Raw genomic sequence first — 72,089 nt, forward strand, 5'->3', positions numbered from 1 at the left:
TGTGCTCTGATAAACTTCAATCACTCTTTACTGCTGTACTGCAAGTTGGAGTTATATCACCCCCTCCCTTTTTCCTCCCAGCAGCCAAACAACAGAACAATGGGAAGGTAACCAGATAGCAGCTCCCTAACACAAGATAACAGCTGCCTGGTAGATCTAAGAACAGCACTCAATAGTAAAATCCAGGTCCCACTGAGACACATTCAGTTACATTGAGTAGGAGAAACAACAGCCTGCCAGAAAGCAGTTCCATCCTAAAGTGCTGGCTCTTTCTGAAATTACATGACCAGGCAAAATGACCTGAGATGCACCTACACACCAATATTACAACTAAATACACTTGCTGGTTCAGGAATGACATTTTATATTGTAGAGTGAATTATTTGCAGTGTAAACAGTGTCATTTAGAAATAAAAACTCACCATAAAAATCAAGACAAAATCCCTTTAAAGACACAGGGGCAATTTGTTAGGCAGGTTAATGATTAATACTGCTAATCCCTTGCCCCAGTCAGTATAACTTTTCTACTAAATATAAACATACCTGGGGTACCTTGCCAGGACCATAATACCATGGTTCTTTGGCACCAAGCTTCATTGCATGAGATTGGACTGGAACCATGCAGAATTCTCTAGTCTCTCTACTGTGCATTCTCTGAGCCCGAGCCCATGCAGGGAACACTGGTACATGCAGCAGCTTCATGATTTTGTTGATCTCGTCATCCTCAGTTGTAGATCACCTAATACTTTCTAAAGGGATACTGTCATTGAAAAAATCTTTTTTTTCAAAATGAATCAGTTACTAGTGCTGCTCCAGCAGAATTCTGCTCTGAAATCCATTTCTCAAAAGAGCAAACAGATTTTTTTATATTCAATTTTGAAATCTGACATGGGGCTAGACATATTGTCAATTTTCCAGCTGCCCCAAGTCATGTGACTTGTGCTCTGATAAACTTCAATCACTCTTTACTGCTGTACTGCAAGTTGGAGTTATATCACCCCCTCCCTTTTTCCTCCCAGCAGCCAAACAACAGAACAATGGGAAGGTAACCAGATAGCAGCTCCCTAACACAAGATAACAGCTGCCTGGTAGATCTAAGAACAGCACTCAATAGTAAAATCCAGGTCCCACTGAGACACATTCAGTTACATTGAGAAGGAAAAACAGCAGCCTGCCAGAAAGCATTTCTCTCCTAAAGCGCAGGAACAAGTCACATGACTGGGGGCAGCTGGGAAATTGACAAAATGTCTAGCCCCATGTCAGATTTTAAAATTGAATATAAAAAAATCTGTTTGCTCTTTTGAGAAATGGATTTCAGTGCAGAATTCTTCTTTTTCCATGACAGTATCCCTTAAGGATTAATGTAGCACCTGACAGTTTGATTAAATGCAATAAGAACCGCACATGAATACCCTTGTATGTGATTAAAATCAAAGGTAAGGCACATAAACCCAAAGTCACTTTCCAACAACATGTCTATATGTATATACTGTATGAGGATAGTTGAGTGCTACTCCATGCTGTAAAGGGCTCAGTTACTCAATCTTTAATCAAGTCATATCAATTATTTTTTTCCGTCATTGAATGTTCATGAAAAAAGCCATGTTATTCCTTTATTTTTCCTTCAGCCGCAACAAATTGGAGGATATGGAGGTTTCCCAGAATGCACTATGAGTTATTTCCTTAGAAAGCAGGTTTTACATCGATGGACCATCATCCGTTGTGTTCCTGCACCTTGAACCCTGATTTCATTCTAGAATTTTCTGGATGAGCGTTGGTCAGGGTGTAGAAGTCCCTCAAACCAGGAACATACTTGGAGTAGCGTAATTCACAAGTATGAATAGGCATATACAGTACAATTAAAGTCTTAGTTCAGCCACAGGGGTGCAATAAAAGTGCCCCTTATTTCCCAGAAGTAACTTGGTATTGAACTTGAATTGTAGCTCCAGTGTGACATCCCTGTGACTATGAGAGTAGCTCTGTAGAAGAAGGTTATGATGCAAATTGCAGTTCTTATGCCTTCATCTTGTCATTGTGTGGAAGATGAAGTTCTGCTGAAGGCCGACGCTGGTCACAGGCTGAAAATGAGTGGGATCTTGACAGTCTGAGGGTCTCCATGTCTAGTTATGGCATCTCGATGATCCCAACTACATCTGATTTTGTCTGAAAGGGGCACAAAGGGAAACAATTTAAATATAGCACAATTGCCGCTTGATATTATCTAAAAGGCAGCTAATCAGGCAGATGTTCAGCAATGGAGAAGGCGTTTTTAGAGAAACTCTCATTTCTTGCCAGGGACATGAACTTTGGTCAAAAGTTAGAGGACACCTGCCTGTCCAACATCTGATTCCAAAACAGAGGGTATTAATATGAAGTTGGTCCTCTCTTTGCAACAACCTGTACCTCTACTATTCTTAGAAGTCTTTCCACTAGATGTTGAACACAGTTGGTGGGACTTGCTTCCATTCAAGGGGTGGTTCCCCTTTAGTATGTTATAGAATGACCAATTCTAAACAACTTTTCAATTGGTTTCCATTATTTATTTTTAATAGTTTAATTATTTACCTTCTTCTTCTTCAGACTCTTTCCAGCTTTCGAATGAGGGTCACCTACCCCATTGAAAAACAAATGCTCTGTAAGGCTGCAAATTTATTATATTGCTACTTGTTATCACTCATCTTTCTATTCCAGTTCTCTCCTATTTATATTCTAGTTCTTATTAAAATCAATGCATGGTTGCTAGGGTAATTTGGATCCTAGCAACCAGATTGACCCCTTTCATATGCAAATAGATGGGCACTGATGTTGGTCGGGGTTGGCCAGGGCTGTATTTATATATAGGCATCAGAGGGCCTGTAGAAATACAAAATTCATATACCGATGCACAGTGATGGGCGAATTTCTTCCGTTTTGCTTCGCTGGAAAATTTGCGAATTTCTGAAAATTTTTCAAAAAAATCATGAAAATCTAAATTGACACCCATGTCCAATTTTGGACGCGAGTCCAAAAAGGCGCAAAGACGCAACTTTTCGGATGCGCGTCCAAAATGTTCGTGGGAGATTTGCAAATTTATTTGCCGGCGGCGAAATGAGGAAATTCGCCCGCAAATTCATGACAGGTGAAATTATTCGCCCATCACTACTCATGCATTTAAATTAAAAAGCTAAATTTATTATGACATTAAAATTAGTGATGGGCGAATAAATTCGCCTGGCGGGAATTCGTTATGAATATCCTCATTTCACCGCCTGCGAATAAATTCGCAAAACTCCTGCGAAAATTTGAAAAATTGTAAAAAAAAATGTGGACGCCCATTGACTTTAACGTGAGTTCCGCAAATTTTTCACCGTTTGTGAATTTTTCGGTGAAGCGAAAACGGGAGAAATTCGACCATTACTAAATAAAATCCTTTAGACCCAGCAAAAAGATCTGAAAATGCAGTCGGGAGAGGAGCACCCTGATAGGCTTCCTTAGGCCCATCTATTATGATGTGATCCTTGACCTGGGGACAAATGATAAGATTAGTCTGATTTTACCTGCGACATGAGTGGCCAAGTCAGACAAGATCTGCTTATTTGGAGTTATTGGAGTCACAGTGAAGCCCAGTACCATACCCCCCCCCCCCCAGTACTTACCTTCATGGCCCTGTAGATCCAGTACTGGTACTGGTCCACCTTGGCATATACCCCGGGTTTGTTTGGCATTGCACATCCTATGCCCCAGCTCACTATGCCACACAGACGCCACCTTGAAGAGCGCGACAAAGTGTCCTCACACACAAACGGACCCCCGCTGTCCCCCTGCAGGAAGAAAAAGTCATTAATGTTTTAAAGGAGAACTATCGCGAAGATGAAAACTTAATATAATATTCAGCATACTGAAATAAGAAGTTTTGTAAATATAATCAATTAAAAATTCTGTAATGTTTCTGAAATAATCAAGTTTATCTTCACTATTCCTCTCTCAGCATCTGTTTCTCTTCATTCTCTCTTCATGCAGCAGTTGGGTGTCAGATATTAACTGACAGTTAGATCCAATATATCTTATAGGGGGGCTCCTTTTGCCTAGAAGATGTATTAGATCTCACTCTATTAAACTCACCAGACATCATGTCTCTCTACATGCAGAATTTGTGCAAAAGGCAGTTATTTTGTTAGATTTTGTTTCAATCAGTTATTTGAGTGAGCTCTAATACATCTGCTAGGAAAGGAGCCCCCCTATAAGCTATATTGGATCTAACTGTCAATAAATATCTGACACCCAACTGTTGCATGAAGAGAAACAGATGCTGAGAGAGGAATAGTGAAGATAAACTTGATTATTTCAGAAACAAAATAAGATAGAAATTCTCTCTTCATGCAGCAGTTGTGTGTCAGATATTCATTGACAGTTAGATCCAATATATCTTATAGGGGGGGGGGGCTCCTTTCTTAGCAGATGTATTAGAGTTCACTCTATTAAAATCACCAGAAATCCTGTCTCTCTACATACAGGATTTGTGCAAAAGGCAGTTATTTTGTTAGATTTTGTTTGTACCGGAATAAGTCATTTGAGTGAGCTCTAATTCATCTGCTTGGAAAGGAGCCCCCCTATAAGATATATTGGATCTAAAGGTGGCCATACACGGATAGATCCGCTCGTTTGGCGATGTCGCCAAACGAGCGGATCTCCCTCCGATATGCCCACCTTGAGGTGGGCAATATCGGGCTGATCCGATCGTGGGCAAACGGGCGGTCGGATCGTGGGACCGCATCAACGAACAGATGCGGCCGCGATCCGACGGGATTTTTAACCCCATCCGATCGAGATCTGGCCGACATTCGGCCAGATCTCGATCGGGGAAGCCCGTCGGGGGCCCCCATACACGGGCCAATAAGCTGCCGACTTGGTCTGTCGGCAGCTTTTATCGGCCCGTGTATGGCCACCTTTACTGTCAATGAATATCTGACACCCAACTGCTGCATGAAGACAGAATGAAGAGAAACAGATGCTGAGAGAGGAATAGTGAAGATAAACTTGATTATTTCAGAAACGATGCAGAATATTTAATTGGTTGTATTTAGAAAGTTTCTTATTCCAGTGTAATGAAGATATATTACATTTTTATAGTTCCCCTTTAACAATCCATATAGCTTCATTTAGCCATCAAGTTGCTCTTAAAAAGGATTTAAGGTTATGTAAATGTGGCTCCATATTTTTCATGTTCGCTGTTGGAGTTTTCCAGCACACAATTACATCCACCCTCCAATGACTTGGTCCTACCCTATTCCTTGTCCCTCTTGTTGAAGCCAATTACCTGACAGGCGTCGATCCCTCCTTCTGCGTATCCCGCACAGAACATCTTCCCTGTAATCTGATTTATGTAATATTCGGGCTGGTTGCACACGGAGCTGCTGATTATGGGAACTGACGCCTCCTGCAGTATCTCCGATTGCTGGCCTGTGGACAAGAGCCAGGGATTGGACAGGTTTTATTATTTACATTTACTATATTGGCCAATCAGAGACATTCGTCTTAATCTGGTCAATTTAATTCTTCCATTAGGCACAACTGAAAATCATGCAAGCGGAGTGCCCAATCCCAAGCAGTGAATACCCAGACTAGATAACTACATTTACAGCCTAGAACCCCACCCAGAGCATTTCTAGCTTATACATAATTATTCCTATTGTACTCTTGACTTACGTATGACTCAATATCGTTGATTGACCCTTTATTTTAATAAAACACAATACAACATTTTGGATGAAAAAGGCCGCAGCTTGTTTTTATTAAACTCACAAGCTTAAGAAAAGTTATCCACCCACATTCCCACATTATTATTATATAATAACATGAATAAGCTGTGACATTGTAAAACAATAGCCGCTTAAGGCTGCATAACATTCAACAGTAGCTTATAATGAATTCACATTACTCTTCATAACCAACTCGTTCTCCAGCCTAAGCTCCAGCCTCCACCTTAACACTCCAGCCCCCTTTTTGGCTACCCATTAGGGCAGCCCCACACCGCCAAATCTGCGACAACCTACCCCTTATCCTCCGTAATGGGTGGGCGGGCGGGAAACACTGCTTCCCTTGACTTCCAACAGGTAAGACTAATTTCTCCCGCACTTTCTCCCCCCTCTTATAGTCTCCCTTGCCCCTCCTTTGCTCCAATTCGCCTACAATCCCCACAATGCACCACCAAACCATTCCTCAATTCCTATTCGTCCCTAAGTCATGCCTTACTCCGTTCCACCTGTCCCAGGGTTCCTCCATAGGCCTCTTTTGTATTGGGGTAGAATTCAGCAGATTCAGACTAAAGTGCAATAGTCAGGGTATAATATGCCCCTCGATACTCACCATAATATTGCAAATTGCCCCACCCTGTCACTGTGCAGATCTTCCCATCTATAATCTGTTGCCCCAGAGCCGGAAGGCACACGGGCTGAATGTATTCTGCAATGATGAAAACATAATAATGGTTTGGAGAATCGTGATTGGCTGCATGAATGCCTAGTAGCGTGCCATTCGCTGGAGCCATAACAAAATCAAAACTTCTTAAAGGGGATCTAAAGCTTCGCCTAGTGCTGGGGATTGTTCACCAAGGTTTTAGAACCACCGGCACCCAAGTTATTTTAAATATTAAAGGGATACTGTCATGGGAAAAAAAGTTTATTTTTTTCTAAATGCATCAGTTAATAGTGCTGCTCCAGCAGAATTCTGCACTGAAATCCATTTCTCAAAAGAGCAAACAGATTTTTTTATATTCAATTTTGAAATCCGACATGGGGCTAGACATATTGTTGGACATTCACTAAGATTCGTAGTTTCGCCAGCGCTCCGCAAATTCACTAAAATCCAAAGTTGCGCTCAGGGGTAGCGTAAGGTTGTGCTAGCGTTGATTCGCTAAGCGAAGCGAAGTTATACTAGCGATGTTTAATTTGAATACGGCGCCAAATTCAAATTTCAATGGAGGAATGCGTAGAATCACTACACAAGCCTGGGAAACCTCCAAAACATCAAATAAAATTTTTATTTTGCCCTACACATGTGCCCACTGTATAGTTAAGTTGCCATGAGTCAGGAAATGTAGGGGGGAAGGAGGGGAGCCCCAAAAAAAATTTCGATCTTTTTCAGCCTTTTTTTGGGACTTGGAAAAAATTTAAACTTTTTTTGAAGCAATTCCTATCTACTCTATTGCGATTCGCCTGGTCTGAGGTGGCGAAGGAAGTCTGGTGTAAAAGGTAGCGTTCAGAACACTGCGCGCGTTAGTGAATTTGCGTAGTTACGTCCGTTGCAAAAACGTAAGGGTGTGAAGTAACACTAGCGAATTTACGCCAGCGTTCGTTAGTGAATTTGCAAAGTAACGAAAATGACCAACGCTAGCGAATTGACGCTAGCGTTAGGTGCTTCGGCGCATAGTGAATTTGCCCCATTGTCAGTTTCCCAGGTGTCCCCAGTCGTGTGACTTGTGCTCTGATTAACTTCAGTCACTCTTTACTGCTGTACTGCAAGTTGGAGTGATATCACCCTCTTCCATTTCCCCCCCCCCAGCAGCCTAACAACAGAACAATGGGAGGGTAACCAGAAAGCAGCTCCCTAACACAAGATAACAGCTGCCTGGTAGATCTAAGAACAGCACTCAATAGTAAAATCCAGGTCCCACTGAGACACATTCAGTTACATTGAGTAGGAGAAACAACAGCCTGCCAGAAAGCAGTTCCATCCTAAAGTGCTGGCTCTTTCTGAAAGCACATGACCAGGCAAAATGACCTGAGATGCACCTACACACCAATATTACAATATTACAACTTGTTGTTGGATTAGGAATGAAATATTACACGGTAGAGCGAATTATTTGCAGTGTAATTTAGAGATAAAAACGACACCATAAAAATATGACAGAATCCTTAAATGCCTGTTATGAGATTAAATCTACATTTTACTAGTCTCTGGACAGATACAAAACAAAAAAGAAAGGTACCTGTGAGTGTGATGGGACTGGCTAAATGCACCAGGGCAATGTCGTTGCTGTTCTCCTCACTCTCTGGGTTGAAGAAGGGTAAGTAGCCAGAATGGTATATGATGCCTTTGACTCCCTGCAGTTTGCCTCTTGGTGAGAGCTGGGATACTGCCCCCGCAAATACACGCCACTGGCTCACTAGCCGATTCCTCCTGCAGAGAGAATTATAAAACATATGTAGAGAGATACAGTACATTGTCAGGCATTAAAGGGGAAGTAAAGTGTAAATTAGAATAAGGCTAGAAATGCTGTATTTTGTATACTAAACATAAACATGAACTTACTGCATCACAAGCCTAATCAAACAAATGATTTATGCTTTCAAAGTTGGCCACAGGGGGTCACCATCTTGTAACTTTGTTATACATCTTTGCAAGACCAAGACTGTGCACATGCTCAGTGGGGTCTGGGCTGCTTAGGGATCGTCATAAATGATCAAAACAGCACAAGTCAAATAATATCTGCCAGAAGCCGATACAGCAAGACTGATTAATAATCAGAATATACAGACTGCACTGGCTCCTGTGTTGTCATGTAATCTAATGTGGATTTTATAGTTTTTGTATTGTTTAATACAAACTTTCTCCAACTCTGCAGAACCAGTAGCCACAATCAACAGAGAGAATTGACTAATCACCTGTTTAAAAGCAAACACTTGATTGATTGCTATGGGTTACTAGATCTTCGCAAACTTTCTTTTGAGAGAATGTATAGGGCAATCACCCCCATGCTTATCTTATTTGTAGTGATGAGCGAATCTGTCCTGTTTCGCAAAATACATTGAAGTCAATGGGCGTTTTTACCCGTGACAATTTTTACGTGCTCGACAATTTTCTTGATCCAAATGCATTAAAGGAGAAGGAAAGGCATCGTACACATGCTGCACATGCAAGTAGAACAAAGAGCTGAACTTTAACTAAAAAGTCAGCTATTTGTTTCAACTGCGCATTAGTGATGGGAGAATTTGCGCCATTTAGCTTCGCCGAAATTTCACGAAACGGTGAAAAATTCGTGAAACAGCGCCGGCGTCTCGTTTTTTTGATGCCGGCGCCCATTTTTGATGAATTTTTGCCGCGAATTTTCACGGGCGTTTTACAAATTTATTTGCTGGCGGCGAATCGCGCAAATTCGCAGTGAATTCGCGCCTGCTGAATAAATTCGCCCATCACTACTGCGCATGCGTTTGCCCCGGATATTTGAAAAAAGAAGAAGCCGGAAGAGAATCTCTCCGTGGTGCTCACTGGTATAACCCGGGTAAGTCAATACAATCACTTGGGGGGTGCCAAACATTCAGCACCCCCAAGTGTACGAAGCCTTTCCTTCTCCTTTAAAGTCAATGGGTGTTTTTTCTTATGGCGACTTTTTTGTCCTAATGCATTAAAGTCAATGGGCGTTCTTTCTTATGGGCGTTTTTTCGCTGCAAATTTTCGCCACAGTTTTGCAAAAAATTCACACATGGCGAAATATAATTTTTTTTACAGCATATCCATTACTGGCGAATAAATTTGCACTTGCAGATGGTCGGGGGGGGGGGCTGTGTCTTTAGTACAAAGTGAGAAATGAATGCTTCCTGAGGATACTCAATGAAACATGGCTTTGCAACTAAACACTCTTTACTCACTCTGGGAAGCAGTGTGCAGCCGTCAGCACCCACTCACTGGAAATCAAGGATCCTCCGCACAGATGGGCACCATCATATCTCAGGCTGACCTGCCATGGCCACCGACCAAGGGTGGCATCTTGTCCTCCTACGATTCTGTCAATGGCCAATTTCCTACGACCACAGTCTGCAGATCCATAAACAACAAGAGCAGTGGTTTGAGCTTTAGACAGTGTTTCAAACCCACCAAAATACAATCCAAATGGTATATCCTCTAAAAGTAAAGATTCGGGTGGGATGTCCCTTGGGGTTTCAATGTCTTTAAAGAGGCTAGGTTGACTGGTCTCCATATTGTCTTATTTATAATTGGCTTAAGTTTCATATATTGATTCTAGTGAGCTGGTCCAAGACTTTATCTCCATGAATCAGGGGTGCTTCGCCAATGAGGCAAGTTGAGGCTGTCGCCTCAGGCGGCAGCACCCCACTAGGTACCAGGGGCAGCAAAAATGCTGCTCCTGGTACTTTAAGAGCGAATTTCCAGGGGGGGCAGCAGCAACTGCTGCTGCCTCAGGAGGCGGAGGGGCCTGGATCGCCCCTGCCAGGAATAGTTTATCATCTTTTTTAAAAGCTTTATGAGCTCACCCCTACAAAAACATTTTCTGTTGACTTTAATTCTCACTCCAAAACTCCCAAAATCAGGGGGCCGTGCCTCAGTCTCCCCAGAACAGACCTAATTTGACCCAAAGTCTAAGAATGTTCCAGTAGTCCTGCAATTTGGGATTGTCCCATTTTATGAGGGGAAGTGACAGTATGATATCACAGATTCCTACCTTTGCTCTACTCTACCTAGCTTCAAAGCATGTTCAAGAAAGACAAACACTTAAGCTTAACATTTTTAACCAACACAGATGCAAAAGCTAATGGCTCACAGAATCCACTTTTGCTATTTATATGTACTGCCAACATTCCCACTGATAATGGACAAGCACCAGCAGAGGTTTCCCTGTTGAATAAAATCAGCAGAGGTTTCCCCTGTTGAATAAAATCAGCAGAAGTTTCCCTTGTTTGATCAGTTCAACAGTTGTTTCCCTTGTTGAAAAAATCAGCAGAGGTTTCCCCCTGTTAAATAAAATCAGCAGAAGTTTCCCCTGTTGAATAAAATCAGCAGAGCTTTCCCCTGTTAAATAAAATTAGTAGAGGTTTCCCTTGTTTGCTCAATTCAGCAGAGGTTTCCCCTGTTGAATAAAATCAGCAGAAGTTTCCCCTGTTGAATAAAATCAGCAAAGGTTTCCCTTGTTTGATCAGTTCAGCAGAGTTCCCTCCAGCAGGATCAGAAGTGGATTCCCCTGTTGAATTAGATAGGCATCCCCCCCCCTCAAAAAAAAAAATGGCATGCCCCATTAATGTGTATCACTGGTACTTTTCCCTAGGCTGGCTCTTACCTTACTGGATCCATAAAATGTGAAATATGTTGTTACCTTGACACTGCACAGAGAGAAACTTGCTACTTGGGCATTCACTGAGGAAACAAGAAAACAGAGGCCAGTTAATAATGCTTGACCTGGAGGTACAGAGACATCCCAAAAACCATGGACCCTAAATTTACAGATGTGATTGTCAGACAGCAGCACTAAAACTCCTATAAGGACTTTGCCGTGAGTCAAGGTTCATTATTACTTGTGTTACAGACTGGTCAGCTCTTGGCTGGAGATCATGTGATCCATATAATGTAAAGGTTAGATCCCATAGAGAGCTGGCAGTTGTATGAATGTGACTGAGCACAGTTAGAGGGTTAAGACACATCTATAAATCATATGTCTGGGCCCACACATTGCTGCAATCACATAGACACTTACCAGACTGTTAGGATGTCTACAAGCCTCTTGCCACTGCTGATCTGAGGCTCCCGCACACAATAATACCCTGATGTACCATTGGTCCCTGATGTTTCAACCCGGAGCTCCTGATGAGACACTGACCTGAGAGAAAGAACTTACAGTCAATAGATTCTAAAGAGCCAATCACAGTATCAAGTAGCACCTACTGAACTTTATTATCAGTTGACTAGAGGAGATCTGGGCCATTACACCAGCCACTAACTGTAACAGCCAATCACACGCACATTATACAAGACATGAATGTTTCTATTGGGCCCATGTTTCTGCTCTTTCTGTACACAAATAGCACAGGGATGTGGTTCTGATAATTTGGAGGCAAAACGATCACCATGAAGAACCCAACCCTCTGTGTTATATGGCATAAGTGGGTTTAATGTGTTTAGATATTCTGTGTTAAACGAGAAAACCAAAGTGGTTTCAGCTGTAGGTATTGATGTAATATCTCTGTTGGGGTGCCCAAATTTATGCACCTATGTAATTTTGTTATTAATCCAATAAACTTTATGTCACTGCTGAAATACTACTGTTTCCATAAGGCAAGTTATATATTAAAAGGAAGTTGCTACTTTGAAAGCTCAGCCAATGATAAAAAAAACTCCAAAGAATTAAGAGGGGTTCCCAAACTTTTTCATATGACTGTACATTGTAATTTCCAATCAAAAGCTGGGTTGCTATTAACTGCTGCACCACACATTACCTTGCATTTTGTAAAGCTGCAGAATCAACAGTTTTTCAATGGAACTAACAATTTTGGGGGAGAGTCTTTTGGTTCCACCATTTTGGTCCCATGATTCTCCCTTTGACCAACCTATGGGTTAGGCCTAAAAGTATTACAAATTCTGGTTCTCTCTCAGTCCAGCCACACCTCAATCAACCAAAACCGTTTCTTTATCCAGATCATAACATACATAATATACAATAGTTAGTAGAATTAAGTCAAAGGCAAATGGACATAAAGCAGGGAATTCACAAAAGTGTTGATATTGAGACAAAATAAAAGTGGAGATAAAAGTGTTGGATTTCCCACCTAATTCACAAACCTCTCCATTGTTGTGAACTTGTCTTTTAAACAGACAGTTTTTTGATTTTGTCCTATGCACAAAATTTTAAAGCGAAAGTAAGTCTAAAAGAGAATAATGCTACAAACGCTGTATTTTATATACAAAACATAAACATGAACTTACTGCACCACAAGTCTAATCAAACAAATGATTTATGCTTTCAAAGTTGGCCACAGGGGGTCACCATCTTGTAACTTTGTTATACATCTTTGCAAGACTAAGACTGTGCACATGCTCAGTGTGGTCTGGGCTGCTTAGGGATCGTCACAAATGATCAAAACAGCACAAGTCAAATAATATCTGCCAGAAGCCGATACAGCAAGACTGATTAATAATCAGAATATACAGACTGCACTGGGTCCTGTGTTGTCATGTAATCTAATGTGGATTTTATAGTTTTTATATTGTTTAATACAAACTTTCTCCAACTCTGCAGAACCAGTGGCTGGAGCAAAATAATCTTCCAAATAGAATCCCAGTTTATCTGTTTAAATCTGGCTCCATGATCTTTGTCCCTGCAGCTGAAGTTGGAAACAGTAAAGGGGATGTAAAGGCAAAAATAAAATCCAATACAAATCTCTACACAGTCGCCGACTGCTCTACAGGGAAACAAACAAAGCTGCTTGAGTTCTGCATGGCTGGGAAGTAAGGCGGGGGCTCCCCTTGCTGTTCATAAGTATGATTGTTTCCCTGCAGAGCAGTTAGGGACCGTCTGACAATTCCTATCCACAGCAGTAAATGAAGGGAGAATTTCACTGCATACAATCAGGTTTCTTATAAAAACGGTACACATTTTTTAACTAAAGTATATTGGAGTTGGTTTCTTTTTCATTAAAGTAAAAATGGGATTTTATTTTTTTGCCTTTACATGCCCTAAAGGAGAAGTAAAGGTTAAACGTAAGTAAGCTTTATCAGAAAGGTCTATATATTGCTGTTGCTATATTGCTGCTAAAACTAAAAAAACTAGCTGGAGAAACATTTTACTCCAGTTTACCAGAACTTTTATTCCAAAAATTGGCTCTCTCCACTATTGTGAATTCCTCCCAAATGTCCAGTTGCCTTTGACTCAATTCTACTAGATCCAGTAAGGAGAACATTTCACCTAGAGATGTTTTTTCCTTCTATTGCTGAGCACACTTATGCTTTTTATTGATGGGATGTTCCACAAATATATGATTTGAATCACAGAGAAAAGGAAGAATCTGCTCCAATCTGATAGTATTAGAATCAGCTATTTGTTCCATCCCAGATTCATTAAGCCTTTTGGCAGCCCTAGGTTCCGGCGATGGCTGATTTGGGTCATCGCATTTCACTGAAACAAAAAGCTTTATTGATTCTGTGGTCATGCCGATCTTACCATGAACGATTAGACCCTGGAAATGATGAAATATGAACTTAGCACTAGCTGGTGGCCACCATCCAAGGAACAGACCTAACAATTCCCATGCAAGCAGTGATACAGAGAAGTAAGTTTTAGTTTAACACAGGGAAGAAGAGCAGCTTTCGGAAGGGGCCTTCAACTACACCAACAGAGGTGTATACAATCTCTTTGGGTCCCTCTATGCCAGTGATCCCCAACCAGTAGCTCGTGAGCAACATATTGCTCTCCAACCTCTTGGCCTTGGCTCCCAGTGGCCTCAAAGCAGGAGCTTCTTTTTGAATTCCAGGCTTGGAGGCAAGTTTTGGTTGTATAAAAACCAGGTGCAGTGCCAAACAGAACCTCAATATAGGTTGACAATCCACATAGGGGCTACAAAATGGCCAATCACAGCCCTTATTTGGCAGCCCAAGAACAATTATCATGCTTGTGTTGCTCCTCAACCCTTTTTACTTCTGAATGTTGCTCACGGATTCATAAGGTTGGGGATCCCTGCTCTATGCTAAGGTTTGCAGTAGGGATGCACTGAATCCACTATTGGGGATTTGGCCGAATCCCTGAATCTTTCATGAAAGATTCGGCCAAATACCAAACCAAATCCTTATTTTCATATGCAGATTAGGGGCAAGAAAGGAAAAAGTGGAGAAACAAATTTTACTTCCTTGTTTTTTGATGAAAAGTCACACGATTTCCCTTCCGGAAACTAATTTACATATGCAAATTAGGATTCTGATTCATTTCTGCCAGGTACAAGGATTCGGCCGAATCCAAATCCTACTGAAAAAGGCAGAATCCTGGCCGAATCCTAAACCGAATCCTGGATTCGGTGCATCCCTAGTTTACAGATCCTATTGAAAATCATGGACACATCTAGAAAGTCCAGTCAGAAGGGTTGCAATTACTGGAGCCCAACTTTTATTAGAAGTGTCCCTCACTGGCCAAGTGATTTGGTAGCCTTTGAAGGGGTTGTAATTCTTTAAGTTAACTTTTAGTATAATGTACTGAGTGAATTTCAGAGCTTGCGATTTCAGACAAATTACCCTAGCAACGATGGATTAAATTGAAATAAAGACTGGAATATGAATAGGAGAGGCCTGAATAGAAAGATGAGGAATAAAAAGTAGCAATAACAATACATTTGTAGCCTTACAGAACATTTGTTTTTTAGATGGGGTCAGTGACCCCCATTTGAAAGCTGGAATGAATCAGAAGAAGGCAAATAATTAGAAAACTATAAAAAAAAAGAAAAATGGCGGCCAATTGAAAATGACGGGCAATTGAAAAGTTGCTTAGAATTGGCCATTCTATAACATACTAAAAGTTAATTTAAAGGGGAACCACCCCTTTGAGCCAACTGACTACGTTCCGTAAAGTAGGGAAGCTGTACAGGAATAGGGTGCACGTGTTATTGCTCCATTCTACTGAAAGTTGAAGTATAAAGTGATGGTCACATTTAGGGCAAGAAACGAGTTCAAATTCTAGACGTGGACTAGTGGTACTTTTTCAGACCTGATGAAGCCCATTTCTTCACAGCTCAGCGTCGCCACCTCTGGGTTAGAGAAGGAGGAGCAGACCAGACGCCACACCTTTTCCTTCTCATCATACACTGACAGGCGGTGGTCCGGGAGGTTTACCTGGACTGGGAGAAGGAAGTTAAAGTAAGAATCAAAGCATGGGATAGTGGCGGCATCAGATTTCAGTGACAATAACCATCTATTTATAAGCAGGGCATCCTTTAAAGGAACAGTAACACCAAAAAATGTAAGTGTTCTAAAGTAATAAAAATATAATGTACTGTTGTGCTGCACTGGAAAGATTGTGTGTTTGCTTTAGAAAGATTACAATAGTTTATATAAACAAGCTGCTGTGTAGCCATGGGGGCAGCCATTCAAGCACAGGAAACACAGTAGATAACAGATAAGTACTACTATAGTTTATATAAACAATCTGCTGTGTAGCCATGGGGGCAGCCATTCAAGCACAGGATACACAGTAGATAACAGATAAGTACTACTATAGTTTATATAAACAATCTGCTGTGTAGCCATGGGGGCAGCCATTCAAGCACAGGATACACAGTAGATAACAGATAAGTACTACTATAGTTTATATAAACAAGCTGCTGTGTAGCCATGGGGCAGCCATTCAAGCACAGGATACACAGTAGATAACAGATAAGTACTACTATAGTTTATATAAATAAGCTGTTGTGTAGCCATGGGGGCAGCCATTCAAGCACAGGATACACAGTAGATAACAGATAAGTACTACTATAGTTTATATAAACAAGCTGCTGTGTAGCCATGGGGGCAGCCATTCAAGCACAGGATACACAGTAGATAACAGATAAGTACTACTATAGTTTATATAAACAAGCTGCTGTGTAGCCATGGGGGCAGCCATTCAAGCACAGGATACACAGTAGATAACAGATAAGTACTACTATAGTTTATATAAACAATCTGCTGTGTAGCCATGGGGGCAGCCATTCAAGCACAGGATACACAGTAGATAACAGATAAGTACTACTATAGTTTATATAAACAAGCTGCTGTGTAGCCATGGGGCAGCCATTCAAGCACAGGATACACAGTAGATAACAGATAAGTACTACTATAGTTTATATAAATAAGCTGTTGTGTAGCCATGGGGGCAGCCATTCAAGCACAGGATACACAGTAGATAACAGATAAGTACTACTATAGTTTATATAAACAAGCTGCTGTGTAGCCATGGGGGCAGCCATTCAAGCACAGGATACACAGTAGATAACAGATAAGTACTACTATAGTTTATATAAACAAGCTGCTGTGTAGCCATGGGGGCAGCCATTCAAGCACAGGATACACAGTAGATAACAGATAAGTACTACTATAGTTTATATAAACAAGCTGCTGTGTAGCCATGGTGGCAGCCACTCAAAAAATACAGGTAACACAGCTGATAAAAAATAAGCTCTGTAGTATACAATGGGAATGTATTTGTTATATTTATATAAACTATAGTAGTACTTATCTGTTATCTACTGTGTATCCTGTGCTTGAATGGCTGCCCCCATGGCTACACAGCAGCTTGTTTATATAAACTATAGTAGTACTTATCTGTTATCTAATGTGTATCCTGTGCTGGGCTGCCCCCATGGCTACACAGCAGCTTGTTTATATAAACTACAGTAGTACTTATCTGTTATCTACTGTGTATCCTGTGCTTGAATGACTATAATCTATTATTCCATCTATTTAGCCACTTTTTTCCTATAGAAATAGGGAATGGCCATGAAATAGGACAAATCATTAGCAACATGAGGGGCCACTGACACCTGGGCCCACCGGGAGTTTCCCACCCCGTTCGTGCCCTCCTACCTGCCCCCCGTGTGTGCGATTCACTTGTAAACTTTGCAAAGTGCGACCAGGGCAGGAGGAGGCATTTTTGGGCAGCAGGGACAGCGGTCGGGACTGGGCTGGTGGGGCCCGTGAGCGCCGGGTTTTTTCCTGGTGTCCCGCCGGCCCAATCTGACTCTGCCAACAACTGTCCCTTCAGCAGGAATTCCTAGTGTCCCCAACATAGCTGATGAAGCCATAGGTTTGTTTTCCTCTGTAGAAGTGTTGAATTAGTATAGGGGAATATCAATGCGGAGACTGGTATCTCTGTACAGACTATAAGCAAATGAAGGGGCTGCTCTTGCTGAATTCTGCTGAATTTCCCGTAATCTTGCTGACGGCCTATCAAAAGAGCCATTGTTCCAGCACAATCACCGTCAGCAACATTGCTCTCTCTCTAATAAAGACACTTTGCAAGATGAAAGGCTCCAGTGCCCTGGGTACGTCTGTTGTGGAAACAATAAGAGACTTCACTTTGGTTATTACTGCTCCCCAGTCTGGTCTCTTATCAATACGACATCTGCGAGTCGTTACTGCTGAGATCTCCTTAGTCTTTCTGCTCCCCTCCAGCAGCTGGTGGCTGTATAGGGCCCTAAAAATGACAACACCCCAGGCCCGGACTGGCAATCTGTGGGGCTGCTATAAGGTCCCATTGAAAGTCAGTATTTAGTGGGCTGGTGCGGCTGTTTGGGCCTCTGTGTACCTGAAATTCCAGGGTCTATTTTAATTCTCAGTCCGGACCTGCGGCCTGCCCTGTATAATTATAGAAGAGGCACTTACCTACGTATAGGTTCTGGTTTTCGTTCTTCAAAACATATGTCACTAAAATCACAGAACACACGGGTTAAATTACGAGGAGGAGTAAATGGGAATAGTGATGTAGTTAACCAACAGCTCATATTCCCTGAGTAGCCAAATAGCAGCAAAAATATTTATAGTATATCACCTCCAATGACTCTATTTTAAGTTAAAGGAGAACTAAAACCTAACAATGAATGTGGCTAAAAATGCCATATTTTCTATAGTGAACTTAATGCACAAGGCTAAAGTTTGAGCTTGTCAATAGCAGCAATGATCCAGGACTTCAAACTTGTCACAGGGGGTCACCATCTTGGAAAGTGTCTGTGACACTCACATGCTCAGTGGGCTCTGATTGGCTGTTGAGAAGCTAAGCTTAGGGCTCGTCACTAATTATCCAGCAGAAAATGAGCTTCCCTGGCTGTAATATAAGCTGATGCTACAGGTTTGCTGATTATTCAATTCTGATGCTAATTGCACTGGTTTCTGTGCTGCCATGTAGTAATTATGTGTATTAATTACTAATCAGCCTTATATTGTGACATTTCTATTCTATGTGTACTGTATATTGTGAGTGGGTCCCTAAGCTCAGTAAGTGACAGCAGCACAGAGCATGTGAATCAGTGAATCAGCAGAAAAGAAGATGGGGAGCTACTGGGGCATCTTTGGAGACACAGGTCTTTACTGCTAAAGGGCTGTGGTTGCCTTGGGCTGGTACAGAAGCACAAAACATCATGTACCTACCTATTTCTTTAGTTAGGCTTTAGTTCTCCTTTAAAGGGTCAGTACACCAACGAGCTTTAGATTTCCTATGGCCACATTCCTTGTTGTCCCCATTTCTTCACTTCCCCTTCCACTTATGAGCCCCCTCTTTTCCCCTTTTCTGTTACCCCTTTCTTTTGGGCCACCCTCAACATAAATTCCTTTTAACCTTTGGGCAACATTGCTGCAAGGATGGAAAAACAGATATGAATAATTCATGACCAAAGCTCTTGAGAAATTCACAATGATCCTCTATGGGAAACTAATTACATAATGAAATTGTAAATAAATACAGTAAGGAATATGAAACAATTTTTTGTTTATCTATAAATACCTAAAACATGCCCGTAGATTAAAGGATAAGCTCAGCTTTAAAAATTTCACTTTAGACTCATGCCCTGTCTGTTAGGGGTTACTCCATTTTAAATTATATTCCAAATTCAAGAAATTTTAGATTATATTGAGATTATAAAGGAAAATAAATAATTACCGAAATGAGACTTATTCACAGTTTATACACATTCAGGTTATGGAAGTCTGGGGTGTATGTGTTTCAAGAGGCCGGATAAACTGCTTTCAACAGCTGTTCCATTTACCAGTAACTTTTGAATATGAGCCATGACTGTGTAAGGGAAGATGCTTAGAATTGTATTTTCTTTCATGTTTTTCTTAGGGGGAATTTCCCTTTAAAATAGAATATTTTTAAATATTTATCAGATTAATCCAACTTCCTGCTTTAAACATATTCCAATTAAAGTGATTCTGTCCAGTGATGGGCAAATTTGTCCCATTTTGCCTAGCTGAAAAAATTGTGGATTTCCTATGAAATTCGCGAAACGGCAAAAAATTTGCGAAATGCGAATTTTGATGCCCGCATCAATTCTGATGCTCGTATCATTTTTAACACCGACATTAAAGTCAATGGCCATCCGAATAATGTTGATGTGTGACTTTTTTGATGCGATTGACTTTTCAACGCGAGTCCAAAATTTTTTGAAGCCGGCAAATATTCATGCCAGTTTTGTGAATTTATTCACCAGCGGCAAAACACAGAAATTCCCTGTGAATTCGCGCCTGCCAAATTTATTCGCCCATCTGTCATGATTTTTATGGTGTCATGATTTTTTATTGTCATTTTGCCTGGTCATGTGCTTTCTGAAAGAGCCTGCACTTTAGGATTGAACTGCTTTCTGGCAGGCTGTTGTTTCTCCTACTCAATGTAAATGAATGTGACTCAGTGGGACCTGGATTTTACTATTGAGTGTTGTTCTTAGATCTACCAGGCAGCTGTTATCTTGTGTTAGGGAGCTGTTATCTGGTTACCTTCCCATTGTTCTGTTGTTAGGCTGCTGGGGGGGAAAGAAGGGGGTGATATCACTCCAACTTGCAGTACAGCAGTAAAGAGTGATTGAAGTTTATCAGAGCACAAGTCACATGACTGGGGCATCTGGGAAACTGACAACATGTCTAGCTCCATGTCAGATTTCAAAATTAAGTACAAAAAAATCTGTTTGCTTATTTGAGAAACGGATTTCAGTGCTGGAGCAGCACTATTAACTGATGCATTTTGAAAAAAACGTTTTCCTGTGACAGTATCCCTTTAAGGTGTGCTTATTAGAAATCAAAATCATTTCGCTGAAATATAAGGGCCAATAAATACAAGTATTGGTCATTGTTTCCTTAAATTCCAATTAGGGATGCACCGAATCCAGGATTCGGTTCGGGATTCGGCCGAATCCTTGTGCCTGGACGAACCGAATCTGAATCCTAATTTGCATATGTAAATTAGGGGTGGGGAGGGAAATCACATGACTTTTTGTCACAAAACAAGGAAGTAAAAAATGTTTTTCCCTTCCCACCCCTAATTTGCATATGGTCGGTTCGGTATTCGGCCGAATCTTTCGCAAAGGGTTCGGCCGAATCCAAAAAAGTGGATTCGGTGCATCCCTAATTCCAATGTCTCAAAATATTTAGTGTGATACTGGATTAACAGCCGTGCAGACAGCATTTGGGGTGAGATATTTTGTATTCTTACCTACAGCCCAAGCTATGACCCCAATTCCAGCCAATGAAATGATAACACAGAGCGTCACTCCCAGAATCCTCTGCGAGGTCCAATGGCAGCCTTTGCTCATTCCTAAAGGAGCCGATGAAGAATAGCAAGTAAACGACAGAGGGAGAACAAGTGGAATTTGGGGCAGACAAGGGCTGGGGACACAGAGGAAAGGTTACGGGATACAATTACCCCCGGGGAACAAAGGGAACAGGTTGCGAGGCAGAATACAAGTGATAACAGGAGGAGGGTGTCACACAATACAAAGATAAGGTTTCACTTTCTCATGTACATTATGAAGTATTCATAGAGCACTTAATACCCGCCCCGCAACGACAGAATAATGAACATCCAACTGACACCCAACAGCTTCCTTGTTATCTGTAATTAGCTGCTGACTGAGGGAAAGCTCAAGGAATAGCCGAGGGGAGGCCACATTTTTCTCATATAAAAGTTACAGGGTCACATTTCATTAAATTGTCTGTAGAATAGAAAAGGGGCCGGCAATGCTGCAGACCCTACTAGAGACCAGTGCCATTTGATTTTACTCTTAGAACTGTATTACAAGTTGATTTTTAAGGAGAAGGAAAGCTACCGAAGCTATTTATTGCCAATAGATTAGCCACAATAGTACAAGCTATAACACTATATTTATTCTGCAGAATGCTTTACCATACCTGAGTAAACAGCTCTAGAAGCTCTCTCTGTTTGTTTAGGATAGCAGCTGCCATATTAGCTTGGTGTGACATCACTTCCTGCCTGAGCTCAGATTACAGCAGTGAGAGTAGGGGAGAGGAGCAAACTGAGCATGCTCAAGCCCTAGCCCTGGAGGTTTAAGCTGAAAACAGTTAGTCTGATACAGAAGCCCATGAGTACACAATAGAAGGAAAGAAATGTGCTGTTTCTTTTGACAGAGGACTCAGAGCAGCATTACTTTGAGGGATTACTGGTGTATTTATATAGACCTTTCTGATAAAGCTTACTTTAATTTTAGCCTTTCCTTCTCCTTTAAGATGATATTTCCCATTAGACAAGGACTGGTACAGAGGGTGGTTGTTAATGGGACATTCTCTACTTGGAGTAAGGTTCTTAGTGGGGTCCCCCAGGGCTCAGTATTGGGTCCACTTTTATTTAACTTGTTCATTAATGACTTAGGGGAGGGGATTGTAAGTAATGTATCAGTGTTTGCAGATGACACAAAACTATCAGCCCAATTAATTCCATCCAGGATGTGGCACTTGCAACAGGATCTTGACTAAAGGTGGCCATACACGGGCCGATAAAAGCTGCCGACAGACCAAGTCGGCAGCTTATTGGCCCGTGTATGGGGGCCCCCGACGGGCTTCCCCGATCGAGATCTGGCCGAAAGTCGGCCAGATCTCGATCGGATGGGGTTAAAAATCCCGTCGGATCGCGGCCGCATCTGTTCGTTGATGCGGTCCCGCGATCCGACCGCCCGTTTGGCGAACGCTAGGATCCGATCGTTGGGCCCTAGGGCCCACGATCGGATCAGCCCGATATTGCCCACCTCAAGGTGGGCATATCGGAGGGAGATCCGCTCGTTTGGCGACATCGCCAAACGAGCGGATCTATCCGTGTATGGCCACCTTAACTGGCAATCTGGGCAGCTGAGATAGCTCATAGTACAAGTTGATCCAGGGACTGGTCCCATTGCATTTTGGAGTCAGGAAGGAATTTTTTTCCCCCTCTGAGGCAAATTGGAGAGACTTCAAATGGTTTTTTTTGCCTTCCTCTGGACCAACTGGCAGTTAGGCAGGTTATATATAGATTTAAAAGGTTGAACTTCATGGACGTGGTGTGCGTTTTTTTTCTTTCAACCTAACTTACTATGTTACTATGACTGGCTGAAATCAGTACAAGAAAGCTCTTGGTTCATACAACCCTCTTACCCTCTTTCTCCACCATTTCTGGCGATGGGAGATGGAACCGCACGGAGTCTGTATTATACACTGCCGTATACCCCGACACCCTGCAACCAAAGCACAGGTTACTTAATAAAGCTTATGTCCTTCTCTTGGCCCATTACAGGAGAACTCACAGGGTTAAGAGTGTACCCCTTATTGCTCATGCAGAGAAGGCTGTGTTGGCTGGTACAGAATAGCCTTTTCCAATGTTGTTATGGACCCAAAAAATGCATAACGTTGCCATCCTGACAATGGTACTGTCCAATAAGTGGGGCCATATAGGAAGTCCCTCACACTTTCCATTCCCTGCCAGAAATTTCAACAAGATGCCATTTGATAAGGATTTCCAAGTCTTTTCCTTTAAAAATTAACTGTATGAGCTTTGATACTTCATTAGATGAAAAAAGGCTTATTGTTCATGTGTTCAGTCCCACTGGGAAGGCAGTCATCATGCACTCTGCTCATTTTATTACTTAACATTCTATAATGATGCTCATTTAATTGTTCCTTTTGTTGGGATTCTATATATAAGAAGTATTAACACACAGCAGACATAGCTTGAAGTAAATATTTACACTATATGATGAAAAGTATGTGGGGCACCTGCCCGTCCAACATCTCATTTCCAAACCAAGGGGATTAATAATATCACATTGGCCCTCCTTTTGCGGCTATACCAAACCCTACTCTTCTAGGAAGGTTCCCACTAGTAATAATGGACCAGTCAATGCTACCAGCTGATTGGTTGCCGAGGGTTCCTAGAAATGGAGCAAATATGGAAGCTGGTGTTCCATTACCCTCGGCAAACTTAACATATTGATTTGTTTATCTCTAGTTGGCAGTTGGAGTGACTTACCTGGCAGGGTGAGTTCCTCCAGCTTCAGGAGAGGGGACAGATCTTCCCCTCAAATCTCAGCCGAGGTGGCGGGGGATCATGGGGAACCATTCCACTGAAATTAAGGGGGAAGAAACATGAGTGAGGGAGTACGAGGCCACAGTCAGATACACAGAGAAAGTAGAAGGGTTCCGGAAGAAAGGGGATGGCGGCAGAATAATGGAGTAGGGGGGACACAGGACATTGGGCAGTGGGAAAACAATGGGGGCAGGAGAGAGGGAAGAAAGTATAGGGGGCTACAGAAGGCGACAGAGGAATTAGTGAAGCCGAGAGGACGGACAGGTAGAGAGAGGAAGAGGAGAGGCAGCGTATTGAGTAAGGATCAGGTGAGGAAGGTATGCAGACAGGAGAAGGGGGGCTGATGAAAGGGAGGGCGGCCAGGGAGAGGGTGGAGAGACAATCCCTGAGAGCACCTGTATCCCATCCCCCACCCACACAGCTCAACAAGGGGATCCAGTTCATTCTACTGACAAACACACAGCACTGTACCAGGGTACCAGATATATATATAAATATATGTGTTTATGGCCCCAGCCATGCCCTCTGTACAAGAGCCACCATCTTATTCCTTGTGCTGGTTACTGCAACCCCCAAAAGAAATAACCTATAGAAATCAGCATGCAACTTTGCATGAATACATATCTGTACAGGGCCACCATCACAAATCTTCAGGGGGGCCAGGCTAATGAATTACTGCCCAACCCCACCCTACATCAACTACAGAGAATGGGACACCATAAAATATTTCAGCCTGGGCCTTCTGAAGATGTCTGATGGTTGCCTTGAACTCATATCTATTAGTGCAATATTGCGTTGTATGCAACGCCCCAATCTGACACCCCCTAATCTCCCTCAAACCAACCTCTAGAGGACCCGCCAGACTGGATCATCATGTCTCTCAAGGCACAACATTTGGCATATGACCCTGTGTAGGCCGTGTGTCTAACCCTGTCCCATGCACCGACCCACCCAGTGCTACTGTCTTGTGCCATTATATGGGAACCAAGAAGGGGCCGGGGTTTTCTGAACACAGTCTTTCTCCTCTTGGGTAGGGATGTAGCGAACTGTTCGCCGGCGAACTTGTTCGCGCGAACTTCGACCGTTCGCGTCCACCTAATGTTCGCGAACGTTTGGGAACGTTCGCATTTTGAGTTCGCGTTCGATTCGAATACAAATCGTTCGACCATTCGACCATTCGACCGCTAAAATCGAACGATTTCCATTCTTTGGAACGATTTCCATTCGTTCGAACGATTTCCATTCGTTCGAACGATTTCCATTCGTTCGAACGATTAAAATCCTTCGAACGTTCGATTCGAATGAAAATCCTTCGATCGAACGTTTAAAATCCTTCGAACGTTCGATTCGAATGAAAAATCCTTCGAACGTTCGAATCGAACGATTTTAGCGGGTGTTCGAAGTTCGCGAACTGTTCGCGAACGTTCGCATTTTTTGCCGGTGTTCGCGAACGGCGTTCGCGAACACCAAATCGGCAGTTCGCTACATCCCTACTCTTGGGGACGTAGTAGTTCAATTTAAGCTTAACCTTTACAATAGAATAAAAATCTTGCAGATGGTCTTATTTCTGAGGATTTATTGTTTGTTCATTAAAAAGAAAAGGAAGATGCCCTTGTCCACCTAATTGCAGCTTTATCTTCTTGGTTATGGCCTGAGTCAGTATACCAAAGTTTTAATTAGAATGAAAGAAAAGTACCCCACATATACCAAGTTTGAGCTTCTAACTGGTCACTTGTAAACAAATGTGTTTGTATATAGAAATATTATCCGTGCAATTACCTTACAAATTAATCCCAATACAGCAAAACACCTAGATGGGTTAGTGATCGAATGTGCCTTGAGAAAGCTGTTTTGCAAAACACGTATCGGTGAAATCTCTTAGCTATTTATTTGGTTTTAATCCAAATGAAGGAAAAAAAATTACATTTGTCTTTATCAACGTTTTATCAATATATCAGTCCGGAATTGGGAGTTTGGGGTGGCGTTTAAGTGATCATTGGCTCAATTCATATCAACCTCCTGTCTTTCTGCTGCTATTCCAAGGGACAGAGGATTTGTGGTTTTTGAGGATTAGCTAGTTCTTCTCCTGTAGTTTAAGGAGTTTTTGACAATTACCTAGTTGTTCTCCAGTAGTTTAAAGAGATACTGTCATGGGAAAAACTTTTTTTTTTCAAAATGAATCAGTTAATAGTGCTGCTCCATCAGAATTCTGCACTGAAATCCATTTCTCAAAAGAGCAAACAGATTTTTTTATATTCAATTTTAAAATCTGACATGGGGCTAGACATATTGTCAATTTCCCAGCTGCCCCCAGTCATGTGACTTGTGCTCTGATAAACTTCAGTCACTCTTTACTGCTGTACTGCAATTTGGAGTGATTTCACCCCCCTCCCTTTCCCCCCCGCAGCCAAACAAAAGAACAATGGGAAGTTAACCAGATAGCAGCTCCCTAACACCAGATAACAGCTGCCTGGTAGATCTAAGAACAACACTCGATAGTAAAATCCAGGTCCCACTGAGACACATTCAGTTACATTGAGAAGGAAAAACAGCAGCCTGCCAGAAAGCATTTCTCTCCTAAAGTGCAGGCACAAGTCACATGACCAGGGGCAGCTGGGAAATTGACAATATGTCTAGCCCCATGTCAGATTTCAAAATTGAATATAAAAAAATCTGTTTGCTCTTTTGAGAAATGGATTTCAGTGCAAAATTCTGCTGGAGTAGCACTATTAACTGATTCATTTTGAAATTTTTTTTTTCTTCCCATGACAGTATCCCTTTAAGGAGTTTTTGACAATTACCTAGTTCTTCTCCAGTAATTTAGGGCGGGTAAAATTTGAGACCACAGTCCCGGTTACCCCAACTTCTCCAGCTTTTTAGTGTCCCAGGGATAATAACAATTCAGGCAGTAGATAACGGGACAACTCCACCTTCTCTTATTTCATTTTCCTACTATTATAATCACTAATTATGAGCCGACTGTCTAATTCATTTATCCTGGAATTTTTACTGGTCATATTTAATTTTTTATCCCAATATAAGTATGAATTTTTAATCAATTGATAACACAAACCGATTCACTATTTATTGCACTGAACTTTACATTTATTGCAGTTAATTAAAGTATCTAATTAATTTACTAATGATTACTGGCTGCACTTTATATAGAGACAAATTTGTGTTTTTTTAATAGTCACCAGTGGTAATTGATTCTTAATAAGAATAATTTTACGTAATGGATTTCTAAATATTGCATTGCACTTTAGTTAGTTATAAATCCAATAGATCATCAACTAATCTACATGGGGTCATTGTTTTTTTTCAGTTTTGGGATTCATTTGTGAAGTAATTGCACAGATTATATATCTATATACAAACACATTAGTTTACAAGTGACTAGTTAGAAGCTAAAACTTGTTATATATTTGGGGTACTTTTCTTTCATTCTACTTAAAAAGTATTGTTTGTTCATGTAATGTCTCCAGTATGTATCAGGTTGCTACAGTCCGGCCTACCCTAGCAACCAGACTTTTGAAAGACTTTTGAAAGACAGGTAAATTATTAGGAGAGCGTTAGTTTAGAAAGATAAGGGATAACAAAAAAATAAAAAACACCAAAAAGGCTAATTTAATTAGAAATTGTTTCAGGATATCAACAACCTACTTAAAGGGGAAGGAAACCTAGTTGGCGCAAACCCCCCACCCTCCCTCCTCCCCCCTGGCCTACCCGTCCTGCTGGGCAAATGCCCCTAACTTGTTACTTACCCTTCTGCGCAGGTCCAGTCCACGAAGTTCACAGACGACATCTTCTTCCACGCGATCTTCTTCCTGCTTTGAACGGCGCATGCGCAGTAGGATCATTTCGCCGGTACGATCTACTGCGCATGCGCCAAAACGCCGTTCACAGCAGGAAGAAGATTGCGTGGAAGAAGATGGCGTCTGTGAACTCCCTGGACTGGACCTGTGCAGAAGGGTAAGTAACAAGTTAGGGGCATTTGCCCAGCGGGACGGGTAGGCCAGGGGGGAGGTGGGAGGGTGGGCAACAAACGGGAGGGGGGGTGGGGGGTTTGCGCCGACTAGGTTTCCTTCCCCTTTAAGTCAGACATAGGCATAATTAGCTAATGGTGGTGTAAGTGTAAAGCTGACCATAGACTCAAAGATCCGCTCGTTTGGCGACATTGCCAAAGGAGCGGATCTTTCCCCCGATATGCCGCTAACGGCATGGCTATATTGGGGGTAATTACGATATGCCAAGGGGCTCCGATGGGTTGATCAGTTAAAAGTCAAACCTTCCCGATTGATATCGTGGCCAGATATCGATCGGGAAGACCCGTCGGAAGCCCCCATACACAGATAAGCTGTCAAATTGGTCCAAACGACCGATATCGGCAGCTTTATCTGCCCGTGTATGGGCACCTTAAGGGCAGAGACACACGCTCAGATTTGGGGAGATTTAGTTGCCCTGTGATTAATCGCCTCTTCTTCAGGGCGACTGAACTGCCTCCCGCAGGTTAGAATCTAAATAGCCAGCGGGATGGCACTTGGATCGCTTCGATTTACGAAGTCGCCCGAAGTTTCCTCGTGAGGCCACTTTGGGCGACTTCGAAAAACGAAACGCACTGATTGCCAAACCGCCGGTGATTTACATTCTAGCCGGCTGGAGGCACATCGGGGAAATTAGTCGCCCCAAATAAGAGGAGATTTGTTCTCCCCGAATCTGAGCGTGTCTCTGCCCTAAAAACACTCTAAGAAAACTGAACTCTGTGTTTAGTAATGCGCTGACTCTGAACCCAAGTGTAAATCTGGAATTCCTGCCACAAAGTACAGCAGCTTATTTTAGAAAGTCCCAAATATCTGGATATACACAAAGCAAAACATGGGGTTGTTATCAGGGAAACATATGGACTCTGTATTGTGACATTAGAGTCTCTTTGAGCAGAAGGGCCGGTGACAAAGTACAGGGAAAATAATAAGTAGGTTTTGTAGCTGAGCAGTTGTGCAGTTTAGAGTTAGTAAACTTGTGATAAGGGCCCTTCCAGCAAATGGAGAATTGAACAAACACACACAGAGAGCAGGGTAAATACTGATCCACTGAAGTAACAGCATTAGCTCTCGACTCAGAACTGTAATGTTATTATGACTCTCTGTGAGAGATCACATGTAAGAACTATTTCTGCTACAAACTCCAATCAAATCTGCTCGGGGTTTTTTTTACACATATTTATTATTACATTTTCCCAAAAATAAGCTTTGCAGGAAAAAAAATCTGATTTTCACGATTCACGAAAACTCTGAAAACCTCCCATTTTTCTTATATGTAACCTCGACAGGCCTGAGATGCCGGATTTTCAGATTCTGACTTTTCCATCCTCAGGGTTTAATAAATTCCGAAAAATTGCTGCACTTATTTACTAAACTCCGAATGCAAAAATCACGAAAAAGGTGTGACTTTTTTTTATTTTTTTATATAAAATTGGACTTTTACAATATCACGACTTTTTCTTGATTTTTGCATTAGGAGTTTAGTAAATAACCCACTTTGTCCTTTCTCTGGTCTGAACAACTGGCAGAAAAGGGTATTGAGATGTTACATTATCTCTGGAGAAGACGCTGCCATGAAGAAATTGCCAACAAATCCTAACAAGTTTGTCTGATACAGTAACAAGGCAATGTATATTCTGTTGCACCCCGTCACCACTAGGCCATTTCACTTTCCCACTGACTCCAATGAATTTGAATGTTTATAATACATAAAAAAATAATTAAAGGAGTTGTTCACCTTTCAATTAACTGTTAGTATGATGAGAAGAGAGTGATATTCTGAGACAATTTGCAATTGGTTTTCATTTTTTATTACTTGTGGTTTTTGACTTATTTAGCTTTTTATTCAGCAGCTCTCCAGTTTGTAATTTCAGCAGTCTGGTTGCTAGGGTCCAAATTCCCCTAGCAACCACTCATTGATTGGAATAAGAGACTTTAATATGAATAGGAGAGGCCTGACCAGAAAGTTGAGTAATAAAAAGTAGCAAAACGATAAATGTGAGTTCCTCCAAAAAATAGGACAGCAAGTAAAAAAATACAAAATATTTATTAGGACATATTGGCAAAAGGCCTAACACGTTTCGTGCCTGTTGGGCCACTTACTCATAGGCACTGTGCACCATTAGTTTTTGTAATCTAAAGTAGCAATACATATGTAGCCTTACAGAGCATGGTTTTAGGTGGGGTCAGTGACCCCTTTTTAAATACTGGAAAGAGTGAAGAAGACAAATAATTAAAAAATTGTAATAAATAAATAATGACATCAAATTGTAAAGTTGCTAAGAATTAACCATTCTATAACATACTGTTACGTAACCCAAACCCAGAACAAACCCCAAGGTCCTGGCCTCAGCTCATGCTTCCAACTACAACAACTGCCTTTCGCTTCGGGAGGAGCCCTCCATTACTCAGATGTCGCCAGGTCTTAAAGTGGGAGGACCAAGAAGAGAGTTCTGGGCAGACAAGGGAACCAAACGTTAACAGGAAGGACAGGGAATTAGGAACGTGGATTGGAATAGGTTGGGTCAATACCATTTGGGCAGAGCAGAACCAAATCAGGAGACAAGAGGGAAGTCAGGGTCAAACCCACCAGTAGCGCTGGACACAATCCTGATCCAAGAGGGAAGTAAACTAGACAAGGTCAGGGACAGGCAAATTCAAGGTCAAACACATTAGAATCGAACACAGGAACGATTGTAAATAGACCTAAGTTGGGCAATGAATGTTTGGATGAGGCCCCTTTAAATATATAAAATTCACGCCAAGCGCAATGACGCCACAATTGTCGTGCATGTCAAACACGGAGGGGCATGTTAAAAGGGAGCAGTGCGCGAAAGAGGAGGCGGCAGGTGTCCCGGCAGTGAGAGCCGCCCCACTAGACCGCCAGGTACTCTCACTAGGGATGCACTGAATCCAGGAATCCTTCTGTCCGGCTGAACCGGGAATCGTGATTTGCAAATGCAAATTAGGGGTGGGGAGGGAAATCGCTTGACTTTTTGTCACAAAACAAGGAAGTAAAAAATGTTTTTCCCTTTCCCTTCCCTAATTTTGGAAATTAGGATTCGGGTTCAGTTCGGTATTCGCCCAAATCTTTCGAAAAGGATTCAGGGGTTCACTCGAATCCTTAACTCTCACACATACTAAAAGTTAACTTAGAGGAGAATTCAACCTTTTAACAAAAAAACCCGTAAAGATGTTCAAGAGGTAGGGATGGGCGAATTTGACCTGTTTTGTTTCGCCAAAAATTCGCCGCCTGCGAAATGTCGCAGACGCCCATTAAAGTCTATGGGCGTCAAAAAGATTTTGTTGTGCGGCGAAAATTTTTGACACGCATCTTTTTTTTGACGCACGCCGCCATACAAGTCTATGGGCGTAATTTTTTCGCGAAAATAGACGAAAAATTCACCCATCATTAGAAAGAACTATTATACCCGACAACTACCTCTAAATCTTCCCTCCACCTTCCCTTTCTATTCTATTTTCTTTCTTTCGCTTTCCGTTGAAATCTCATTGTTGATTACATTGTTAATTACATATTGGAAATTCAATAAAAATCTTAAATAAAAAAAATTCCCCCTCTACGAGGACCAGCAGCAGAAAGCCATTATATTATGATGGTATAATCAAATGAATAGTGATGAGCGAATTTGTCCCATTTTGCTTCGGCGAAAAATTTGCGAATTGCCTGCGGAATTCGCAAAACACATTGAAGTCAATAGGTGTCAAAAATTATTTTGACTTGTGCCAATTTCTTTTTGTCCAAATGCATTGAAGTCATTGGGCATTCAAATAATTTTAACTATTTTAAATTTTTAAATGTAACTATTCTGACGCACAACCAAATTTTTTGGATGCAGCGGATTTTTCACCAGAGAATTTTTTCAATCAAGATACCTTCATACACCATAGTAGATGCAATTGTATATAATGATGGGTGAATTAATTCGCCTGGTACGAATTCAAAGCGAATTTCCATGTTTCTTTGCCGGCGAATAAATTCGCAAATCTCCAGCGAAAATTCGCCGGTGAAAATTCGCCGCGTCCATTTCCGATTTTCGCGATTTTTTCGTGAAAACTTTCGAATTGCACGATTTTTTTTTTAAAACGTTCGAATTGCTAAATTTTTTGGTGAAAATATTTGAATTGCTCGATTTTTTTGTGAAAACGTTTGAATTGCTAGTTTTTAATGAAAATGTTGGAATTTCTCAATTTTACCGTGAAAACGTTCGAATTGCTACATTTTTTGGTGAAAATTTTTGAATTGCTAGATTTTTTTGTGAAAACGTTTGAATTGCTAGTTTTTAATGAAAACGTTCGAATTTCTCAATTTTACCGTGAAAACGTTCGAATTGCTTGATTTTTTTGTGAAAAGGTTCAAATTGAAAACGTTAGAATTTCATGATTTCTGATTTCACAATTTTTCACACATTTTTCGCCGTTTTCCAAATTTTGCGGGAAGCAAAAGGGGAGAAATTCGCCCTTCAATAATTGTATATATATTATATTAATGAACCAGCTTAGAAGGAGGCTTCTTACAACTTAAACTAAAGGTGTGATGCCCTCTGCTGGCTCACTAGCTTCACTGACTTGCTGATATTTTGACTGAATGCAAATAATGTGCCTTTTACAGCCGTTGTAAAGCACTTTTATTCAGTATCAGTAGCTGCAGAAATCTTCAGGGCATAGACAAACATATTCTACAGCGAAATACCTATGTTGTTATAGACCTTCTGTATATCTATATACAGGCTATGAGCAAACCTAGAGGGTTGTTTCTGCTGTACTAAGCACAATTCAGCAGGAACAGTCCCTAAGTTTGCTCATAGTCTGTACAGAGAGATCCCATAAAACTATGGCAGCATAGGTATTCCCTGTACTAAGCACAATTCAGCAGGAACAGTCCCTAAGTTTGCTCATAGTCTGTACAGAGAGATCCCATAAAACTATGGCAGCATAGGTATTCCTCTGTACTAAGCACAATTCAGCAGGAACAGTCCCCTAAGTTTGCTCATAGTCTGTACAGAGAGATCCCATAAAACTATGGCAGCATAGGTATTCCTCTGTACTAAGCACAATTCAGCAGGAACAGTCCCCTAAGTTTGCTCATAGTCTGTACAGAGAGATCCCATAAAACTATGGCAGCATAGGTATTCCTCTGTACTAAGCACAATTCAGCAGGAACAGTCCCTAAGTTTGCTCATAGTCTGTACAGAGAGATCCCATAAAACTATGGCAGCATAGGTATTCCCCTGTACTAAGCACAATTCAGCAGGAACAGTCCCCTAAGTTTGCTCATAGTCTGTACAGAGAGATCCCATAAAACTATGGCAGCATAGGTATTCCCTGTACTAGGCACAATTCAGCAGGAACAGTCCCTAAGTTTTCTCATAGTCTGTACAGAGAGATCCCATAAAACTATGGCAGCATAGGTATTCCCTGTACTAAGCACAATTCAGCAGGAACAGTCCCCTAAGTTTGCTCATAGTCTGTACAGAGAGATCCCATAAAACTATGGCAGCATAGGTAGGGATGTAGCGAACGTCGGAAAAAAAGTTCGCGAACATATTCGCGAACTTGCGCAAAAATGCGAGCGGTTCGCGAACGGTTCGCGAACCCCATAGACTTCAATGGGAAGGCGAACTTTAACATCTAGAAAAGACATTTCTGGCCAGAAAAATGATTTTAAAGTTGTTTAAAGGGTGCAACGACCTGGACAGTGGCATGCCAGAGGGGGATCAAGGGCAAAAATGTATCTGAAAAATCTGCCTGTGTGTGCTTGGAAGAGATAGTGTAGGGGGAGAGCTGTTAGTGATTTCAGGGACAGATGATAGTAAGCTTGCTGGCTAGTAATCTGCTTGATACTGCTCTGTATTGGAGGGACAGAAGTCTGCAGGGATTTGAGGGACATTTTAGCTTAGGTAGCTTTGCTGGCTAGTAATCTACTGTTCTCTTTAAACAACTGCCATACGTTGACCTTGTAGGCATTGTTTGCCCAGTTTTTTTGGACGCAGCCACTGAAGCACAGTTGCCAGAAAAAATATGCCATATAAATGCTGAAAATAGTCATTTTTTGCCATACGTTGACCTTGTAGGCATTGTTTGCCCAGTTTTTTTGGTCGCAGCCACTGAAGCACAGTTGCCAGAAAAAATATGCCATATAAATGCTGAAAATAGTCATTTTTTGCCATATACGTTGAGTCAACGTATGGCAAAAAATGACTATTTTCAGCATTTATATGGCATATTTTTCTGGCCTCTGTGCTTCAGTGGCTGCGGCCAAAAAAACTGGGCAAACAATGCCTACAAGGTCAACGTATACACTACTACAGCGGTGGATACGGATTACGTAAAATATATTATGGCTGCTTGAAAAAAGTCACTCCGGTGTTTTTTCTGGAGACGGTAATATTATGGATATTTAGACAGAATGTGAACAAGGTCACACAGCTAGATGGAGGGTTGAAGAAAACAGTGTGCAAATAATGCCTACAGGGCAAATAATGCCTAAAAGGTCAACTTATACACTACTACAGCAGTAGTAAAATAAAAAAAAGTAAAATAAAAAAAAAATGAATATTAAAAAAAAAAAATTAAAGTTGGTGCTGCTGAACTACTAGGAGCAGCAGATTAGCACACCAGTCCCACTCCCCAACACTGCTAGACTAATAGCACTGGGCTCTTATAGTAGTAGTAGTAGTAGTAGTAGTAAAACAACAAAAAAATAAATAAAAGCAGTCCTTACAAGGACTACTGTTATTGCAGCAGTCAGCAGATGAGATCAGAAGCAGGACAGCTGCCCACTGCAGCTACATACAGAGCACTGCAGTAGAAGGTAGATTACTAGCCAGCAAAGCTACCTAAGCTTAAATGTCCCTCAAACCCCTGCAGACTTCTGTCCCTCCAATAACAGAGCAGTATCAAAACGATTACTAGCCAGCAAACTTTCAACTGTCCCTGAAATCACTAACAGGCAGCAGCTCTCTCCCTACACTATCTCTTCAGCACACACAGGCAGAGTGAAAAAACGCTGCAGGGCTTCGGTTTTATAGGGAAGGGGAGTGGTCCAGGGGAGAGCTTCCTGATTGGCTGCCATGTACCTGCTGGTCTGGGGTGAGAGGGCAAAAAAAAGCGCCAACAATGGCGAACCCAAAATGGCGAACGTCGCGCGACGTTCGCGAACTTCCGGCGAGCGCGAACACCCGATGTTCGCGCGAACAAGTTCGCCGGCGAACAGTTCGCGACATCTCTAAGCATAGGTATTCCCCTGTACTAAGCACAATTCAGCAGGAACAGTCCCTAAGTTTTCTCATAGTCTGTACAGAGAGATCCCATAAAACTATGGCAGCATAGGTATTCCCTGTACTAAGCACAATTCAGCAGGAACAGTCCCTAAGTTTTCTCATAGTCTGTACAGAGAGATCCCATAAAACTATGCCAACATGTTCAAAACTGATATAACACAAAATATATACTGGGTCACCAAAGGGTCTAACTTTCAGGAAAGCAAGTGCATAGATTGGGATATTAGGTGCTCAGCTAAAAATACAGAACAGAGATGTTAGTTTAAAATTGTATTAAATCATTGCAATTTTCTAATTCCAGGTATTGGAATCTGTTATCCGGAAGCCCATTATCCAGAAAGATCCAAATTACAGCAAGGCTGACTCACATTGACTCCATTTTAATGAAATATTTAAATGATTTCCTGTGTAATAATAAAACAGTCGCTTGTACTTGATCCCAAATAAGATATAATTAATCCTTATTGGAAGCAAAACCAGCCTATTGGCTTTATTTCATGTTTACATTTAGTAGACTGGTAGACTTAGTTAAAGGGTTGTTTTACCTTTACGTTAACTTTAATATGTTATAGAATTGCCAATTCTAATGAACTTTTTAATTGGTCTTCAGCATTTATTTTTTTATAATTTTTTTAATTATTTACCCTTTTCTTCTGACCCTTTCCAGCTTTCAAATGGGGGTCATTGACCCCAGCTAAAACACAAATTTAACACATTGAAGGCTACAATTTCATTGATATTGATACTTTTAATTACTCCTCTTTCTGTTACAGGCCTCTCCTATTCATATTCCAGTCTCTTACTCTAATCAGTGCATGGTTGCTGGGGTAATTTGGACCCTAGCAACCAGATGGCTGAAACTGCAAACTGGAGAGCTGCTGAATAAAAAGCTAAATAACTCAAAAAACACAAATAATAAAAAATGAAAACCAACTGTAAATTGTCTCTGAATGTCACTCTCTATATCATACTGAAAGTAATCTCAATGTTGGCTAAGAAATTAAAGGGGTTGTTCACCTTTAAATTAACTGTTAGTAGAGAGAGATATTCTGAGACAATTTGCAATTGGTTTTAATTTTTTATTATTTGTAGTTTTTGAGTTATTTAGCTTTTTATTCAGCAGCTCTCCAGTTTGAAGTCTCAGTATATTAAAGGAGAACTAAAGGAGAACTAAAGATTAACTAAAGAATAGAAATGTTGTACATTGTTGATGTTTTGTGCTTCTGTACCAGCCCAAGGCAACCACAGCCCTTTAGCAGTAAAGATCTGTGTCTCCAAAGATGCCCCAGTAGCTCCCCATCTTCTTTTCTGCTGATTCACTGATTCACATGCTCTGTGCTGCTGTCACTTACTGAGCTTAGGGAGCCACTCACAATATACAGTACACATAGAATAGAAATGGCACAATATAAGGCTGATTAGTAATTAATACACATAATTACTACATGGCAGCACAGAAACCAGTGCAATTAGCATCAGAATTGAATAATCAGCAAACCTGTAGCATCAGCTTATATTACAGCCAGGGAAGCTCATTTTCTGCTGGATAATTAGTGACGAGCCCTAAGCTTAGCTTCTCAACAGCCAATCAGAGCCCACTGAGCATGTGAGTGTCACAGACACTTTCCAAGATGGTGACCCCCTGTGACAAGTTTGAAGTCCTGGATCATTGCTGCTATTGACAAGCTCAAACTTTAGCCTCGTGCAATAAGTTCACTATATAAAATAGGACATTAACTATATTCATTTTTTAGGGTTTACTTCTCCTTTAGTAGAGGAGGCTTTGCTCAAACAATTTGCTTATAGCTAATACAGGATAATGTCTCTATAGGGAAAGTGCAACCTTAACAATGACGTTTTAGTGTATTATATTTGTGGTTTTTAAATTATTTAACTTTTTTGTTCATCATCACCTGATGATCTGGTTATCTGGTTGCTAGGATAGCCTCTAACCCTATCAACCAAGCAGTGGCTTGAATGACAGACAAGAAAATGAAAAGAATGTTACAATAACAATACAATTGTAGCCTTACACAACAGAACAGTTTATTTAGTTGTCAAGGTCAGTGCTAGTGATGTGCAGACCAGCCCAAAACCCACACAAAATCTTCGGGGTCGGGGATGACCTCTTCTCCTGCTCTCCCTACCCATGACCTTGCACTTCTGGCTTTCAGCGCCTAAATTTATAGACTTGCGCCTGCCCATTTTGTGATGTCACTGCAGGGCGGGTCTATAAATAGAGGGGTTACGGTGAGCCGGGTTGAGAGGGGGCAGCAGGGCTAAGGTTCATGGTACCCCATAGTTAATAGGGAAATACATAAACTCCATAGTTTTTAATGGACCTTATAAAGGGCATAATGCCCCACAAGAGGCTGAGGTTCTTCTGCTTAGGAAAGATGTGAGAAAGGTTTCTGATTTTATTCCTAAGCAGAAGAACATCAGCCTCTTTCTTTCTCAACTTTCTCCAACTTCCTTGACTACTTGCTGGTCAGACTGGTGGGAAACTGACCAGCAGGTGGCGCTGTTGTAACTAAATTCATTCATATTAACAGCACATGTATCCCTTAATATCTTGGAATAAAAGCAATATAATTAATGAATGTACATTGCAAAAGTGCTTAGCATAGCCCCCTCATCCATTTCTTTTAACGGTTTACTTATCCTTTAAGCCTAAAGTGCCTTATATAATGCACCAAAGCACCCACTAAATAGCACTATATCTGCCTACAATGGCCCGAAATGCTCAATTCACTCTGCCACTCAAGTGCATTATACAGCTGCATAAATAGACCACAATGAAGCCATAACTCAATTTAACAGAGATGGGAAACCTGCCAACCCGTCTAAACCCTAATTGGCCATTGCTGCTCTGTCCTTAGTGCTGTGACACCCCCCCCCTCCCAAAAAACCTCTGAATCTCTGTTATTGTTGGACATTCCCAAAGCCCATCATTGGTTGTGCACAAGGCCCAGACTGCTAGAGATGTGGTGGGAGCTGTGGGTAATGATTAGCTATGAATGAAATGTCTGCTCCAAAGAGGACTTTATCCCTTTATCTGCGGTCATCCTGCCACTCACATGATTGTGCCAGAACATTAACCCCTTTCTTTCTGTTATATAGTGATGTCATACAGAAATGTCTACATGGGTCGGTCATCTGATCAGCTGTTGCTGGACTACAACTCCCAGAATGCTCTGACAAACAGAGAGGGTAAGTAACCTTTAGGGCACTGCTCTGGGGTTTACGTTCCACTTTGCAGTCCTGTATTTACTCTGGACCCTCCTTTAGCCCATATAGATATATGCAACAGTCTAACTTGCGTATGTTAGGCAGGTACTATGCAGTTCAAGGGCCACCAGTATTTAGAAGGATCTCCATAGTCTTGTACCAGGGGCCCTAAATTCTTATAGGAGTAACCAAGACATGAGATGGGTATTTCCACAAACCGATCACAGGCTTAGCCCCAACAAACCACTGCTTTGGGCTCCCTACTGGGTGTTCACCACACAAACTGAGAACCAATGCCATTTTACTCACTTCATCTTCAACATTATTAAAGGTTTATAAAATAAAGCCTTAAATGCTGTATTCTATATTTTGACCTTACTGTACCAGTCCAGAAGTTCAGCAGTTCTACAAGAGTAATTGCAGAATCCACTGGTTTTCATGCTTCCAGCAGAGCCGCCATCGGGGGGCACAGGGGTGTCTATCGTCCTGGGCCTGACAGATTTTATTTCAATGTAGGGCTAGGTCATGTTGTAGAAGAAGCTCTGGAAAAGAAAGAAGAAGCTGCTCTGGAAAAGAACGAAGAATAAGGCTCCAGAAAAGAAAGAAGAAGCCACTCTGGAAAAGAATGAACCTGCTCCGGAAAGAACAAAGAAGATCGCTCCGGAAAAGAGCGAAGAAGCCATTCTGGAATAGAACGAAGAATCCATCCTGGAAAAGAATGGAGAAGCCACACCAGAAAAGAATGAAGAAGCCGCTCTGGAAAAGAACAAAGAAGATTGCCCCGGAAAAGAAAGAAGAAGCCACTCTGGAAAAGAACGAAGAAGCCGATTTGTAAAAGAAAGAAGAAGCCACTCTGGAAAAGAACGAAGAAGCCGATTTGTAAAAGAATGAAGAAGCCGCTCTGGAAAAGAATGGAGAAGCCACTCTGTAAAAGATCGAAGAAGATTGCTCCAGAAAAGAAAGAAGAAGTTGCAACAGAAAAAAATGAAGAAGCCGCAAAGGAAAAGGACAAAGAAGACTGCTCGTCTAGGAGGACGAAGGCCACCAAAATTTAAATGTAAGTTCTGTTAGAAAAGAACAAAGAAGCCGCTCCTGAAAGGAACAAAGAAGCTACTATGGAAAAGGACGAAGAACCCACTCTGGAAAAAAATGAAGAAGCCACTCTGCAGAAGAACGAAGAAGCCACGACAGAAAAAAATTAAGAAGCTGCAATGGAAAAGGACAGAGAAGGCAGCTCACCAAGGAGGATGAAGACCACCTGGCCACCAATTAACAGTAAGTATCCCCTGGCAACCAATGTTTTTGTTTAACATGGGGGGGGCTGGCCACCAATGTATGTATATAGATTCAGTCCCCTTTAGTTTAGAATGGTGAATTGCACATATGTGACTCCCCTCCCATGTTCTTCTGATCTTTGGACTCTCACTATTGAGCTGTTGAACATTCCTGTGCCCATTGTACAAATTGTGATGGTCAGAAGGCTGACAGCAGGGGTGTTAGTGAGCACCATTAAATATTGACTCTTAATGATATGCAGTGCTATGCTATACTGTATCTGTTTATATGTGGTGCATCTTCTCCTACCATTCCATGACATACTCTCATCCCTTCTTCTCTTCATTCTAATTTTCCCTTCTGTCTTCTCTACTCTTATCTCATATTTTTCTCTTACCTTTCTCTTCTGCTTTCACTTTCCTTTTTCCCTTCCCCATTTCATGTTTCTTTCTCCTCCATATTATTCTTCTCTCTGGTTATTCTTCTCCTCACAAGTTCATCAAAGAAAGCAGAACCCAGAGAGGAAGAGCAGTTCAGAAAACTCTCATCCACTTCTACTCTCTTTTGGCCTTTTTTTGTTTTTCCATTTATCCATCTTTGTCTTTCACTTCTCCCCTTTCCATTCCCCTCTTTTCTCTCCCTATATTTAATTTCCTGATATTCTTTTTCCTCTTTCTCTTCAGTTTTCCTTCCTCATCCTGTCTTCCCTTCTTCTGTGCTCTCATTCCCATTAATCTTCCACTTTCTCTCTTCCCCTTGTATTCTATTTCTCTTTCTTCTTCCTTTCAACTTGAAATATTCTATTTCTTTGCCCCAAATGTTCTACCATTGTTCTACCTCTAACTTCTTTATTCTTCCCCATTTCTCTTTTGTGTTTTGCACTCCATTGCTATTTTTTCATTTTCTTTTATTTTCCTCTATCATTCAACCTTTCTCTTATGCGCTGCCCTTATTTTTACTCCGCTTGTTTTCTTCTTCTTCTTCTTCTTCTTCTTCGTCTTCTTCTTCTTTTCCCTTCTTTGCATTGAGGTATATCTTGCTCTATATCTTGCTCAGCCCTTTGCTCTTCTCCTCATCCCTTCTCACAGCCCCTTTCTATTTATTGTCTTTTCTTCCCCTTCCCATTTTCCTCCACATTCGAACCCTTTCTCTCTGTCTTCAGTGTTTTAGTTCAGTTACTTTGCTCACATTTTTTTATTTAATCTGCAATCTCTTTCTCCTCTTTCCTCTGTGTGGTCCAAAGCTCATGTACCTTGTGTTTAATGGAGAAGAGGACCCTACAGTATGTCAGCAGCTCTTGCTAGAGTTTGCTGTACATTACATTAATATATGAAGCAATAAAACTCATGAACTACTCAAGCATTACCAGCAGCCCTTAGTGGGTATGTGCAAGAAGCCTGCCTGCTGCTTGTTTTGAGCTTTGGCTTGTCCCAATACTAAAGTTTTTCCATCATATTTGAGACTTGTGGTCATTTCATTGAGAATTTTGCAATTACCATAGCATTCCTATAAAGGCTAATGCAACCATTACACACTGAAGTAGCACCCTAGTTTGGCCCAGTTTAGCCCTTGACCCAATTCAATCCACCATATCTGAAGTACTTTGCAAAGAATGTTTATTCCCATCAGCCCTTGCCGTTGTGATAAATTGCAATCTTTCAGTTCTCTGGCAATGATCCAGGCACTTACACAAGACTTAGTTTTATCAGGAGCCAATTACCCAGAAAGCACATATTTTTGGCGTGTGGGTAGAAACCAGAATTCTCAGAAGAAAACCACAAAACGACATAAACATACAGGATCTTTGCAGATCAGGCTCATTCAGAACCCCAGAGCAGACGTTTCCATGGAACTTTATCCTTCTCCTTGACTTATGATCAGATCAGAGTACCCATGAACCTTCCACCACTTCTAGATGATCCTATTTGAGAAGGAAATAGATCCTATTTTAAGTTTAGACCTAGCACCCACCTAGTGTTTTAAAATTATCATATCCTCCAGCGCGGCTGACATTCCCTGTCTGATGATGTCATAGGTGGGTGTCATACAGGGGCTTACACCTACTAGAGGGTGTGGGTTATTATTGGTCACCAGCAGGGAAGCCCAGGACCTGCCAACCTGCAGGTAAACCCAAGCATGCCACAGGTTTTAGGCCACTAGCACTAGCCCACAGGCTTGATAATGCCCCATAATCTTCATGTAGCCACGTCTACCAACATTTGTAGGCATGTTTCTTATCTGTGCTGGTTACACCCAAATGCTATCAATCACCACAAACCCAACCCACTTTCCATCAATCCCACCCCTTTGGGACCATCATTCAGGATTTTTCAGCCTAAATCTGGCTCATTGGAGTAGGCCCATAGAATATTTAGGAAGGGTTTTGGAGAAAAACCAACATAAATTCCAAGCATGGTAGCTCTAAGGTTAACCCCATCCATGTCCAATGGTCATATCATGTGTAACCCAACTGCCCCTTACTATGGCATTCTCTTGCCTCATTATACACTTTGTACCACAGTCACAGCCCCTTCCCCTGATATCAGGAAATTATCTTCCTTCATTGTCCCATATTTATAACCACTTTCTCTGGCACCATCTTGTTTTACTAAACACACCAAAACATTTTACAACCATTTAAGAAACTTTTATCCAAACAACTGTCAGAGTGTGTGTGTCTGTGTGTGACGCATCTGGGATTTTCTTCAGTTAGTTAGAGCTCTTTTATCTAATTATACCCCTGGATTCTCTCATTTCCCTGGGACCCTAGAAGTTCAGCTGGGGGTTCCCTTACCTTTTTGGTTTTCCTTCATGTATCCAACAAAGGGGGGAAGCGCAGAAGGGGAGGCGGATCAGGACTGAGGGGAGCTCCAGATGGACACAAGGCTGTAAGAATTAATGCAAAATCAGTGCTGACCCCTTGAGCTGGACTCTTGGCCACTGATTAACCAGACAGGCACAGGGCCAGGGCCTCTGTCAGGAACAGACTGGTCACATAATCACTAGGAACAGACACACACACACGTACCAGGCCACACACATATTAACATATAAACCTGAGACAGGGGACCCGGGAATGTGCATTGATTAATTGGTCAAATCAGTAGCACTTCTGTTATACCTAAATATATTTTAACTTAGCCTTTGAGTGCTCCCACAACCCCACCTTTTTTGTATATTCTATGAATTACTAGCCCTTATTTCCCTTTATAAAGATGCAAGGTGAGTACAGAACATTCCCTCTGTTTATTCGTGTATACGGGTAGGAGCAGCTTTCCCCCGACAATGTATAGTATAAAGGTATAGCTAAAGGTATATGCAAAGATCCTTCCTTATTGGCATAATTGTATTTCTAGACTATGAAACAAAATGCAGACAAATATCCAGTATTGGTAGTGTTATAACTTACCAATAAAGATGGCGGGTCCCAGACCTTCAGCTTGTGAAAGGCAATACATGCAATAGAATTTTCGTAGTAAGACTGGCACAAACCAGACTTCACTCCAATGCTTGATGCGATTAAAAGTATATTTTATTGAAGAAAAAAACATCTCAAATGATGTAGCCTTACGCGTTTCATGCCTTGTGGGCACTTAATCATAGGAGCTGCCATGATTAATTTCTATGTATTTCTATATAGGTAGGAGCTGCCATGTTGGTTCCCTTCATACAGTGTGAGGGTATAACTTAATATGTGCCCAGCAGCGTATACTGTATCTGTATTTATACATATGGGCGAGGGCTGCCATATTGGTTAACTGCTGGTTTTTCCCCTTTCTGTTCAATAGAATTTAAAGAAATTGAATTAGTAAAAAAAATCAGCCCTCCTGGAGTTTTTAGTAGTCCCCCTGTATTATTGCACTTGGGGCAGGGCAGGAGGCACAGTCTGGCCAAAACAGGGTGCGGGCAGAATTAGGCATTTTAAGGAATTAGACTGCAGGGAGGCTGAGTCCTCTGTCTATTTCAGACCATATTGTTGTGATGTCTCGTGCGTGCAGGAAAGGAACACATATAACACATATCACTAAGGGAAAAGCAAATCTGCTGCCCCAATTCCTGCTCACCTGCTTCTCTCCCTCCATCAGAGCCACTTTATTAAGTCTGCTCCTCTCCATCATGATTCTCTGTGTAACTGGCAGGGTCAGACTGGGCCAGGGGATCACTGGGAAAAAATCCAGTGGGTCCCGTCGGCCCAGACCTGAAGCCCCGCCGGTGCTCCCCTCGGCCGCTGATCTCCCTTTAATTTACGTGCACTTGGGGAGGGCTAGTGGCGGCCTCTGTAGGGGAGTTTGGGGGTGCAGGGGCCCCTGGGGCAGCAGACCTGGTGGGCCCTGCACCCACCAGTCTGACCCTGGTAACCATAAAAGCCAATTAATTTTAAACCCTATTTGAACATATCATACAGTATTTATACATGGGACCTCTCATGTCCTGCTTGTATAGATATGGGGAAACCCATTATCCAGAAAGCTCTGAAATACAGGAGGGCCATCTCTCAAAGACCCATTTTAATCAAATAATTAAAAAAATTTAAAAAAAAAAAAAAAAATTATTTCACTTTTCTCTGTAATAATAAAACAGTCTATCTTGTACTTGATCCAAATTAAAATATAATTAATCTTTAAACAAACCTTCTTGGGTTTATTTCATGTTTAAACGACTTTTAATATACTTAAGGCACGGAGAGCTAAATTATGGAAAGATCCCTGTATCCAAAAAGCCGCAGGCCTCAATCATTCTGGATAACAGGTCCCAGAGCTGTACGTGGTTCTAGAGTGCTGAGTATGGGAGGCGAGTCACAGGGAATTTAAACTGACCAGCAGGTGGCGCTGTTGTAACAAAATTCATTCATATTAACAGTACTTATAAACCTTAATGTCTTGGAATGTAACAAGAATATATAATGAATGTACATTTCAAAAGTGCTTAGGATAGCCCCCCTCATAAATTTTACATTCACTTATTTTTAAGGTTTACTTATTCTTTACTGTCACGAGAAAACATGTTTTTTTCAAAACATATCAGTTAATAGTGCTGCTCCAGCAGACTTCTGCACTGAAATCCATTTCTCAAAAGAGCAAACAAATTTTTTATATTTAATTTTGAAATCTGACATGGGGCTAGACATATTTTAAGTTTCCCAGGTGCCCAGAGTCATGTGACTTGTGCTCTGATAAACTTCAGTCACTCTTTACTGCTGTACTGCAAGTTGGAGTGATATCACCCCCCTCCCTTTCCCCCCAGCAGCCAAACAACAGAACAATGGGAAGGTAACCAGATAGCAGCTCCCTAATACACTGGGTCCTGTGTTGTCATGTAATCTAATGTGGATTTTATAGTTTTTGTATTGTTTAATACAAACTTTCTCCAACTCTGCAGAACCAGTGGCTGCAGCAAAATAATCCTCCAAATAGAATCCCAGTTTATCTGTTTAAATCTGGCTCCATGATCTTTGTCCCTGCAGCTGGAGTTGGAAACAGTAAAGGGGATGTAAAGGGAAAAATAAAATCCAATACAAATCTCTACACATTCGCCGACTGCTCTACAGGGAAACAAACAAAGCTGCTTGAGTTCTGCATGGCTGGGAAGTAAGACGGGGGCTCCCCTGCTGTTCATAAGTATGATTGTTTCCCTGCAGAGCAGTTAGGGACCGTCTGACAATTCCTATCCACAGCAGTAAATGAAGGGAGAATTTCACTGCATACAGTCAGGTTTCTTATACAAACAGTAAACATTTCTTATTAAAGTAAATTGGAGATAGGTTTCTTTTTCATTAATAATGGGATTTTATTTTTTGCATTTACATGCCCTTCAAGCCCTGTTTTTTTATCCTTGGTATTCTGATCCCATCAACCTTCAATAAAAAATCGAATGCAAAAGTATGATGCAGTCCAGCAACACCTGTAGTGCACTAAATATTTACACCTGTAGTGCAACATATTTAAGATGACCAACTACGTCAAAGTCATCCCCGTTGTGGCCAGTCCTACGCTCAATTTATTGCTGGGAGCTACAACATGGAACTGGTCACTGCTCCTGTATAAACTATAACAAACAAGGGAAAGTTGTGCTCACCACTAATCTTTAAAAAAAACATTAAGTGGGGGTGCAATGAGGTTGTAACCACAAAATTCATATTGACAAATAGTTAATTAAAGTTTAAACAGAAGCAGTGGCCAACTCCATGTTGTAGCTGGTTGTTGTGCATCTATAACTGTATATAATGAACCAGTGGTTCTTGCAAATGAACCATAAAACTGATTTATTAAAGAACAATACAAACTACAACGGAGTGTAGTCAGAGTTAAGCAGGAACATGTAACAGCAGTAGAACATGTAACATGTATACTCACAAGTACCATAGGTCAGTGTAGACTCCACAGGGTGTGAGATAGAATACAGCTTGTATAGAGCCTTTTACTGGAGCTAACTCTGACACTTAGGGGCAGATTTACTAAGGGTCGAATTTCGAAGTTAAAAAAACTTCGAAATTCGACCCTCGAATTGAAATTCTTCGACTTCGAATATCGAAGTTGAAGGATTTTTAGCGTATTTGATTCGCCAAATTAAAGCTACGGAAGTGCAATGTTAGCCTATGGGGACCTTCCACAACACTTTTCTACGTTTTTTTGGATCGAATAGAAATCGTTCGATCGAACGATTAAATAGTTCGAAGCGAACGATTAAATAGTTTGAATTGAACGATTCGAACGATTTTTAGCGATCGATCGAAGGATTTCTATTCGACCCAAAAAAACTTAGAAAGTGTTGTGGAAGGTCCCCATAGGCTAACATTGTACTTTGGTAGCTTTAATTTGGCGAAGTATGAAGTCAAAGTTTTTTTTAAAGAGACAGTACTTCGATTATCGAATGGTCGAATATTCGAATGATTTTTTACTTCAAATCATTCGAATCGAAGTCGAATGGTCGAATATAGCCTATTCGATGGTCGATGTACCCAAAAATTCACTTTGAAATTCGAACTTTTTTAACTTCGGTCCCCAGGATCCTAATACCAATCACACTCCTTGGTGGAGCCTTAGCTGCACAGCTAAATAGCCCTGACTATCTATCACTCCTAGAGTGACCTATGAAAGTGAGTAGCCTATCACCAGGTAGATCTGACCTGTCTAGGTTCCAAGTGCAAACCCTTCCTGCCTGATCATGTAAGAGTATGTGGCAAAATGGACTCTGAGCACATGTGGCACGAATCAAAGGTTCGTACGATTTTCGAGATTTTTGGGGTGTGAATTGTCCCAACATTTTTTGCACCATGACAGTCGGTCGTAGTTAATGGGACAGGTTAGAAGATTTCAGTAATAATATCTCTGTATGTATTGCCTGTCTGACCATATCACTGGGCGACTTCTACTTGTCGGATATAACCGTCGTATGATTGTTGTCATGGCCAGAACATCGTCTGATTTGTTCTTTTACAACTTTATTTATTCTGAATGTTTAGTGGCAGGTCGAAAGATTGAGACGTCAGATAGTTCATCAAGGGTAACATCTACGCATCTATGGTCGGCTTAAAGGAAGTTTTTTTTTTTTTTTACAAATAATGCATGCATGTGTTTACATGGAGCATGGCCTGCTGGTCTATAAATTATACCCGTCACTGATTTGTTAGGGCCAATGGCTCAGCTCAATGGCTTCATTTATATTTTATAGCAGAATTTTCCAGGTTTTAAATTAAGATGGAGTAAGAACACATTCATTCTCAACCTCCCTTGGGTTACTATACACTGGTTCTAGAACGCAGGCAAGGGGTCCAACTCCCAGCAACTCCCGGTAGGCACCATATAATTAGACTTTATTTTCAGGTGGGAGCCCCTGCTTATGGTATGGAGGAAGGGAATACCACTGTTATAAGCACACAGCAATCACTCTTGATCAAATAACTTTGGGTGCTAGTGGTTCTAGCAGAACAATTTATTAAACTGATGATACACTTCTCAATGGTCAATCACATATTCAAGTTGTGTGCTCAGGTGATACACCTCATGAACAAGTAGTCGCAGCAGGTCATTTACACTCATCTGAATTACTCACGGATACAGTCTGATCCTTTGTTAGTCAGCTTTGTGAATTGAGCTGCCTTTCCAGCCTTTAGTGAACAATCCCCATTGAAAGTGAATCTCACAGCTGGTTCTACACTCCAATGATCTTTCTATCCCTGAGCTTTACCACTTGAGCCCCTAACCTGGTGGCCTTGTCACTGCAAGGAACTTACCCCTCACTAAACTCCTTGTTGGAGCCTTAGCTGCTAACTAACCTTCCTGAACCTATCTGTCACTCCTATAGTGACCTATTACAGTTTCTGACATGACACTTGCTTGCTCCTATACTGAGGTCTACCTCCACCTCAGGCCCTAACAGCAACACACCATCTCCTCTAGCGAGTGGAAGTACTAGAAAAGAGGCTGAACACATGGGAGCATCCCTTTTTATAACCTCTGGGAACTACTACCCTCTGGAAAAAATGACCCAGTCTAGTTGGCTAACACATTCCCTGGGGCATCGGAAAACCTTAACACTCCTACATTCATATTGTACTGTAGAAGGGAAAAAACCTTGTGGGGCCCAGCCCTTGTGGGTCCTGCTAGTCCAGTCCCACTTTCTAGAGCTGGCTGCTCCGGCACTCCAGCGCTCCTTCGTTTGGTAGGGAGTAGTGATGGGCGAATTTATTCGCCAGGCGCAAATTCGCGGCGAATTTGCGCAATTTGCCGGCAGCGAATAAATTCGCAAAACGCCCGCGAAAATTCGCCCAAAAAAAATCGTCACGGCATTTTCACGCGAAATTTGCGAATTTTACGGCAAAGCGAAACGGCGCAAATTCGCCCATCACTAGTAGGGAGAAATTTCCAGCCCTTGAGCTGAGTGAGATCAGATTAATGGCTCCAACTGAAGTGATTGTTACAGATAAGCTCCGCTGAGTCCATGACTGCTGCTTATCAAATCAATGAATTAACGGCCCTCAGAGAATTAATTGTCTGTCACTAACTGAATAAAATCACTGAGCTTATGTCTGTGTAATCACCCAAGAAATTCCTGCCCGAGTCAATTCCGAGCTGTCGGCAGTAGAGAAGCAATGGCTCGGCCATGAATCTGCTGTAGGTGATGTTTTAATAAAGCTAATCAAGTTTTAATAATAAAAATGTCCTACATAGAGAGAGATTGAGCCCCTACTCCAAGGTGCTGTTGTGCCATGTTTATTGATATGCCACACACTCATAACAACAAGCTTGCAATCTATTCAAGCATGTTATTGGCTTATGGCTCAGGTATTAATTCATCATATGGCTAAAGGTGCACCAGCTTCTGAACGGGGCCCACCTGGGATACTGCCTCGAGTCCCCCCACACTCGGGAGAAGTCCTGAAGATATCCTGATCTGCAATGAGTTTCCGAAAAAGTAACTGCATTCGGGCATCAAATTGCAAAAATTGCGATATTCGGGCGTCAAATCTGATAAAGTCACGGTATTCGGGCGTCAAATCAAAAAAGTCATGGTATTTGGATTCTATGATGAAGTTTTTTCTTGCATTATTAATATGTATTAATAAATAAGGGGGAAATCCGTGCAGATTTAGACTTTGTTTTTAGAAAATTATGAGAAATATTTGGATTTTGATAAATAACCCCCTAAGTGTGAATATGAGTGTGACCCTGCCCGTGTCAGCACTAGTGAAATCTGCTGTTTTTCATCACTTCATAGTAATAGATAGAAGTTGCACCCAGGGGGATTCTGAGCTGTTCCACACGCGGTATGTACCAAGGAAAACGTATTTTGTTCTCTAAATCACCAGGTTGCTAGGGACAATAAACCTAACAACCAACCAGACAATGGGGTAAATTTACAAAGCGCGAAAATACGGCAGCGATAGCTTTGCAGCCATCGAAACACTTGGACTGGCGAAAATTCACTTAGACTGGCGAAAATTCACTTAGACAACGCTAATTTACTAAAATGCGAAGTTGCATCCAGGGCTCCGAACGTTGGTGAATTTTCGCTAGCGTTACTTAGGCAAGACGAGCAAATCAAAGTGAAGATGCTCTAGCATTCAATTGTCTTTATTCAGAGGTGGGATTTACAGACAACTGTAGGGGTATCTGGACTATGCAATGATTTCCTTTAGTGAGACAGTATTTTTATTTATTTTATGGTCACAGTAAACCTTACACCTTATACAGGGACTGATCGAAGGAAAGGCAGAAAAAGCTTTTGCTCAGAGATCCAAGTATCAGACCGGCCCATTGGAGAAAAAGACAGAAAAAGGTAGAAAGAACACATTGACATTTGTGTAAAGGAACAGAAAAAAAAAATCCAACCACAAATCCTTGTGAACTGAAAGCTTTTAGGGAATGCTGGGAGTTGTAGTCTCACAGCAGGTCAGATGCCTCATACAGAAAAAGTTATTTTCCTGCTCTGCACAAGCAGCTGCAAATGTAGCATTTATTTTGTACAATTTCACAAAAGTCCTGCTCCGGATTCTTTCTTGCCTTTTACAGTTTCCCAGAAAGGGATCAGTGATTTATAGAAAACCCCGGGAGAATAATAAAAAGTGTTATCTCTATGGAAACGTGACTGGCTGCACATAATTCATTTAAAGATTGTTTCAACAGTTTGGGAATTCCTAACAAAAGCAGATATCAGTAGTGATGGGCGAATAAATTCGCCTAAAACAATTGGTCAGCACTCACCCAAACGTATTTCGATAAAGAGGTGCATGTCAAGGATTTAGGTAGGGGGCGCTGTGGTGACTGAAGGGAAAGGGCGAGTCCTTGATGCAGGAACTGTATGTGTCGAGGGAACACTTATAGGGGAGGAGGGGACAGGTTGATGAGGGCGAAGAGTCAGTCTGGATCAGGTGCAGAACAGGACGGAGAGGGCGAAGATCAGGACTAGTGATGGGCGAATTTATTCGCCAGGCGCGAATTTGCGGCGAATTTGCGCAATTCGCGAAACGCCGTGAAAATTCTCGGTAAAAATTCGCCGGCGTCAAAAAAAAATTTCCGAAAAACAGACGCCGGTATAAAAAACGGGCGCCGGCACCATAAACGCCGTTTCGCGAATTTCGCGCGAAATTCGTGAATTTTTCGGCGAAGCGAAACGGCGCAAATTCGCCCATCACTAATCAGGACTGGACTAGGCAGGAAGAAGAGGGCGACGACTCAACAGGAACAGACTGGACAGGGCAGGACGGTGCGGGCGTAGATCAGATCAAACTGGGGATAGAGTGCAGAGGGAGACTGGAACGGATAGCAAGACAGGAGCAGAAAGTACCTGCGGTTTTGAGCCTGATTTGTCCACAACTCTCACGGAAACTACAGATATTTGGCTTCTAATCGGGACAGAAGCAGTGGCACAGGCAGGTAATGGTGTAATTGGTATCAACCTACTTTACTTACAGGAGCAGAAGGAGACTAGAGTGGATAACAAGAGAGGACTGGAGCAAGATAGCAAGAGAGGGACAAGGTACAAGGCAGGGTCAGAAAACAAGAATCAGGAACAGGCGAGACAAGGTCAGTACAAGGTGAAGTCAGGGCAAGGTACAAGGTGGAACAGGAAGCAGAAATCAGGAACAAGCAAGGCAGGGTCAGATCAAGGTCAAGGCTGGGAAGGTACAAGATAAGGTAAAGCAGGACAAGACAAGGAGGAATAATAAGGGAAAAGGAGCAAGAGCTAGAACTACCTAGTTAGGGGTGCTGCCACAGTACCAGGAAAAACCATGCAATGCTCTGGCAAGGAGGGGTCTAAGTGCTGCCCTTAAATAGGGAAGAGTCAGCCCTGATTGGCTGATTAAACTAGGCAGCAGCTGGGTTGGGGCCAGAGAGGCCAATCAGGCGACAGCTGGGCTGGGACTGCAGAGGCCAGGTTACACATAGTGAGCAACCCTACAGGCTGCTCATCTGGCCAAATGGTTACGGTATCGAGCCAGAAACCCAAAGGTCCCCGGCTCGTATCCCAGCAATACCTGACAGTGCACGTGCAGAGCTGTAATAATGTTGAATAATAAAAGCCTTTATTGGATTCCTGGCTCAATCTCAAACAAACACAACGTTTCAGGCCTGCACGGCCTTTTTTCAAGTTACTGAACTACTGGTTACACAAATTTATACTTGTTTACAGGGCCCCATCTATGGGCGGCTAACAAGAATCAATTAGTAGCAATATAAAGGCAACATTGTCGGATACATTCTACTGTGTCCAAAAATTGTACATTTGTTTCTCGTTAGCTGCATAAAGACATAATTACGTATTTCATGATGAGTATATTCATCCGGACACACTTTCAGATTTCATGATATAGTTTCTGTAAAACAATAAAAATGACCAATTCTTATAAAAATATCTGATCATAGAAAAATTAAAAACAACCATATAAATCTATCGGGATATGGGATGCAAGTCATATTCTCGATTAAGGCCATGGGGTTCCAACGTTTCCAAGCAGCGTATCCATTTAGCTTCCTTTTTTAATAAAATTTTTGCGACGGACTTTTCGGAATACTGTCTATTACTTGGAATCAGGGCCGGAACTAGAGGTAGGCAGAGGTAGGCAGAGTAGGGACATGCCTAGGGTGCAAAGCTGGTGGGGCGCCAGGCACGTACCTTCCATGCTGCCTGCCTACCCCTAATCCGGTCCCCTCTCTCCGGTCAGCTTTCGCGTCTATTTGCGCATGCGCGCCAGCATCCGTTGGCGCATGCGCGCCAGCATCTGTTAGGGCATACACGCTAGCATCCATTTGTGCATTCGCGCCTGCGTCCGTTCACGCGTGCACACGTCACTTCGCACATGCGCGCACCAAGTAGGCGCTGCGGCCAGCCAGGTTGCCTAGGGTGGCTGGCTGGCCCAGCTCTGCTTGGAATTTTAGTTGTTGAACCCCATGACCCTTTTCGGCAAAATGACTTAAACCGCCTGATCTAATTTTTTACATTTTGTCGCAGATTTATGTTCACATATTCTGCCTTTAATGGCTCGTGTTGTCTGTCCTACATATGAAAGGCCACACGGACATTTTATCACATTGATTAAATATCGTCAATATATCTCCTATAGAACGCCCCCTATTGTCTAAACATTGGATGACATAATATACAATCATTCTCAAATTTGTTCATATACGCATTTGCGTAAGCCAGGGATACTTTTGAGCCCAAAAGCTGTCCCTGTGCGTTGTATATAGTATGTTGTTTCAAATTTGAAGTCGTTTTTATCCAAAATAAATTTTATATGTGGGTCCTCCGATTGAATTTGTACTCACCCTGTTAAAATTTATTTTGGATAAAAACTACTTCAAATTTGAAACGACATACAAAGAAAATGAAGGTTTGCAGAGATATATATATATATATATGTTAAACCTGTAACAGAAACACCGTGGTGCATTATCATAGCAACCACCCGAGGCATCTGTTTAATTCATTACCGAAGGCGCAGATACTTAGCTTGCTATGCATTGATAGTGATTTAGTGAAAAGGGAGGCCGATCTGAAAGACATGTGCCAAAAATTTTTGATTAGGGGGTACCCGAAAAAGCTAGTAATGGATACTAAAAATTGGGCCCTCTCACTTGATCGTAAAGAGGTAATGAAAGAACAAGAACTAGGGATACAGGGAACATTTTTGACCCTCCCTCATACAGGGAAGCGATATACAGTCAGGCAGAGGATGACGACAGCACTATGGTGGGGTTCATTATTAAATGTCCTTGCGGACTTGTATATTGTGGTAAAACCACTAGACAATTAAAGGAAAGGATGGCGATGCACAGGCCAAGTATACGGCTGCATTGGACCCAGACAAAAAAGAGAAGGTTGAAAATAAGAAACAAGACATTTCTCAACAACCAGTGGCAAAGCTTTGGGCTGAGGCGAAGCACAAGTCTCCAAAAAGAGGCGAAGAGCAGGTCCCCAAAAGAGTGAGAGGGGGTGATTATAAGAATATGCTGCTAAAAAGAGAGGCTTTTTGGATACATGAGTTGGACTGTGTAACACACAAGGGGTTAAATGGGCAACAAGTATTTAGCTGTTTTTTAACCTGAAATAGACTCTTTTCCCAACCAGACCGATATTATGTATTTTTTTAATCGATGGCAACATGTTGCAAATGTACATTTTTAGGGTGATATAAAAATTGAAACATAAGTTGCAGACACATGACAAAGATGTTTTATTTGCAGATGATGTTACAATGTATTTGCTGATTCTGGAAATGTAGTGAGCGATATTGGAACTTTTAAAGTGATTTTTTATGGGTTTGACACATGGACATTTCACTCTCGGGACTGAGGTGACACTTAGTGGCGGATTTATATACTTTTAATGGCTGATATGTCTTTCACCTATTTTTAACATGTTTTACACTAATTGAATAATTGAATAATTTTATTGGTAATGACGTCATCTTTGGCACCTTTTTTGGAGGGTTTGTGGGTATTTAAATGTTTGATGTAAGGGCTCTTACTGACGAGCGTTTTTACCTGCGCTCCCCTGCGTTCTGTTTTTCTGCGTTCAGCCGCAGGGGAGCGCAGGAATAGACGCATTACATTTTTTCTAATGGGGCTGTAGTCACACAGGCGCGTGTAGGCGCCGAACGCAGGAAAAATGCAGCATGTTGCGTCTCAACCGAGTTCGGGGCCTACACGCGCCTGTGTGAGTACAGCCCCATTGGAAAAAATGTAATGCGTCTATTCCTGCGCTCCCCTGCGGCTGAACGCAGAAAAACAGAACGCAGGGGAGCGCAGGTAAAACGCTCGTCAGTAAGAGCCCTAACACACAGCACTTTATCCTTAATAAAGGCCCCAAAGTGAGCGAAACGTTGGAGACACTGTGACTACAATAAATCATTGAGTTTTGGAAACAGAGTGCTGGTCCTCTTTACAATTATTTATGTACTATTTTGGCCAAGCACCCGGCATATTGTGAAGGAGTGCGGGTATCATCTGTATTATATATATATATATATATATATTCTAATACTTCTGGGAGAAAGAAGAGTAAATCTTTAAAACTGCTGGGCAACCTTCCAGATTCTGCAGTTCTGCGTGGGGTTTCATTATGATAAGCTTAAGAGGGTTTTCAAAATACAGGCTTGTACCCCAAAGAGAGACGGAAAATAATGAATAGGGAGGCCTGATCCAAAGGAGAATTTTGCTAAGATTTAGGGTGTGTATATTTATTTGTTTTGATACTGTATGCCTTGAAGACCAGCTCTTTGATCAATTGGGTGGTTAATTACTAAACTCCGAATGCAAAAATCCCCAAAAAATTTGATTTTTTTAAATTAAATCTGACTTTTAAAAAATCACAAATTTTACGAAAATTATTAAACCCCGAGGATGGAAAAGTCCGAATTAGAAAATCCGCCATTAGACCTGTCCAGGTTGCATATACTGTAAGTCAATGGGAGAAGTCCCAATGATTTTTTGATGTACGCTGGGTTTCATGCAATACCCTTAAGATTTCGGAGTTTTCAGAAAAAAAAGCATAAGAAATCGAAGTTTTCGGGGTTAAAGATCTGAAAAAATCGTGCAAAGCAAATTTGTTATAATTAATAACCATAAAAAACTCGAGCAAATTTGATCAGAGATTGTAGCAGTAAATGTCGAGATAAAATCAGACTTAGGGTTATGGTTTTAGGTGATCCAGTTGATCCAGTAGATATTCAAACTGTATGTGTCTCAATGTTTTTATACTAAGAAAATAAATTTTTTTTCTAAGTAAATATACTAAGAATATTTGTATGGACCTATAACTTGACTATGAAGCTAAAAAAGACAGACGCAATTCTTGTAAAGAAGTACTTATCTGTTATCTACTGTGTACACAATGATGTCACAAAAGGGGAGGGGCAAGCAGACGTAAGACTATAAAACCGGAACCCGGAAGTCGGAAGCCGGCATTTGAAGGTGGCCCGTGGGTATCGTGTTGGCCTGCACATCACTAATAAGTACTACTATAGTTTATATAAACAAGCTGCTGTGTAGCCATGGGGGCATCCATTCAAGCACAGGATACACAGTAGATAACAGATAAGTACTACTATAGTTTATATAAACAAGCTGCTGTGTAGCCATGGGGGCATCCATTCAAGCACAGGATACACAGTAGATAACAGATAAGTACTACTATAGTTTATATAAACAAGCTGCTGTGTAGCCATGGGGCAGCCATTCAAGCACAGGATACACAGTAGATAACAGATAAGTACTACTATAGTTTATATAAACAAGCTGCTGTGTAGCCATGGGGGCAGCCATTCAAGCACAGGATACACAGTAGATAACAGATAAGTACCACTATAGTTTATATAAACAAGCTGCTGTTTAGCCATGGGGGCAGCCATTCAAGCACAGGATACACAGTAGATAACAGATAAGTACTACTATAGTTTATATAAACAAGCTGCTGTGTAGCCATGGGGGAAGCCATTCAAGCACAGGATACACAGTATATAACAGATAAGTACTACTATAGTTTATATAAACAAGCTGCTGTGTAGCCATGGGGGCAGCCATTCAAGCACAGGATACACAGTAGATAACAGATAAGTACCACTATAGTTTATATAAACAAGCTGCTGTTTAGCCATGGGGGCAGCCATTCAAGCACAGGATACACAGTAGATAACAGATAAGTACTACTATAGTTTATATAAACAAGCTGCTGTATAGGCATGGGGGCAGCCATTCAAGCACAGGATACACAGTAGATAACAGATAAGTACTACTATAGTTCATATAAACAAGCTGCTGTGTAGCCATGGGGGCAGCCATTCAAGCACAGGATACACAGTAGATAACAGATAAGTACTACTATAGTTTATATAAACAAGCTGCTGTGTAGCCATGGGGGCAGCCATTCAAGCACAGGATACACAGTAGATAACAGATAAGTACTACTATAGTTTATATAAACAAGCTGCTGTGTAGCCATGGGGGCAGCCATTCAAGCACAGGATACACAGCAGCTTGTTTATATAAACTATGGTAGTACTTATCACAATGGGTTCAGATGTGGTCACATGTCTCAAGTATCCACAAAGTACTTGACGGTTTCTCTATGTGGTTTAAAAAGGGGATTTTGTTACTCGATTGTATCCCAGCAGGACGTGAATCATTTCCTTCCCTTTATTATTGTTGCTAATGGCTATGACTTTGCATAACTGAACTTTGTTTAGGGCCAGGATATATGAGAGTAAAAGTAATTAGCCGCACTCCCAGCACCGTTATTGCACAAACGCTTAGTGGCGCCCAACGCCATTATTGCACAGGTCACAGAACTGACTTGTGGGTAATGGAAACTCTCTCAATATAAGATAAATAATATCGCTGAAAAACATAAACAGCTATGGGATCCATTATCTGGAAACCCATTATCCAGAAAGGTCTGAATTACAGAAAGGCCGTCTCCCATAGGCTACATTTTATCCAAATGATCCAAATTTTTAAAAATGATTTCCTTTTCCTGTGTAATAATAAAACAGTAACTTGAACTTGATCCCAACTAAGATATAATTAATCCTTATTGGAAGCAAAACCAGCCTATTGGGTTTATTTCATGTTTATATGATTTTCTAGTAGACTTAAGGTATGAAGATCCAAATTACAGAAAGATCCATTATCCAGAAAACCCCAGGTCCTGGGGTAAAATTCCAACCTGCAAAAGCAAGAGAAGCATTTCAGGGGCAATATACCCCCTATCCCTTTTTGGGTGCAGAAAAATTTAAACATGAGACCAATTAGAAAGAATATTTTAATTTTGAAATGACTGTGGCATGGTAATTAATATGCATAATTAGTAGGGCATAATTAACCAACCAAACCTACAGCCATTTGAGTCTAGTTTGTACTTTAAATTTGTATTTCTATTTCCTTTCATTAACATGATATCATTTGAGTCACACACATACAAAGTTCTGCAGTATAATATCTTTGCCTCTAGTGATGAGCGAAATTTTTCGCAGCGTTTCTCCGCAAAAATTACGCCCATAGACTCTAATGGGTGAAAAAATGGTTGCAAGACAAAATATAAATTTGAAGAGCTGCATCGGGCATTGGACGACTGTCGACTTCAATGCATTATGGCGAGTTTTTACCGCTTCGTGAATTTTTGGCGAAGAGAAATGGGTCAGATTCACCCAATCACTAGCTGCCTCCACTCTTCTTAATAGTTATTTGGAGAACCAGTTCTCACACCTGATTCGTAAAACAGATGAGACCCTTCTGTGGCTGGTTAGAATCTCTATGTCAGTTGGCTTTGAATCACAGTCTGAACATTGAATAATTATATCAATACTTCAACCACAAGTCTACAGGTACGACCAACCCTTCAGCCATTTACTAAAATTCAGTCTTTTACTGGAAATGATTCACGTCTCTCGCAAATAGAGAAGTATCAGATGTGAGGCTGCAAAACAACAAGTCTGTTTCGACTATCCTGAAACGGTTACATCAATAGTTACTATTTATTGACTTTAATCAGTAACACCAAAAAATAAGTGCTGTAAAGAAATGACAATATAATGTACTGTTGCCCTGCACTGGTAAAATGTTTGTTTGCTTCAGGAACTCTACTATAGTTTATATAAACAAGCTGCTGTGTAGCCATGGGGGCAGCCATTCAAGCACAGGATACACAGTAGATAACAGATAAGTACTACTATAGTTTATATAAACAAGCTGCTGTGTAGCCATGGGGGCAGCCATTCAAGCACAGGATACACAGTAGATAACAGATAAGTACTACTATAGTTTATATAAACAAGCTGCTGTGTAGCCATGGGGGCAGCCATTCAAGCGCAGGATACACAGTAGATAACAGATAAGTACTACTATAGTTTATATAAACAAGCTGCTGTGTAGCCATGGGGGCAGCCATTCAAGCACAGGATACACAGTAGATAATAGATAAGTACTACTATAGTTTATATAAACAAGCTGCTGTGTAGCCATGGGGGCAGCCATTCAAGCACAGGATACACAGTAGATAACAGATAAGTACTACTATAGTTTATATAAACAAGCTGATGTGTAGCCAGGGGGGCAGCCATTCAAGCACAGGATACACAGTAGATAACAGATAAGTACTACTATAGTTTATATAAACAAGCTGATGTGTAGCCAGGGGGGCAGCCATTCAAGCACAGGATACACAGTAGATAACAGATAAGTACTACTATAGTTTATATAAAGAAGCTGATGTGTAGCCATGGGGCAGTCATTCAAGCACAGGATACACAGTAGATAACAAATAAGTACTACTATAGTTTATATAAACAAGCTGATGTGTAGCCACGGGGGCAGCCATTCAAGCACAGGATACACAGTAGATAACAGATAAGTACAACTATAGTTTATATAAACAAGCTGCTGTGTAGCCATGGGGGCAGCCATTCAAGCACAGGATACACAGTAGATAATAGATAAGTACTACTATAGTTTATATAAATAAGCTGCTGTGTAGCCACGGGGGCAGCCATTCAAGCACAGGATACACAGTAGATAACAGATAAGTACTACTATAGTTTATATAAACAAGCTGCTGTGTAGCCACGGGGGCAGCCATTCAAGCACAGGATACACAGTAGATAACAGATAAGTACTACTATAGTTTATATAAACAAGCTGCTGTGTAGCCATGGGGACAGCCATTCAAGCACAGGATACACAGTAGATAACAAATAAGTACTACTATAGTTTATATAAACAAGCTGATGTGTAGCCACGGGGGCAGCCATTCAAGCACAGGATACACAGTAGATAACAGATAAGTACTACTATAGTTTATATAAACAAGCTGCTGTGTAGCCATGGGGACAGCCATTCAAGCACAGGATACACAGTAGATAACAAATAAGTACTACTATAGTTTATATAAACAAGCTGATGTGTAGCCACGGGGGCAGCCATTCAAGCACAGAATACACAGTAGATAACAGATAAGTACTACTATAGTTTATATAAACAAGCTGCTGTGTAGCCATGGGGACAGCCATTCAAGCACAGGATACACAGTAGATAACAATAAGTACTACTATAGTTATATAAACAAGCTGCTGTGTAGCCACGGGGGCAGCCATTCAAGCACAGGATACACAGTAGATAACAGATAAGTACTACTATAGTTTATATAAACAAGCTGCTGTGTAGCCATGGGGGCAGCCATTCAAGCACAGGATACACAGTAGATAACAGATAAGTACAACTATAGTTTATATAAACAAGCTGCTGTGTAGCCATGGGGGCAGCCATTCAAGCACAGGATACACAGTAGATAACAGATAAGTACTACTATAGTTTATATAAATAAGCTGCTGTGTAGCCACGGGGGCAGCCATTCAAGCACAGGATACACAGTAGATAACAGATAAGTACTACTATAGTTTATATAAACAAGCTGCTGTGTAGCCACGGGGGCAGCCATTCAAGCACAGGATACACAGTAGATAACAGATAAGTACTACTATAGTTTATATAAACAAGCTGCTGTGTAGCCATGGGGGCAGCCATTCAAGCACAGGATACACAGTAGATAATAGATAAGTACTACTATAGTTTATATAAACAAGCTGCTGTGTAGCCATGGGGCAGCCATTCAAGCACAGGATACACAGTAGATAACAGATAAGTACTACTATAGTTTATATAAACAAGCTGATGTGTAGCCAGGGGGGCAGCCATTCAAGCACAGGATACACAGTAGATAACAGATAAGTACTACTATAGTTTATATAAACAAGCTGATGTGTAGCCAGGGGGGCAGCCATTCAAGCACAGGATACACAGTAGATAACAGATAAGTACTACTATAGTTTATATAAAGAAGCTGATGTGTAGCCATGGGGCAGTCATTCAAGCACAGGATACACAGTAGATAACAAATAAGTACTACTATAGTTTATATAAACAAGCTGATGTGTAGCCACGGGGGCAGCCATTCAAGCACAGGATACACAGTAGATAACAGATAAGTACAACTATAGTTTATATAAACAAGCTGCTGTGTAGCCATGGGGGCAGCCATTCAAGCACAGGATACACAGTAGATAATAGATAAGTACTACTATAGTTTATATAAATAAGCTGCTGTGTAGCCACGGGGGCAGCCATTCAAGCACAGGATACACAGTAGATAACAGATAAGTACTACTATAGTTTATATAAACAAGCTGCTGTGTAGCCACGGGGGCAGCCATTCAAGCACAGGATACACAGTAGATAACAGATAAGTACTACTATAGTTTATATAAACAAGCTGCTGTGTAGCCATGGGGACAGCCATTCAAGCACAGGATACACAGTAGATAACAAATAAGTACTACTATAGTTTATATAAACAAGCTGATGTGTAGCCACGGGGGCAGCCATTCAAGCACAGGATACACAGTAGATAACAGATAAGTACTACTATAGTTTATATAAACAAGCTGCTGTGTAGCCATGGGGACAGCCATTCAAGCACAGGATACACAGTAGATAACAAATAAGTACTACTATAGTTTATATAAACAAGCTGATGTGTAGCCACGGGGCAGCCATTCAAGCACAGAATACACAGTAGATAACAGATAAGTACTACTATAGTTTATATAAACAAGCTGCTGTGTAGCCATGGGGACAGCCATTCAAGCACAGGATACACAGTAGATAACAAATAAGTACTACTATAGTTTATATAAACAAGCTGCTGTGTAGCCACGGGGGCAGCCATTCAAGCACAGGATACACAGTAGATAACAGATAAGTACTACTATAGTTTATATAAACAAGCTGCTGTGTAGCCATGGGGGCAGCCATTCAAGCACAGGATACACAGTAGATAACAGATAAGTACAACTATAGTTTATATAAACAAGCTGCTGTGTAGCCATGGGGGCAGCCATTCAAGCACAGGATACACAGTAGATAACAGATAAGTACTACTATAGTTTATATAAATAAGCTGCTGTGTAGCCACGGGGGCAGCCATTCAAGCACAGGATACACAGTAGATAACAGATAAGTACTACTATAGTTTATATAAACAAGCTGCTGTGTAGCCACGGGGGCAGCCATTCAAGCACAGGATACACAGTAGATAACAGATAAGTACTACTATAGTTTCATAGTTAAATCAAATTGAAAAAAACAAAGTCCATCAAGTTCAACTCCTCCAAATGAAAACCCAGCCCCATACACACACCCCTCCCTACTGTCACATAAATGATATATACCCATATCTATACTAACTATAGAGTTTCGTATCACAATAGCCTTTGTATTATGTCTGTCCAAGAAATCATCCAAGTCCCTCTTATAGTCATTAACTGAATCATCACCCGGCAGTGCATTCCCCAACCTCACTGTCCTCACTGTGATGAACCCCCTACTCTGTTCCTTTAAATGAAACTTCTTTTCCTCTAGTCTGAAGGGGAGGCCTCTGGTACGTGATTCTCTTTATGGGTAAAAAGGTCCCCTGCTATTTGTCTATAATGTCCTCTAATGTACTTGTAAAGTCTAATCATGTCCCCTCACAACTCAACAGCTTTACTCCAACTGTGTGTGAAGTTGATATTCTTATTAGTGACATTTAAATGAAATATAACTCGAGGGTTTAGAATGATGCGCTTTCCACAACATAAAAAGGTCATAAAAGTGAATCAAGAGCCTTTCATACTCCATCCAAACTTCCCTGATAACCACAAACCTGTACTTTTCACACCTAGGAAAGTCGAAGAGCAACAACAGGTTGGAGCTCAATATCCAACAATTTAATAACAAACTTGGTATAAGATTTCTCTGTGATAGCTGAAAAATACATTTGTTTTAAATGCTACTATACCTGTTTTTTATTACTTGTCTTCCTATTCAGGCCTCTCCTATTCATATTCCAGTCTCTATTCAAATCAATTCATGGTTGCTAGGGGGAATTTGGAACCTAGCAACCAGTTGGCTGAACTTGCAAACCGTAGAGCTGCTGAATAAAAAATCTAAAAAAAAAAAAAAAGCTAAAAAAAACACAAATCATCAAAAATGAAAACCAATTGGAAATTTTCTCAAAATATCCCTCTCTGAGTCTGCTACAAATTAATTTAAGGGAACAACCTTTAACTGTGCAAAGCATTGTTGCTCAGTTGGAATATAATATACCTCCCAACATTTTGGAAATATAAAAAAGAGACAAAAAAGTTGGTGCGCATAGTGCAGTGAATTTTTTTTTTTTGGCCAGGCCCATTTTTGTGACCACACCCCCTAATTACCATGTTCATTTTACAAAATTTGGCAGGCTATGAAAAGTTTGAACATATTTCTGTGGGTTTGTTCAATTATTACAGTTTTGCTAATGAAGGTGAATTGCCCTTTAAGCTGTGAGTCTAACTTTTCCCAAGGGACCTGCTTATCTTATATTGTTACAATTACTTATTTGCTTATCTAGAAATTGTTACAAATGTATCTTATCTGCAGTTGTGGCTGTTCTTAAGCCAATTAAGTTACAAACATTGTTACTTTTTCTGGCTGTTCAGTGCAGAGAAAAACGGGACTTTCCAGTACAAACGAGGGACTGCGGGTTGAGCTGTCAAAAGAGGGACTAAAAACCCTCTAAAAACGGGTTGGGGAGGTATGATACAGTTTATGGGGAATAATAGCAATTAGGGACTGGGAGGGAAATAGCATGACTTTTTTCACAAAACAAGAAAGTAAAAAATGTATTTCCCTTTCCCATTCGGCTGAATCTTTCACAAAGGATTTGGGGGTTCCGCCGCTTCACTGCGGGCGAATAATCACAAAACTGCCATGAAAATTCGCCCGTGTCGAAAAATTTTGGGGCATGTCAGAAAAGTCGCACGTTAACATTATTTGGACGCCCATTGACTTTTATGCCAGCATCAAAATTGCAGCGAGCGTCAGAATTGACGCATGCATCAAAATTTATGCGGGCTTCAAAATTTGTGTGTGCGAATTTTTCGCCATTTAGTGGATTTCACTGGAAATTTGTGCATTTTTCGGCTAATCGAAACGGGACAAATTCGACCATCGCTAACGGTGACTCACAAAGCTCTAAAAGAGATCAGCTTCCAACCCGCAAAAACCTACAGAGCAGTACAAATCAACAACAAGTGACATAGACTAGACAACCCTGTATTGGAACACACAATTGGTGTTTGATTTGGGGTGACTATAAAGGATAAGTAAATCTTTAAAATAAGTGAATGTAAATTTTAGGAGGGTGTTATTCTAAGCACCTTTGTCATTTACATTCATTATTTATTTTTTATTCCAAGATATTAAAGGATACATGCACTGTTAAAGGGGAAGTAAAGTGTAAAATAGAATAAGGCTAGAAATGCTGTATTTTGTATACTGAACATAAACATGAACTTACTGCACCACAAGCCTAATCAAACAAATGATTTATGCTTTCAAAGTTGGCCACAGGGGTCATCATCTTGTAACTTTGTTATACATCTTTGCAAGACCAAGACTGTGCACATGCTCAGTGTGATCTGGGCTGCTTAGGGGTCATCATAAATGATCAAAACAGCACAAGTCAAATAATATCTGTCAGAAGCCGATACAGCAAGACTGATTAATAATCAGAATATACAGACTGCACTGGGTCCTGTGTTGTCATGTTGTAAGAGAGTGAATTGTGTTGTGAGAGGGTGAAATGGTTAAAAATGTTGTTTGTGAATTATGTGATGTTAATGAGAATTTTTGTATGTAACACTGTGTAAATGGTTATCTCAAGTCACTAGGTGGCAGTAGAGTGTTATTTGGGTGAGTGGCCAGCAGGTGGAGCTCAAGGATAAGAAAAGTGTAATTTATTCCCCATTAGCAGATGGGAGACACATGAACAGAATGAGGACCAGCACATGCAGAGGAAGTGATACAGCAGTGGCTGGGAAGCTGGGCAGCTATAAAAGAAGGCCACACCCTAGAGTTAGAGTCTGAATGGGAGGATGCTGTCTGAAAGGAGCAGTCCTGAAGAAGAGCTAAAACAGAAAGGAAAGTAAGATAGAATTTAGCATAGTAGTTCATAGTTTAGCAGGCACTAGGTGTCTGAGATAGGGAAGTTAGTATGGGTAGTCTTTTGCCCCGACAAGGAGCGTAGTCGGATTAGGATCCGGGGAATAATTCCCAAGATAGGGTAATAGTGGTGAGGTTGTTAGGCAAGAGAGGGTGGAAGTAGAAGACTTCAAGTCCAGGTGGCTGGTACCCGCCGGAGTGGTCTAGGGGCACTGGTCGAGTGTCGGATGATCGAAGCGGGGGACTGGTGGAATGGTGAAGGGGTGTAGTGGTGCACCGGATCACCGAGCCAGACCAAGGAGGACCAGCAGATTGTGAGTAAAGAGTAACCCTATTGTAAACGCTGGGTAGTAACGCACAGACTACCAGGTCGGAAAGCAATTGAAAGGTTAAAGTGGAAACGGCAATTGAAAAGTCTGTTGGAATTTGTATATGACTGCCAGTAACATATCCGAAAATAAAGAAGTTTCATTTTTTAAAGAATTGGTGTTCCGACCTTTTTATGTTTGGGGTCTGTGTCAAGAAATTCCCCTTACATAATTTTGGCGCTGCTGTGAGCAGGGTACGGACTGTGTTATTTGGAACTATACAGCTGTGCATTTGACAGTTGTTTGAAGGTGGCACTGTTTCTGGTTGGAGGACAACAGGAACAGGAATTACGTTGGTGGCCATATTGTGTGGGGCATCGTCACTATTAATAGAACTGCGGGCGTGGACTTGGCGCCATTTTGAGTAAGCACTTTCTACTGAAGAACGCAGAACTTTTTGTGAGTGTGAAAAGTGAGTGTAACCACGATGGATAAAGCCCCTGCCAGCACTCCGCTGATTGATACCGGCCGCAGATTTCAGTGGGCTGGTTACTTTGCGGAGAAACTTACTGACCGTGGCAAGCTTCTTCTAATTCCCATCTGTGGTGGCTGCGGCGCTGAGCTGCGTTGGGGTATTGTGGAAATCGAGGGGCGCTGCAGGACCTGCAAGCGTAAGCATTATATGGGTCCCTTTTATTTGGAAAAGCTACCACCTACCGTTGAGATAGTGGATCGGCTAATTAAACGGCTAGAGTTACAGCCAGCTCCCGTGGTGGTCGCAGAGCCGCAGTTGCTGCTGTTTACTGGGCAGGAGCCTCCTGAACTTTCTGTAGGTACTGCTGCACAGGGTGCCGTGTATGGGAAATCACTTGTACCAGCTAAAGAACTGGTGAAAGAGCCCCAAACTGATTCCCCAATGGCAGCGGCCGCGTCTATCTCCACCGTGACGCAGCCGGATTTATCTACTACTCTGCACGCCGGTCCGGTAGGCCCTAGTGATGTTGAGGCTGACTGGGGTGATAATGCTGACTCGTGTGGAGAGACAACCGAGTCCACATGGCGTGAGGAGTGGGACGTGTCTGATGTCCAGAATGACACCGAAGCCCATGAGGAAGATCGTGAGATGGGGTCCGAATCCGGGGCTATTCTCCCTTGGCACTGGCTGAGGAAGACTTCATGCTGCCTGAGGAAGCCAGGGAGTTCTGGGTCCTTCCAGGAGAGGCCTCACCACGGAAATTCCGCGCCATTTCGAAAGTGCAAAGAAAAATTAATATGGAAGTGCACAAGCGATGGGGGTTCTTTATGCCATATGCCCCGAGGTGGGTTTACCAACGTGTGGAGGCCCAGTTGCAGGAGTGGATCCATCAGGATATCCTGCAATATCTACAGCTGGATGACAAAAGTTTACAGCAGCCTGATAGTGCCGCTAGGCAACAAGCCCAGGACCAAGTCAAGGGTTGCCTGGCTAAGTGGTGGCTGGGACACACTGTCTTACAAAATCATGTGAGGAGTGTCTGCAAACAGGCTCCCGAACGTCTCCTCAGCAAGGGTGTCATGGGATTCGATGGCCTGAAAGTGGAGAAGCCCCACCCAGCCTATTATGTTTCACACGAGGTAACCAAGCGCTGGTTCCAGCGCATGGTATAAGGCCTGAAAGTATGGCGCAACACTCATTCATGTTTCCAGTAATTTTCTTTAATTGATCTTGTTTTGACGACAGTTGCTGGACTCTGACTTTAAAAAAATTCTGGCGAAGAATGTTTGTTTTTTTTTGGAACTGTTTTTCCAGTGACTTTGTTCAGTTGAACTATATTCTTACGGTTAACATGGAACTACAAGTTGGGACTCAATTTTCTCCGGAGAGGGAAATGTATCGTCCAAGTTTTAATATTGTTTGAAAATCTTAATAGTGAATTTATTTTTCATAAGAAGAGCCTTATGAAAATAATAGGGCACCAGTTGAATATAACATTTTCAGCATTTCATTACACTTGTCTTGACTATTTCTTTTAATGCATGTTTGTACGAGTGTTGTGGTGCACGAGGACGTGGCACATTTAAGAAGGCGCGTGTGTAAGAGAGTGAATTGTGTTGTGAGAGGGTGAAATGGTTAAAAATGTTGTTTGTGAATTATGTGATGTTAATGAGAATTTTTGTATGTAACACTGTGTAAATGGTTATCTCAAGTCACTAGGTGGCAGTAGAGTGTTATTTGGGTGAGTGGCCAGCAGGTGGAGCTCAAGGATAAGAAAAGTGTAATTTATTCCCCATTAGCAGATGGGAGACACATGAACAGAATGAGGACCAGCACATGCAGAGGAAGTGATACAGCAGTGGCTGGGAAGCTGGGCAGCTATAAAAGAAGGCCACACCCTAGAGTTAGAGTCTGAATGGGAGGATGCTGTCTGAAAGGAGCAGTCCTGAAGAAGAGCTAAAACAGAAAGGAAAGTAAGATAGAATTTAGCATAGTAGTTCATAGTTTAGCAGGCACTAGGTGTCTGAGATAGGGAAGTTAGTATGGGTAGTCTTTTGCCCCGACAAGGAGCGTAGTCGGATTAGGATCCGGGGAATAATTCCCAAGATAGGGTAATAGTGGTGAGGTTGTTAGGCAAGAGAGGGTGGAAGTAGAAGACTTCAAGTCCAGGTGGCTGGTACCCGCCGGAGTGGTCTAGGGGCACTGGTCGAGTGTCGGATGATCGAAGCGGGGGACTGGTGGAATGGTGAAGGGGTGTAGTGGTGCACCGGATCACCGAGCCAGACCAAGGAGGACCAGCAGATTGTGAGTAAAGAGTAACCCTATTGTAAACGCTGGGTAGTAACGCACAGACTACCAGGTCGGAAAGCAATTGAAAGGTTAAAGTGGAAACGGCAATTGAAAAGTCTGTTGGAATTTGTATATGACTGCCAGTAACATATCCGAAAATAAAGAAGTTTCATTTTTTAAAGAATTGGTGTTCCGACCTTTTTATGTTTGGGGTCTGTGTCAAGAAATTCCCCTTACAATGTAATCTAATGTGGATTTTATAGTTTTTGTATTGTTTAATACAAACTTTCTCCAACTCTGCAGAACCAGCGGCTGCAGCAAATTAATCCTCCAAATAGAATCCCAGTTTATCTGTTTAAATCTGGCTCCATGATCTTTGTCCCTGCAGCTGGAGTTGGAAACAGTAAAGGGGATGTAAAGGCAAAAATAAAATCCATTACAAATCTCCACACAGTCGCCGACTGCTCTACAGGGAAACAAACAAAGCTGCTTGAGTTCTGCATGGCTGGGAAGTAAGGCGGGGGCTCCCCCTGCTGTACATAAGTATGATTGTTTCCCTGCAGAGCAGTTAGGGACCGTCTGACAATTCCTATCCACAGCAGTAAATGAAGGGAGAATTTCACTGAATACAGTCAAGTTTCTTATAAAAACAGTACACATTTTTTAATTAAAGTATATTGGAGATAGGTTTCTTTTTCATTAAAGAAAGTAAAAATGGGATTTAATTTTTTTGCCTTCACATGCCCTTTAAGTCTACTAAAAAACAGGGTAAAACTGGCCCACTGGGACACCAGAAAAAATCCCAGTGGGCCCCAACCCTGTTCTGCCCTGCCCACAAGTCAGCCACCAACACTCCCAACTCTGCTGCATTCCACTATGGAATCCGCAACCTTCTTTTATTTTTAACAGCAAACTAAGTAGTGCAGGGAGTGGTTTTGGCTGGGGCGGAGAAACAATGGCCGTTGGCCCTTTGGTGACTGGGTGGTGGGCGTTTGAGTTGGGTACCCGGAGATCCCTGGGTAACCCAGTCCGATTCTGCTAAAAAATATCAAGTAAACATTAACAAAACCCAATAGGCTGGTTTTGCTTCCAATAAGGATTAATTATATTTTAGTTGGGATTAAATACAAGCTAAGTCCCTAAGCTCAGGTAAGTGACAGCAGCCCAGAGCACCTTTGAATAACATAGAAATAGAATAGGCAACACCTGTAGAATCAAATATGAGTGTTTAGAGCAGTGATCCCCAACCAGTAGCTTGTGAGTAACATGTTGCTCTCCAACCCCTTGGATGTTGCTCTCAGTGGCCTCAAAGCAGGTGATTATTTTTGAATTCCAGGCACATTTCGGTTGTATAAAAACCAGGTGTACTGTCAAGTAGAGCCTCTTGTAGATTGCCAGTCCACATAGGGGTTACCAAATGGCCAATCACAGCCCTTATTTGGCACCCAAGGAACTTTTTGCATGCCTGTGTTGCTCCCCAACTCTTTTTATTTTTGAATGTGGCTCACGGTTAAAAAAGGTTGGGGACCCCTGGTTTAGAGAGAGGGGGTCATACACTTGGGTCATACACTTGGGCTGGAGTGGCAGGTTCAGGAAGATATGGGTAAAAGCAAAGCATTCCCTCTCATTCCACTACTGCTGCCAGCTCATGAAACCCCACCATGTTACCTGTCCTAAGCCATAAACACCCCCTACCTGTGATTCAAATGTTCATGCTAAACACTGACTGTCAGCTCAATGGGAACAGTTCCAAAAACATCAGGAGCTTAATAAGTTAACCCCAAAGGCTGCTAATCAGCAGACCACTTTTGGGTCTCGGCCTTGCAGAAATACGCCTTAGCTGAACCCACCTGCCATATCAGTTGCTTACGACTGTCAGCCACTTCCAACTGTCTGTATTTCTCTAAGGACAAGCGTCACATTGCCAAGTCCTCTGTCACCATCCTGCCCAGTATCATAAATAGTGATAGTTTTGCCAGGCATGGATTCGATGCAGAATTCTGCACTTCGCCATCTGCAAATTTGTTCCCAAACTGCCCCTTCACTTTAATGCATTTGGAGTGAGAAAAAATTGTTGCGTGCATAAAATATTCATATTCCAGTCTCTTATTTAAATTAATGCATGGTTGCTAGGACAATTTAGACACTAGCAACCAAATTGCTGAAATTGCAAACTGGAGAGCTGCTGAATAAAAAGCTAAATAACTCAAAAAACACAAATAATAAAAAATATAAACCAATTGCAAATTTTCTCAGAATATCACTCTCTACATCTACCAAAAGTTAATTTAAAGGGGTTGTTTACTTTTATATTAACTTTTATAATGATATAGAGAGTGATATTTTGAGATAATTTGCAATTGGTATTATTTTTTTATTATTTGTGGTTTTTAAGTTATTTAGCATTTATTCAACAGCTCTCCAGTTTGCAATTTCAGCCATCTGGTTGCTGGGGTCCAAATTCCCCTAGCAACCATGCACTGATTTGAATAAGAGACTGGAATATGAATAAGAGAGGCCTGAATAGAAAGATGAGGAATAAAAAGTAGCAATAATTATAAATGTGTAGCCTTACAGAGTATTTGTTTTTCGATGGGGTCCATTTGACAGCTGGAAGGAATCAGAAGAAAAAGGCAAATAATTTAAAAACTATAAAAAAATAAATAATGAAGAATAACTGAAAACTGGTCATTTTATAACATAGTAAAAAGCAACTAAAAGGTGAACCACCTCTTTAATGTTAAAGGATCAGTAACAGCAAAAAAAAATGTGTTAGTATGGTACGATAAAAAGACGCCAACACATATTAAACTTTAAAATCGCGAAGTCTTTATTAAGAATTAACTTCCCGAAACTCCGCTCCTCTTCTGAAACAGCGACAGGGCGACGATCCATCGTGCGGTGCTCGATTTTTCCTCCCTGGCTATCTCCTATAAGGAAGGCAGGAATGAGAAATCAAGCCGATGGATCGGCTGATTGATTTCTGAAGAGGAGCGCAAGCGGAGTTTCGGTAAGTTCGTTCTTAATAAAGACTTTGCGATTTTAAAGTTTAATATGTTTTGGTGTCTTTTTTTCGTAGTATACTAAGGAGGAATGAAGCCCGTTCAGGGCTGACATGGGGTTAGGCGGGGCCCCCATTCGCCCCCAGGTGTAGCCTAGTCTCTCACTCCCCAGTAGGGTTGCCACCAGGCCGGTATTTTACCAGCCTAGCCTGTTAAACATCTGCCAAGGCCGGGGCCGGTATTACAAATTTACTGGCAATGTAGCTGCCGGTAAATTTGTAATACTCCTAACAAAAGCCCTCGGCCGCCCCCAACCCGCTCAAAATGTACCTTTTTTTCTGTCTTCAGGCCAATCACACATTTAGGCCCGCCCCTTACATAATGACATGCCCCTTTCTATGTCACAGCCCACCCCTTTTTACAACACACCCTGCCCATTTGCTCCTACCACCAGCCGGTAATCATTGTTTTAAAAGGTGGCAACCCTACTCCCCAGGTAGGGTTGCCACCTGGCCGAAATTTTACCGGCCTGGCCGGTAAAACACCTGCCAGGGCCGGGGCCGGTATTACAAATTTACAGGCAATGTAGCTGCCGGTAATTTGTAATACCCTTTACAAAAGCCCTTGTCCTCCAGTAAAAACTCCTTTGGCTTCTGCGATGTGGCCCCGGCCCTTTTGCGGCGCTACCCTGTGGCTCCACCCCTTTTTACGGTGCTGCCCGCCGGCTCCGTCCCCTTTTCCATCACGGTCCGCCCCTTTATTACCCGCCCCCACCACTGGCATTATTTTGGCATTATTAATGGCAGTATTTTTTTTTTTTTTAAAAGGTGGCAACCCTACCCCCAGGTAAGAACAATGGAGGGGGCTAACAGTGGAGGAGAAAAGAGGGACAGGCTAGGGGAGGAGGCCAGGGGAGGAGTGCTGGTTTGGAAGGGTTTTTAAGGGGATGTACAGTAAAATAATTCAGACTTACTTGTGTTTTTTGTTTCCCAACCTCCCTCCAGGTCTGGACTGGCAATCTGTGGGTTCTGGCAAATGCCAGAGGGGCTTCTATAAGGTCCCATATAAAGTCAGTATTTAGTGGGCTGGTGGGGGCTGATTGGGCCTCTGTGTACCTGAAATGCCAGGGCCTATTTTAATTCTCAGTCCGGACCTGCCTCCCTCCCTAAGTAAAATGGATCCATTTGAAACAACGGGGCTCCAGGATGTTTTACGACCGATCGCCTGGATGGGGTCAGAAAGGAATTTTTCTTGTAGCGCTAATTGGCTGAAAAGCGCTAAAGTTTTTGCCTTCCTCTGGATTACCATTATCTGGGGTGGTCAACAGTACTTGCCTGGGTCAGCTGTGGCTCAAGGAAGGTCAAGTTGGAATGGAGCCAGTG

The 72,089-nt window shown here is 41.6% G+C and overlaps 1 protein-coding gene across 2 annotated transcripts; it reads right to left on the reverse strand.

Annotated features, from left to right (window-relative positions):
- Window positions 1–1,281: 1,281 nt before the first annotated feature.
- Window positions 1,282–42,528, reverse strand: hpn.S (hepsin S homeolog). 2 transcript variants are annotated; one of them, XM_041571733.1, is made up of 14 exons: window positions 42,415–42,528; window positions 23,720–23,813; window positions 22,849–22,928; window positions 20,921–21,022; window positions 18,106–18,147; window positions 15,455–15,584; window positions 11,465–11,587; window positions 11,087–11,127; window positions 9,630–9,795; window positions 7,970–8,160; window positions 6,346–6,441; window positions 5,297–5,439; window positions 3,636–3,800; window positions 1,282–2,163 (listed from the first exon to the last, which is right to left on the reverse strand). In XM_041571733.1, exons 3-14 carry the CDS (start codon window positions 22,862–22,864, stop codon window positions 2,125–2,127), a joined length of 1,254 nt encoding a protein of 417 aa, XP_041427667.1. In that variant the 5' UTR covers window positions 22,865–22,928; window positions 23,720–23,813; window positions 42,415–42,528; the 3' UTR covers window positions 1,282–2,124. The 2 variants fall into 2 exon arrangements, with proteins under 2 accessions (XP_041427667.1, XP_041427668.1); XM_041571734.1 differs by lacking the exon at window positions 42,415–42,528 and having other exon boundaries at window positions 23,720–24,123.
- Between the last annotated feature and the right edge of the window lie 29,561 nt (window positions 42,529–72,089).

Source organism: Xenopus laevis, chromosome 7S (assembly GCF_017654675.1).
Source record: "Xenopus laevis strain J_2021 chromosome 7S, Xenopus_laevis_v10.1, whole genome shotgun sequence".
Taxonomy (NCBI): Eukaryota; Metazoa; Chordata; class Amphibia; order Anura; family Pipidae; genus Xenopus; species Xenopus laevis.

Coding starts and splice junctions, on each gene's coding strand:
- hpn.S (XM_041571733.1), bottom strand. Junction 11,128..11,464: donor GTAGACATCCTAACAGTCTG/GTAAGTGTCTAT, acceptor TTGTTTCCTCAG/TGAATGCCCAAGTAGCAAGT. Junction 8,161..9,629: donor GCTGCACACTGCTTCCCAGA/GTGAGTAAAGAG, acceptor TTCTCTCTGCAG/GAGGAATCGGCTAGTGAGCC.